Below are 72089 nucleotides of genomic sequence, written 5' to 3' on the forward strand. Positions count from 1 at the left end.
TGTTTTAGCTAATTTTATTTGCATATTTTTGCAATAGGAAATGTCTACAGTATGTAATTCTCACAACGTAAGTTTGAACACTGTATAAATAGGATCTAAAATTTTGTCTCCCAGTCTTAAAATCTTACATGCCTTAATAACTCATATCACAGTAAACACACAAACATACACACACTAAATATTTTATTAAAAATACATCTCATTTCTTTTACATTATCTATATTCTTTAGATAATCTCCTTTGATGACATACTTGAAGTGGAAGTACCAAATGGTACCTATTTGGTATCTGAAGAACCACAGAACTTTAAAAACTATGTACATATCCACAACAGTCTATGGTATGGATTTTCAAATGAAGGATACACACACACACAAACACACACACACACACACACACACACACACACACACACACACACACACATACAAACCACCCGCCACAAGCACACATGCACATACAGATCTGTATTTAAAATGCATAAATCATCTCATTGCCTGGGCCATTCCAAACTTCCACATTGCTAATGCCCTCCCCCCTGTAAAAGTTCTGATTGATTGCTTAGTAAAATCTTTATCACATCTTTGATACTGAAAACCTACTTAGGGCGATACCACTGAGGCTCCTCTTCTGTGGCACTTACATGGAGGGTACTCTATCTTTCTCGGCTCTCAAGCCTGCATCCAATTCGTTTCTTGGTTTGGTGATCCTCCTTGCTCTTGAATCCAAAAGTGATTCCTCTGTCTCTTCCTAGATATTGGCCTCTTGTAATTTCACCAATAAGAACGTGCTGGGGATAGGTAGTCTCAGGTCTCAAATGCAGGATTCTCATGTAATTTGGGAACCAATTTAGCATTAGAGGACATTACAAACAATCTACACCAATTGGGATGAAGCAACAAAGAAACAAGCCCCAGCCCCAAAAATACCTCCCTTTTTTAGTCACCCTCCTTTAATCATCTGGTAAAACTAAGTTCACAATCCCAGGTGGACAGGAGTTGTGGACTTCCCACTGGTGGCCACCTTCCTTTACTCATCTTTTTGTTTTTGAAAACATAATGACGGTCTCTAATAATGCCCCAGCTATTTATCTCATGCTCCTCAAAACACAACACTTGTACTCTAACACCAAAGAACAAACGAATATCATTGACTAAACTGTAACACCCACATCCTAAAACAGTTGACACTTTAATCTACATAAGCATCTACCCCTAAATTCTGGACAGTGGGAAAATGTATCTGAAATTGGCCCAGATGTGTTTCCTCTTTATTTTTTAATTGATCAATTTTTTTTTCATTCCAGTGTTATCCCCCTCCCGGTCTACCCTGACTGTTCCACATCCCACACCTCCTCCCTATAACACCCAAGAGGATGTCCCTATCCCACCATCCCACACTGTGTTGCCCTAAGTCTCCTGAAGATATGTGTATCTTCTGTAAATGGTCCAGACCTAAATGTCCTCTATTGTATGTGTAGAGGGCTCCTATGATCATGTATATGCTGCCTGGCTGGTTGCTCAGTGTCTGAGACATCCCAGGGTTCCAAGTTAATTCTCACGGCTGGTATTCCTATAGGCTCACTCTTCAGGTTTTTCCTAATTCAACCACAGGGGTCCCCAGTTTCTGCCCATTGGTTGGGTGTAAATGTCTCCATCTGACTCTTTCAGCTGCTTCTAGGGTCTTTCAGAAGGCAGTCATGATAGGCCCCTGTTTGTAAGCATACCATAGCCTGAATCATAGTGTCAGATCTTGGTGCCTCCCACTGAGCTGGAACCCAATTTGGACCTCCTTTTGCTCAGGCTCTTCTCCATTTTTGCTGTTCCAGTTCTTTTACACAGGGATGATTCTGGGTCAGAGATTTTGATTTTGGGATGGCAGCTCTATGACATTCTGCGTCACAGTGATTAGGGGATGTCTTACTTGTCACAGTTTAGGCTTTGAGTTCATTTTCTGTCCATGATCCAGGAGCAGCATTATTACAATAAATCCCTGCCATTTTCATCACCTGTGTTTGAGTTGTGTTGTATTTGAGAGAACCCTATTGCACAAAGGCTTTTCCACATTGTTTATAGTCATATCTTTACAGCATGATTATTTTCATGATGATAAAGACTTTAGAAATGTACGAAGGCTTCACCATATTCAATGCCTTCATAGCTTTTTTTTTTGCCCTGATGATGATATGTGAGAATTGAAAAGACCTCCCCATATTAAATCTATTCACATAGTTACTATCTGGTACGGATTGTTTCATGTTGGTGAAGTCTATAGAAATACATGAAGGTTTCACCAGGCTAAATGCACTCACAAGGTTTTATTAAATACACTCAAAGGATTTTTCTAAATTATGGTTTATTTTGTGCCTTTGAATATGACTGATAAGCGAAGGCGTTACCACTTTGCTTATATTCATAGGGGGTCTCTCCTGTTTGTCTTCTTTTATGTATGTGAAAGATGATTGCTAATTCGAATACAGAGGCATAATCACACTGATTATATTCATAGGGTGTCTATTGAGTGTGTCTTCTTTTATTTACTTGCAAAGCACTACCATTTGCAAAAGCTTTGCCACATTTCTTACATTCATAGGGTTCCTATGCAGTGTGTATTATTTTATGGGCTAGGAGACGACTGTTTTGGGAAAGGTTTTACCACATTAGTTACAGTGCAAGCATTTTTCTCTAGTACACGTTCAGTTATGCAGTTGCAGATGCTTGTGATGTCTCAGGCTTAAGAACATCTAAGACATTCATTGGGTTTCTCTGCTGTGAGTGTTTATGTTATAAAACCACTCTTGTTGCGTTCAAAAAAGTTTCTCTCCTGTATGTGTACTTTTAAGATTTTAGAGACCACTGCTTTGTGAAAAAGCTCTGGCACATTGGTTAGAGGTAAAGGGTTTCTCTCCTGCATGGTTGCTGTTGTCTTTGTAGATGACTCTTTTGTGCAAAGTCTGTAGCATATTTTTTCCATTCACAGGGTTTCTCTCCTATATGTCTTCGTTTATGTTCTTAGATATTACTACTTCCTGCAAAGGCTCTACCACATTGATTACATTCATAGGGTTGCTCTCCTGTATGTGTTCATGTATGTCTTCGGAGTTAGCCGCTTTCTGCAAACGCTTTCCCACATTGGTTACATTCACAGGGTTTCTCTCCTGTATGCATTCTTTTATATTTTTGGTGATCACCACATTTTTTTTTAATTAAAGTGAGTATTTCTTATTCACATTTCGAGTGTTATTCCCGTTCCTGGTTTCCGGGCAATCATCCCCCTAATCCCTCCCCCTCCCCTTCTTTATGGGTGTTCCCCTCCGCATCCTCCCCCCACTGCCGCCCTCCCCCCAACAATCACTTTCACTGGGGATTCAGTCTTAGCAGGACCAAGGGCTTCCCCTTCAACTGATGCTCTTTCTAGAAAATCATTGCTACCTATGAGGTCAGAGTCCAGAGTCCAGGGTCAGTCCATGTATAGTCTTTAGGTAGTGGCTTAGTCCCTGGAAGCTCTGGTTGCTTGGCATTGTTGTTCATAAGGGGTCTCGAGCTCCTTCAAGCTCTTCCAGTTCTTTCTCTGATTCCTTCAACGGGGATCCCGTTCTCAGTTCAGTGGTTTGCTGCTGGCATTTGCCTCTTTATTTGCTGTATTCTGGCTGTGTCTCTCAGGAGAGATCTACATCTGGCTCCTGTCGGCCTGCACTTCTTTGCTTCATCCATCTTGTCTAATTGGGTGGCTGTATATGTATGGGCCACATGTAGGGCAGGTTCTGAATGGGTGTTCCTTCTGTCTCTGTTTTAATCTTTGCCTCTCTATTCCCTGCCAAGGGTATTCTTGTTCCCCGTTTTAAAGAAGGAGTGAAGCATTCACATTTTGATCATCCGTCTTGAGTTTCATGTGTTCTAGGCCTAGGGTAATTCAAGCATTTGGGCTAATAGCCACTTATCAATGAGTGCATTCCATGTGTGTTTTTCTGTGATTGCGTTATTCACTCAGGATGATATTTTCCAGTTCCAACCATTTGCCTACGAATTTCATAGTCATTTTTTTGATAGCTGAGTAATATTCCACTGTGTAGATGTACCACATTTTCTGTATCCATTTCTCTGTTGAATGGCATCTGGGTTCTTTCCAGCTTCTGGCTATTATAAATAAGGCTGCTCTGAACATAGTGGATCACGTGTTTTTTATATGTTGGGGCGTCTTTTGGGTATATGCCCAAGAGAGGTATAGCTGGATCCTCAGGCAGTTCAATGTCCAATTTTCTGAGGAACCTCCAGACTGATTTCCAGAATGGTTGTACCAGTCTGCAATCCCACCAACAATGGAGGAGTGTTCCTCTTTCTCCACATCCTCGCCAGCATTTGCTGTCACCTGAGTTTTTGATCTTAGCCATTCTCACTGGTGTGAGGTGAAATCTCAGGGTTGTTTTGATTTGCATTTCCCTTATGAGTAAAGATGTTGAACATTTCTTTAGGTGTTTCTCAGCTATTCGGCATTCCTCAGCTGTGAATTCTTTGTTTAGCTCTGGACCCCATTTTTTAATAGGGTTATTTGTCTCCCTGCGGTCTAACTTCTTGAGTTCTTTGTATATTTTGGATATAAGGCTTCTATCTGTTGTAGGATTGGTAAAGATCTTTTCCCAATCTGTTGGTTGCCATTTTGTCCTAACCACAGTGTCCTTTGCCTTACAGAAGCTTTGCAGTTTTATGAGATCCCATTTGTTGATTCTTGATCTTAGAGCATAAGCCATTGGTGCTTTGTTCAGGAAAATTTTTCCAGTGCCCATGTGTTCCAGATACTTCCCCAGTTTTTATTCTATTAGTTTGAGTGTATCTGGTTTGATGTGGAGGTCCTTTATCCACTTGGACTTAAGCTTTGTACAGCGTGATAAGCATGGATTGATCTGCATTCTTCTACATGTTCACCTCCAGTTGAACCAGCCCCATCTGTTGAAAATGCTATCTTTTTTCCATTTGATGGTTTTGGCTCCTTTGTCAAAAATCAAGTGCCCATAGGTGTGTGGGTTCATTTCTGGGTCTTCAATTCTATTCCACTGGTCTATCTGTCTCTGTACCAATACCTTGCAGTTTTTATCACTATTGCTCTGTAATACTGCTTGAGTTCAGGGGTAGTGATTCCCCCTGAAGTCCTTTCATTGTTGAGGATAGTTTTAGCTATCCTGGGTTTTTTGTTATTCCAGATGAATTTGCAAATTGTTCTGTCTAACTCTTTGAAGAATTGGATTGGTATTTTGATGGGGATTGCATTGAATCTGTAGATTGCTTTTGGTAAAATGGCCATTTTTACTATATTAATCCTGCCAATCCATGAGCATGGGAGATCTTTCCATCTTCTGAGGTCTTCTTCAATTTCTTTCTTCAGAGTCTTGAAGTTCTTATTGTACAGATCTTTTACTTGCTTGGTTAAAGTCACACCGAGGTACTTTATATTATTTGGATCTATTATGAAGGGTGTCGTTTCCCTAATTTCTTTCTCGGCTTGTTTCTCTTTTGTGTAGAGGAAGGCTTCTGACTTATTTGAGTTAATTTTATACCCAGCCACTTTGCTGAAGTTGTTTATCAGCTGTAGTAGTTCTCTGATGGAACTTTTGGAATCACTTAAATATACTATGATATCATCTGCAAATAGTGATATTTTGACTTCTTCTTTTCTGATCTGTATCCCCTTGACCTCCTTTTGTTGTCTGATTGCTCTGGCTAGAACTTCAAGAACTATATCGAATAAGTAGGGAGAGAATGGGCAGCCTTGTCTAGTCACTAATTTTAGTGGGATTGCTTCAAGTTTCTCTCCATTTAGTTTAATGTTAGCAACTGGTTTGCTGTATATGGATTTTACTATGTTTAGGTATGGGCCTTGAATTCCTATTCTTTCCAGGACTTTTATCATGAAGGGGTGTTGAATTTTGTCAAATGCTTTCTCAGCATCTAATGAAATGATCATGTGGTTTTGTTCTTTCAGTTTGTTTATATAATGGAACACGTTGATGGTTTTCCGTATATTAAACCATCCCTGCATGCCTGGGATTAAGCCTACTTGATCATGGTGGATGATTGTTTTGATGTGCTCTTGGATTCGTTTTGCCAGAATTTTATTGAGTATTTTTGCGTCGATATTCATAAGGGAAATTGGTCTGAAGTTCTCTTTCTTTGTTGGGTCTTTGTCTGGTTTAGGTATAAGAGTAATTGTGGCTTCATAGAAGGAATTTGGTAGTGCTCCATCTTTTTCAATTTTGTGGAATAGTTTGGATAATATTGGTATGAGGTCTTATATGAAGGTCTGATAGAATTCTGCACTAAACCCGTCTGGACCTGGGCTCTTTTTGGTTGGGAGACCTTTAATGACTGCTTCTATTTCCTTAGGAGTTATGTGGTTGTTTAACTGGTTTATCTGTTCCTGATTTAACTTCGGTACCTGGTATCTGTCTAGGAAATTGTCCATTTCCTGCAGATTTTCAAGTTTTGTTGAATATAGGCTTTTATAGTAAGATCTGATGATTTTTTTGAATTTCCTCTGAATCTGTAGTTATGTCTCCCTTTTCATTTCTGATTTTGTTAATTTGGACACACTCTCTGGGTCCTCTTGTTAGTCTAGCTAAGGGTTTATCTATCTTGTAGATTTTCTCAAAGAACCAACTTTTGGTTCTGTTGATTCTTACTATGGTCCTTTTTGTTTCTACTTGGTTGATTTCAGCTCTGAGTTTGTTCATTTCCTGCCTTCTACTCCTCCTGGGTGTATTTGCTGCTTTTTGTTCTAGAGCTTTTAGGTGTGCTGTCAAGCTGGTGACATACGCTCTTTCCTGTTTCTTTCTGCAGGCACTCAGCGCTATGAGTTTTCCTCTTAGCACAGCTTTCATTGTGTCCCATAAGTTTGGGTATGTTGTACCTTCATTTTCATTAAATTCTAAAAAGTCTTTAATTTCTTTCTTTATTTCTTCCTTGGCCAGGTTATCATTGAGTAGAGCATTGTTCAATTTCCACGTATATGTGGGCATTTGTTGTTGTAAAAAATAATAAAAATAAAAAAATAAAAATGAAACGGTAAATGTTTTTCTCTGGGTGTTTTACCCTGCTTGGGTTCCACACCTCAGTGCCCCAGATATCTGCTGGATATCTTGGCGGAAACACAGCCCAGCCACACACTTTCTTACACTGAGACTCTTACATATAAAAACACACCACACAATAATCTTAGATCCAATTGGTAAGATATAATTGCCCACTTAAACATACAAAGCCCGGTACCATCTATCCCTTGCACCTTTTATTTACCAAGTCTCCAGCTTCTCCTTCTCCCACAACGACTCCTTGCTTCTCCTCTCTCTCTCTCTTTACTTTACTCACTCTCCCAAATATATCAACCCTTTCATGCTTTAGTTTCTCTTTCTCTTACAACGACTCCTAGCTTCTCCCCTCTCTCCATCTCCTGTCTCTTCTAACTCTTCTCAGTTCCCCATCCTGTCTCTAAACCGTTCCCTTCTCCTCCTAGCTTCCTTCTCCTCCCCTCACACTCTCAACTGTTCCATCCTCTCCCCCTCCTGCTCAGGTTCCACTGGCTCAACTGTCGCCAACTGTCCTCTCTAACCCTATTCTTTGAATCTAATCCCCCTCTTGCTCCTGACTTTTCCCTCTGTCCAAATCTCACGCTCTTGCCTTTATTTAACAAATTCAGAGAAAATTTCAAGGCAAACCACAACAGGCATTCTTCCCTTATTGTTATTGAAGACCAGCTTTAGGCCGTGGTGGTCTGATAGGACGCATGGGATTATTTCTATCTGTCTGTACCTGTTGGGGCCCGTTTTTTGACCAATTATATGGTTTATTGTGGAGAAAGTACCATGAGAAGCTGAGAAGAAGGTATATCCTTTTGCTTTAGGATAGAATGTTCTATAAATATCTGTTAAGTCCATTTGGTTCATGACTTCTCTTAGTCTGTGTACGTCTCTGTTTAATTTCTGTTTCCATGATTTGTCCATTGATGAGAGTGGGGTGTTGAAATCTCCTACTATTATTGTGTGAGGTGCAATGTGTGTTTTGAGTTTTAGTAAGGTTTCTTTTACATATGTAGGTGCCCTTGTATTTGGGGCATAGATATTTAGGATTGAGAGTTCATCTTGGTGGATTTTTCCTTTGATGAATATGAAGTGTCCTTCCTTATCTTTTTTCATGACTTTTAGTTGAAAATTGATTTTATTTGATATTAGAATGGCTACTCCAGCTTGCTTCTTCTGACCATTTGCTTGGAAAGTTGTTTTCCAGCCTTTTACTCTGAGGTAGTGTCTGTCTGTCTCTGAGGTGTGTTTCCTGTAGGCAGCAGAATGCAGGGTCCTCGTTGCATATCCAGTTTGTTAATCTATGTCTTTTTATTGGGGAGTTGAGGCCATTGATGTTGAGAGATATTAAGGAATAGTGATTATTGCTTCCTGTTATATTCATATTTGGATATGAGGTTATGTTTGTGTGCTTTTCTTCTCTTTGTTTTGTTGCCAAGACGATTAGTTTCTTGCTTCTTCTAGGGTATAGCTTGCCTCCTTATGTTGGGCTTTACCATTTATTATCCTTTGTAGTGCTGGATTTGTAGAAAGATATTGTGTAAATTTGGTTTTGTCATGGAATATCTTGGTTTCTCCATCTATGTTAATTGAGAGTTTTGCAGGATACAGTAACCTGGGCTGGCATTTGTGTTCTCTTAGGGTCTGTATGACATCTGTCCAGGATCTTCTGGCTTTCATAGTTTCTGGCGAAAAGTCTGGTGTGATTCTGATAGGTCTGCCTTTATATGTTACTTGACCTTTTTCCCTTACTGCTTTTAATATTCTTTCTTTGTTTTGTGTGTTTGGTGTTTTGACTATTATGTGACGGGAAGAGTTTCTTTTCTGGTCCAATCTATTAGGAGTTCTGTAGGCTTCTTCTATGTTTATGGGTATCTCTTTCTTTAGGTTAGGGAAGTTTTCTTCTATGGTTTTGTTGAAGATATTTACTGGTCCTTTGAGCTGGGAGTCTTCACTCTCTTCTATACCTATCATCCTTAGGTTTGATCTTCTCATTGAGTCCTGCATTTCCTGTATGTTTTGGACCAGTAGCTTTTTCCGCTTTACATTATCTTTGACAGTTGAGTCGATGATTTCTATGAAATCTTCTGCTCCTGAGATTCTCTCTTCCGTCTCTTGTATTCTGTTGGTGAAGCTCTTATCTACAACTCCTTGTCTCTTCTTTTGGTTTTCTATATCCAGGGTTGTTTTCATGTGTTCTTTCTTGATTGCTTCTATTTCCATTTTTAATTCCTTCAACTGTTTGATTGTGTTTTCCTGGAATTCTTTCAGGGATTTTTGTGACTCCTCTCTATGGGCTTCTACTTGTTTATTTATATTTTCCTGGAATTCTTTTAGGGATTTTTGCGATTCCTTTCTGTAGGCTTCTACTTGTTCTCTAAGGGAGTTCTTCACGTCTTTCTTGAAGTCCTCCAGCATCATGATCAAATATGATTTTGAAACTAGATCTTGCTTTTCTGGTCTGTTTGGATATTCCGTGTTTGCTTTCGTGGGAGAATTGGGCTCCGATGATGCCATATAGTCTTGGTTTCTGTTGCTTGGGTTCCTGCACTTGCCTCTCGCCATCAGATTATCTCTAGTGTTACTTTGTTCTGTTATTTCTCTTTTTTTTTATTTTCCGGAGCTGGGGACCGAACCCAGGGCCTTCCGCTTGCTAGGCAAGTGCTCTACCGCTGAGCTAAATCCCCAACCCCTGTTCTGCTATTTCTGACAGTGGTTAGACTGTCCTATAAGCCTGTGTTTCAGGAGTGCTGTAGACCTGTTTTCCTGTTTTCTTTCAGCCAGTTATGGGGACAGAGTGTTCTGCTTTGGGCGTGTAGTTTTTCCTATCTACAGGTCTTCAGCTGTTCCTGGGGGTCTGTGTCTTGAGTTCACCAGGCAGTTTGCTTGGAGCAGAAAAGTTGGTCTTACCTGTGGTCCCAAGGCTCAAGTTTCCTCGTGGGGTGTTGCTTATGAGCTCTCCTCGGCAGCAGCAACCAGGAAGATCTGCGCCGCCCTTTCCACGAGCGTCCGTGCACCAGGGTTCCAGATGGCGTTTGGTGTTTTCTTCTGTAATCAGTAACGTATGCAGAGTGCAGTCTCTTCTGGTTTCCCAGGTGTGTCTGCCTCTCTGAAGGTTTAGCTCTCCCTCCCACAGGATTTGGGTGCAGAGAACTGTTTATCCCGTCAGTCCCTTCAGGTTCCGGCGGTCTCTCAGATGTAGCGGACCTGCTGCTCCTGGGCCCTCCTCTGCAGGAACCCAGAGGCTGTATACAGTTTCCTCTTGGGCCAGGGATGTGGGCAGGGGTGGGCAGTGTTGGTGGTCTCTCCCGCTCTGCAGCCTCAGGAGTGCCCACCTGACCAGGCGGTGAGGGCTCTTTCCCACGGGGTTTGATAACCACATTTTACAAAGGGTTTGCAACACTGGTTAATTCATAAGGTTTTTCTCAATTATATGTTCTTTAATGTCTTTTGAGATTACTCCTTTGTTCAAAGGCTTTGCCACATTCGTTACACTCATAGGGCTTCTCTTCTCTGTGTGTTCTTATATGTCTTTGGAGAGTCCTGCTGCGTACAAAGGCTTTGCCACATTGGTTACATTCATAGGGTTTCTCTCCTGTGTGTGTTCTTTTATGTTGTTGGAGAGAACTGCTGTCTGCAAAGGCTTTGCCACATTGGTTACATTCGTAGGGTTTCTCTCCTGTATGAGTTCTTACATGTATTTGGAGACGACTTCTCTGTGCAAAGGCTTTGCCACATTGATTACATTCATAGGGTTTCTCTCCTGTGTGTGTTCTTTTATGTTTTTGGAGACTACTCCCGTATGGAAAGGTTTGGCCACATTGGTTACATTCATAGGGTTTCTCTCCAGTGTGTGTTCTTTTATGAATTTGGAGAGTGCTGCTTTGGGCAAAGGCTTTGCCACATTGGTTACATTCATAGGGTTTTTCTCCTGTATGAATTCTTATATGGCTTTGAAGATGACTGCTTTCTGCAAAGGCTTTACAACATTGGTTACATTCATAGGGTTTCTCTCCTGTATGAGTTCTTATATGTATTTGGAGAGTACTGCTTTGTGCAAAGGCTTTGCCACATTGGTTACATTCATAGGGTTTCTCTCCTGTGTGTGTTCTTTTATGACGCTGGAGAGAACTGCGGTCTGCAAAGGCTTTGCCACATTGGTTACATTCATAGGGTTTCTCTCCTGTATGAGTGCTTATATGTCTTTGGAGAATACTCCTGTATGCAAAGGTTTGGCCACATTGGTTACATTCGTAGGGTTTCTCTCCAGTGTGTGTTCTTTTATGATTTTGGAGAGTGCTGCTTTGGGCAAAGGCTTTGCCACATTGGTTACATTCGTAGGGTTTTTCTCCTGTATGAATTCTTATATGGCTTTGGACATGACTGCTTCCTGCAAAGGCTTTACAACATTGGTTACATTCATAGGGTTTCTCTCCTGTATGAGTGCTTATATGTCTTTGGAGAGCAGTGCTTTGTGCAAAGGCTTTGCCACATTGGTTACATTCATAGGGTTTCTCTCCAGTGTGTGTTCTTTTATGATTTTGGAGAGTGCTGCTTTGGGCAAAGGCTTTGCCACATTGGTTACATTCGTAGGGTTTTTCTCCTGTATGAATTCTTATATGTCTTTGGAGATCACTGATTCCTGCAAAGGCTTTACAACATTGGTTACATTCATAGGGTTTCTGTAATGTATGGGTTCTTTTATGTTTTTGTAGACCATGGTTTTGGACAAAGGCTTTACGAGATTGGTTATATTTATAACGTTTTTCTCCATTACATGTCCTTTTATGTCTTTTGAGACTACTCCTTTGTGCAAAGGCTTTACCGTATTGATTACATTCACAGAGTTTCTCTCCTGTGTGAGTTCCTTTATGATTTTGGAGAGCACTGCTTCCTACAAAGTCTTTACAACATTGGTTACATTCAGAAGGTTCTTCTCCATTATGTGTCCTTTTATGTGTTTTGAGATTATTCCTCTGTACAAAAGCTTTACCACATAGGTTACTTTCATAGGGCTTCTCTCCATTATGCCTTTGGGTAGGACTCTGAACTGCAAAGCCATTACCATACTGAATAAAATCAAAGGTTTGCTTTCCAGTAAAACTTCTTTCATACCTGCAAATACAATTGGCACATGTAAATTTTTTCTCACATTGATTATATTCATGAATCTTTTTATATCTATGAATTCGTTTCAAATTTGGTTTAAGAGTAAAAAGCAAAATGATCTTAACATAATATGAGTTCGTTTACATTCAAAGGTGTTGCCTTTTATTATGGGTTGTGTTGAATTTTTGAAGACACATGGAGTAGGAAGAGAACTGATTACATGACTCATATTTATTCCATAATTTTTCTATTAAGAGTATTAACATATTTGAAGAAAACTCAATGAACTCAGAGCGTTTGTAGCCTGACTGCGAAGATAAATTTTGCTATCTTTGAGGAATACTACAATTGCAACATGTGCCAATGCAAAGAGTAACATTTCTATAACCCTAATCTCATAAAGTGATTCAGCACTTTGAATGTTTACATATTGAAAATCATGGTCAAAAACTAAATATTTATCAACCTTTCCCACATTAAGAAACTCTCCTCAAAGTGGTATATACTTTACATCTTCTAATTGTTCTGGAAAAGAGAGAGGTATGTTGCTTCTTTCAGTATCACTATGCTCTCCTGGCTTCCATTCATAGGGACACATGACATCCATATAAAAAGAAGACTAACACATTATATTCAACACATTACAAAAGAAAACTTCTACATTACATTTACACAATTTCACTTTGTTTTCCTCACAGAAATGTGGTACAGGGTTTAAGGTTTCTCCACAAAAGCATTCTTGAATCTCATAAAATGTCCATATCATTAAATTTAGCCATGATGTTACAGAATAAGGTTCACCACAATTTACTATGTACTACTTGCTTATTAAAAGGGTCTAGACATAAAATGATAACCTAATCAATATGTGCTGCAGTGTGTATTTTACCCTGTTGCATTCTTTAAAACTTGCTGCACACATGAAACTTTCTTGGGAGGTATTATCTTATCATCTTTCACGTGAAAATTACCTTCCATGTCTTCCAGAACTTTTACAATATTCTTCAGTAGTATGGTCTTCCCAAATGTAGCCTAAAAATGGTATCAGAGAAAGTATGTTAAATTATTGGAATTAGGCAACATCTAAGTTACTCTCTTTAGTGAACATTAGAACCATGACTGATTTATTCACTACATTCTTCCTTATTTTTAAGTGAAATTAAAAATAAAAACAAATCTTAAACAAAACCAATTGTGCCTAAATTTTACAAAGTGAATGATAAGTTCATTGAATTACCTATAGCACTGAGATTCCTACAGGTCTCCAGCATTACACATTGGTAGAGACTCTTCTGAGAAGGATTCAGCAATGCCCACTCTTCCTCAGTGAAGTTCACATGCACATCATCATAGGTCAGGACATCCTAAAAGATACAATACATGTGTACACAATACAGCATGATACTGCCTTCCAGCCTCGATTTGCGCCCAAAGGTGGGGCTGTCCCAAAGTCCTCCATACTCAAAACCGGTCTTCAGAGATGGTCTATCAGGAGCACTCTCACTCCTAAGCCCACAGGTGAAACCCCACTTTCTCTCCACTGACTGTCCAAAGGGATATACACCAGAAGCTCACCAGGCATAGGAATTTCTGAGCAACCTGAGATGGGACCCTTCTGGTCTCCATCTGCTCCCAGAGCTGGGGCTGTCCTATTGCTCTCTAGACCAAAAACCATCCCACAGAGAGATGGTATCTTAGGAGTGTTCTCATTGCGACACACACAGGTGGGAACACACATTTGCTCCACAGTTGTTAAAGGAGAGACAAACTGGGAACATTTCTGGCACTGGAGTGGTGGGGAGGCATGGGAGAGGACAGACCTGATCTTTATCAGAGCCCAGAGCTAAGGGTGTGTCATAGCCCTCCAGACCCAAAATAAGGCCAGAGAGTACTGGTCTCCCAGGAGCATTCCATTCCTAAGATCAGAGGTATATGAGATTCCAGGAGGAACAAGCTAAAGTCAGAAAAAACAAGACCAATTAACATTAGCAATAACTGGATGACAATAGGCAAGCCCAAGAATCGAAGCATCAGAAACCAACACTAATTGTCATCATCACGACAGAGTACCATGGGGTGGTGAGAAGAAGGTATATCCTTTAGTTTTAGGATAGAATGTTCTATAAATATCTGTTAAGTCCATTTGGACCATGATTTCTCTTAGTCTGTCTATGTCTCTGTTTAATTTCTGTTTCAACGATCTGTCCATTGATGAGAGTGCGGTGTTGAAATCTCCTCCTATTATTGTGTGAGGAGCAATGTGTGCTTTGAGCTTTAGTAAGGTTTTTTTTTATGTATGTAGTTGCCCTTGTACTTGGAGCATAGATATTTAGGATTGAGAGTTCATCTTGGTGGATTTTTCCTTTGATGAATGAATATGAAGTGTCCGTCCTTATGTTTTTTGATGACTATTAGTTGAAAATCAATTTTATTCGATATTAGAATGGCTACTCCAGCTTTCTTCTTCAGACCATTTGCTTGGAAAGTTGTTTTCCAGCCTTTCATTCTGAGGTAGTGTCTGTCTTTGTCTCTGAGGTGTGTTACCTGTAGGCAGAAGAATGCAGGGTCCTCATCGCATATCCAGTTTGTTAATCTATGTCTTTTTATTGGGGAGTTGAGACCATTGATGTTGAGAGATATTAAGGAATAGTGATTATTGCTTCCTGTTTTATTCATATTTGGCTGTGAGATTATGTTTGTGTGCTTTTCTTCTCTTTGTTTTGCTGCCAAGACAATTAGTTTCTTGCTTTTTCTAGGGTATAGCTTGCCTCTTTTATGTTGGGCTTTACCATTTATTATCCTTTCTAGCGCTGTATTTGTGTCCTATCTTTATTGCTTCTATTTTCATTTTTAACTCCTTCAACTGTTTGATTATGTTTTCCTGGAATTCTTTCAGGGATTTTTGTGACTCCTCTCTATAGGCTTCTACATGCTTATTTATGTTTTCCTGCGTTTCTCTAAGGGAGTTCTTCCTGTCTTTCTTGAAGTCTCCCAGCATCATGATCAAATGTGATTTTATATCTAGATCATGGTTTTCTTGTGTGTTTGGATATTCAGTGTTTGCTTTGGTGGGAGAATTGGGCTCCGAGGATGCTATGTAGTCTTGGTTTCTGTTGCTTGGGCTCCTGCGCTTGCCTCTCGCCATCAGGTTTTCTCTGGTGTTACCTTGTCCTGCTATTTCTGACAGTGACTAGACCGTCTTATAGCCCTGTGTGTCAGGAGTGCTGTAGATCTGTTTTCCTGTTTTCTTTCAGCCAGTTATGGGAACAGAGTGTTCTGGTTTCGGGCGTGTAGTCTTTCCTGTCTACTGGTCTTCAGCTATTTCTGTGTACCTGTGTCCTGAGTCTACCAGGCAGGTCACTTAGAGAAGAAAAGTTGGTCTTACCTGTGCTCCCGGGGCTCAAGTTGCTCATGGGAGACTGCTTTTGAGGTCTCAGTGAGGGAGGCAACCAGGAGGCTCTGTGCCGCCTTTTCCTGGAGCCCCAGTGCACCGGGTTCCCAGATGGCATTAGGTGTTTTCCTCTGGAGTCAGAAATGTGGGAAGAGTGTAGTCTCTTCTGGCTTCCCAGGCGTGTCTGCGCCTCTGAAGGTTTAGCTCTCCCTCCCACGGGATTTGGGTACAGAGAACTGTTGACCTATTCCCTTCAGGTCCGGGCTGTGTCTGGACTGCAGGGGGGTCTGGACTGCGGGGGGGTCTGGACTGCGAGGGGGTCTCTCGAAGCATCAGAAACAAACACTAATTGTCATCATTACAACACAGTTCTCTCACTACAACAAATAATGGGCATAACAACATACCAGCAAATCAAGATTTGGACTAAAAATCACATCTCATGTCAAGATAGAGGATTTTAAGCAGGACATAAATAACTCCTTTAAAGCAATACAGAACACGTGTAAATAAATAGTTGCCTTAAAGAGGAAACAAAAAAATCCCCTAAGATTTAAAGAATAGCACTAAGAAAGTGGAGAAGAAATTGAACAAAACCATCTAGGATCTAAAAATGTAAATAGGAGCAATAAGGAGACCACAAAGAGAGACAAACCTGAAGATAGTAAACATAGGAAAGAGATCAGGAGTAATAGACGTAAGCATCACCAACAAAATATAAGGTGTTGAAGTGAGAATCTCAGGGGCAGAAGATTCCATAGAAAACACTGATACAATAGTCAAAGAAAATGAAAAAAAAAAGTACAAATCTTCTAAGCCAAAACATCCAGGAAATCCAGAACACAACAATGTTGTGAGAAGAGCAAACTTAAGGTTAGTAGTTATAGAGGGTAATAAAGACGCCAAACTTAAAGGGACCGTAAATATCTTCAAAATTTTTCTGAGGTAATCTTCCCTAACTTAACGAAAGAGATGCCCATGAACATAAAAAAAGCCCAGAGACTCAAAATAGACTGGACCATAATAAAATTTCCTCCCATCACACACATAAATTAATGTCTGCTTCCTGCTATATGGATTATGTTACAAGATGTGGGATTTGTACTATTGACAGACTCAGCAGTATGAGCACATGAGAAACTTTTGCATCTCAGAAGCTCCTTTTGTAACTAAGAATTGAATGTCTGTGAATCATTCCATCGGCTGGAGTTAATAGAAAGGTAAAAGGATTGTAATGAAATATTTCTAAAAGAACCCTATTAACACTTTTCTACTAATTTCTAAAGAATTGAGAAAATCAGTCACACAAAACTGAATGTAGAACATTCAGAAATTCAAGAACTCACCAAACCCCAAGATAGAGAGAATTCTTTGCCCAGACATGTGGGCACTCCTGAGATTGCAGGGCAGGAGAGACCGCAAACTCTTCCTACCATTGCCCACATCCCAGGCCCAAGAGGAAACTGTATAGGGCCTCTGGGGACAGGAAGATAGGCACAGTCCAGCTGCAGTAAACTGCAGTCCAGACTGTGCCCTGATCTAAAGAGACCTGGTCAAACAGCTCCCTGTACCTAAATCCCATGGGAGGGACAGCTAGACCTTCAGAGGGGTAGACATGCCTGGGAAACCAGAGGAGACTACTCTCTGCCCACATTTCTGACTCTGGAGGAATTTGCATAGTCCCATCTGGGAGCCCTGTGCACAGGGATCCTGGAGGAGGTGGAGGGCCTGCTGGCTGCTGACCTATTTGAGAACTGAAACCCAGCCCCGAGGAGCGCCTTCAGACCTGAGACCAGAGATAGGACCAACTTTTCTGCTCCAAATGACCTGCCTGGTGGACTCAGGACACACGCCCACTGGAACAGCTGAAAGCCAGTGGATTGGAATGACTACACTCATGAAAGCAGAACACTCTGTTCCCATAACTGGCTGAAAGAAAACAGGAAAACAGGTCTACAGCACTCCTGACACACAGGCCTATCGGTCCGGTGAAGTCACTCTCAGAAATATCAGAACAATGTAACACCAGAGACAACCTGATGGCGAGAGGCAAGCGAAAGAAGCCAAGCAACAGAAATCAAGAATACATGGCATCAGTGGAGCCCAATTCTCCCACCAAAGCAAACACTGAATATCCAAACAGCAGAAAAGCTAGATCTAGATATAAAATCACATTTGACCGTGATGATGGAGGACTTTAAGAAAGACATAAACAAATCCCTTCAAGGAATGCAGGAAAACACAAATAAACAAGTAGAAGCCTTTAGAGTGGAAAGATAAAAATCCATAAAAGAATTACAGGAAAACACAATCAAACAGGTGAAGGAATTGAAAATGGAAATAGAAAAAGTGAAGAAAGCACAAAGGGAGACAAGCCTGGATATAGAAAACCAAAGGAAGACACAAGGAGTTGTGAATAGAAGCATGAAACAGAACTCAAGAGAAAGAAGAGAGCATTTCAGGAGCAGAAGATTCCATAGAAATCATTGACAAAACTGTCAAAAATAATGTAAAACGGAAAAAGGTACAAAACATACAAGAATCCCAGGATAGAATAAGAAGATCAAACCTAAGGATAAAAGGAATAGAAGAGAGTGAGGACTCCCAACTCAAAGGACCAGTAAATATCTTCAACAAAATCATAGAAGAAAACTTCCCTAGCCTAAAGAAAGAGATGTCCATGAACATACAAGAAGCGTACAGAACTCCAAATAGATTGGACCAGAAAAGAAATTCCTCCCGTCACATAATAGTCAAAACACCAAATGCAGAAAACAAAAAAAGAATATTAAAAGTACTAAGGGAAAAAGGTCAAGTAACGTACAGAGGCAGACCTATCAGAATTACACCAGCCTTCTCACCAGATACTATGAAAGCCAGATATCCCAGACAGATATCATACAGACCCTAAAAGAACAAAAGTGCCAGCCCATGTTACTGTATCCAGCAAAACTCTCAATATAGATGGAGAAACCAAGATATTCCATGTCAAAACCAAACTCACGCAATATCTTTCTACAAATCCAACCATACAAAAGATAATGAATGGTAAAGCCCAATACAAGGATGCAAGCTACACCCTAGAAAAAGCAAGAAACTAATCGTCTTGCAACAATACAAAGTGAAGAAAAGCACACAAACATAATCTCACATCCAAATACGAATATAACAGGAAGCAACAATCACTATTCCTTAATATCTCTCAACACCAATGGATTCAATTCCCCAATAAAAAGACACAGACTAACAAACTGGATACGTAATGAGTATCCAGCATTTTGCTGCCTACTGGAAACATGCCTCAGAAACAAAGACAGCACTACCTCTGAGTAAAAGGCTGGAAAACAACTTTCCAAGCAAATGGTCTGAAGAACTAATCTGGAGTAGCCATTCTCATATCAAATAAAATCAATTTTCAAGCAAAAGTCATCAAAAAAGATAAGGAAGGACACTTCATATTCACCAAAGGAAAAATCCACCAAGATGAACTCTCATTCATCAATATCTATGCTCCAAATACAAGGGCACCTACATACATAAAAGAAAGCTTACTAAAGCTCAAATCACACCTTGTTCCTCACATAATAATACTAGGAGATTTGAACACCCCACTCTCACCAATAGAGAGATCACGAAAATAGAAATTTAACAGAGACATAGTCAGACTAAAAGAAGTCATAAACCAAATGGACTTAAACACATATTAATACAACATTCTATCCTATAACAAAAGGTATACCTCCTTCTCACCACCTCATGCTACTTTCTCCAAAATTGACAATATAATCGGGCACAAAACAGGCCTCAACAGATACAGAAAGAGAGGAATAATCCCATGCATCCTATCAAACCACTACTCTTAAAGCTGGTCTTCAATAACAGCCAGGAAAGAACGTTCACATATACATGGAAGTTGAACAATGATCTACTCAATGATAACCTGGTCAAGGAAGAAATAAAGAAAGAAATGAAAGACTTCTTAGAATTTAATGAAAAAGAAGGTCCAACATAACCAAACTTATGGGACACAATGAAAGCTGTGCTAAGAGGAAAACTCACAGCTCTGAGTGCCTGGAGAAAGAAACAGGAGAGAGCATATGTCAGCAGGTTGACAGCACACCTAAAAGCTCTAGAAGAAAAAGAAGCAAATACACCCAGGAGTAAAAGACAGGAAATAATCAAATCAGAGCTGATATCAACCTAGTAGAAAGAAAAAGGCTATACAAAGAATCAACAGAACCAAAAGATGATTCTTTGAGAAAATAAACAAGATAGATAAACCCATATCCAGACTAACAAGAAGACACAGAGAGTGTGTGCAAATAAACAAAATCAGATAAGAAAATGGGGGACATAACTACAGAATCAGAGAAAATTCAAAAAAACATCAGATCCGACTACAAAAGCCTATATTCGACAAAACTTGAAAATGTGGAGGAAATGGACAATTTCCTAGACAGATATCAGGCAACAAAGTTAAATCAGGAACTGATAAACTATTTAAACAACCCCATACCTCCTTAAGAAATAGAACCAGTCAATAAAGTCTCCCAACCAAAAAGAGCTCAGTTTCAGATGGGTTCAGTGAAGAATTCTATCAGACCTTCATAGAAGACCTCATACCAAAACTATCCAAACTATTACACAAAATAGAAAAAGACAGAGAGATACCAAATTCCTTCTATGAAGCCACAATTACTCTTATACCTAAATGACACAAAGACCCAACAAGGTAAGAGAACTTCAGACTGATTTCTGTTATGAATATCGGTGTAAAAATTCTCAATGAAATTCTTGCAAAGCAAATCCAAGAGCATATCAGAACAATAATCCATCATGATCAAGCAGGCTTCATCCCAGATACGTAGGGATGGTTTAACATACGGAATACCATCAACATAATGCACCATATAAACAAACTATAAGATAAAAACCACATAATAGTTTCATCAGATGTTGAGAAAGCATTTGACAAAATTCAACACCCCTTCATTATCAAAGTCCTGGAAAGAACAGGAATTTAAGGCACATAACGAAACATAGTAAAAGCCATATACAGCAAATCAGTAGCTAACATTACACTAAATGGAGAGAAACTTGAAGCAATCCCACTAAAATCAGGGACTAGACAAGGCTTCCCACTCTCTCCCTACTTATTCAATATAGTTCTCGAGGTCCTAGCCAGAGGAATCAGACAACAAAAGGAGATGAAAGGGATAGAGATTGGAAAGGAAGAAGTCAAAATATCACTATTTGCAGATGATATGATAATATATTTAAGTCATCCCAAAAGTTCAACCAGAAGTACTAAAACTGATAAACATCTTCAGCAAAGTGGCTGGCACAAAATCAACTCAAATCCATAGCCTTCCTCTACACAAAAGAGAAACAAGCCGAGAAAGAAATTAGGGAAATGACACCTTTCATAATAGTCCCAAATAATATAAAATACCTTGGTGTGACTTTAACCAAGCAGGTGAAAGAAAGTATGATAAGAACTTCAAGCCTCTGAAGAAAGAAATTGAAGAAAATCTCAGAAGATGGAAAGATCTCCCATGCTCATGGATTTACACGATTAATATAGAAAAAAATGGCCATTTTACCAAAAGCAATCTACAGATTCAATGCAATCCCTATCAAAATTCCAATCCATTTCTTCATAGAGTTAGACAGAATAATTTGCAAATTCATCTGGAATATGAAAAAACCCAGAATAGCTAAAACTTTCCTCAACAATAAAAGGATTTCCGGGGGAATCACTATCCCTGAACTCAAACAGTATTACAGCACAGAAGTGATAAAAAAGTGTATGGTATTGGTAAAGAGACAGGCAGATAGACATGTGGAATAGAATTGAAGACCCAGAAATGAATCCACACACCTATGGTCACTTGATTTTTGACAAAGGAGCCAAAACCATGCATTGGAAACAAAAAGATAGCCTTTTCAGCATACAGTGCTGGTTCAACTCGAGGTCAGCTTGTAGAAGAATACAGATCGACCCATACTTATCACCCTGTACAAAGCTTAAGTCGAAGTCTATCAAGGACCACCACATCAAACCAGATACACTCAAACTGATAGAAGAAAAAGTGGGGAACAATCTCGAACACATGGGCACAGTATAAAATTTCCTGAACAAACCACCACTGGCTTATGCTCTAAGATCAAGAATCGACAAATGGGATCGCATAAAACTGCAAAACTTCTGTAAGGCAAAGGACACTGTTGTTAGGACAAATTGACAACCAACAGAGTGGGAAAAGATCTTTACTAATCCTACAACTGATAGAGGGCTTACATCCAAAATATACAAAGAACAACTGAAGTTAGACTGCAGGGAGACAAATAACCCTATTAAAAAATGGGGTTCTGAGCTAAACAAAGAATTCACAGTTGAGGAATGCCGAATGGGTGACAAGCACCTAAAGAAATGTTCAACATCTTTAGTCATAAGGGAAATGCAAATCAAAACAACCCTAAGTTTCCACCTCACACCTGTCAGAATGGCTAAGATCAAAAACTCAGGCGGCAGCAGATGCTGGTGAGGATGTGAGGAAAGAGGAACACTCCTCCATTGTTGGTGGGTTTGCAGACTGGTACAACCACTCTGGAAATCAGTCTGGAGATTCCTCAGAAAATTGGACATTACACTACCTGAGGACCCAGCTATACCTCTCTTGGGCATATACCCAAAAAATGCCCAAACATATAAAAAAGACACGTGCTCCACTATGTTCATAGCAGCCTTATTTATAATAGCCAGAAGCTGGAAAGAACCCAGATGCCCTTCAACAGAGGAATGGATACAGAAAATGTGGTACATCTACACAATGGAATATTACTCAGCTATCAAAAACAATGACTTTATGAAATTCGTAGGCAAATGGTTGGAACTGGAAAATATCATCCTGAGTGAGTAACCCAATCACAGAAAAACACACATGGTATGCACTCATTGATAAGTGGTTATTAGCCCAAATGCTTGAATTACCCTAGATGCCTAGAACACATGAAACTCAAGACGGATGATCAAAACGTGAATGCTTCACTCCTTCTTTAAAAGGGGGAACAAGAATACCCTTGGCAGGGAATAGAGAGGCAAAGATTAAAACAGAGACAGAAGGAACACCCATTCAGAGCCTGCCCCACATGTGGCCCATACATATACAGCCACCCAATTAGACAAGATGGATGAAGCGAAGAAGTGCAGGCCAACAGGAGCCGGATGTAGATTTCTCCTGAGAGACACAGCCAGAATACAGCAAATACAGAGGCAAATGCAGCAGCAAACCACTGAACTGAGAACGGGACCCCCATTGAAGGAATCAGAGAAAGAACTGGAAGAGCTTGAAGGAGCTCGAGACCCCTTATGAACAACAATGCCAAGCAACCAGAGCTTCCAGGGACTAAGCCACTACCTAAAGACTATACATGGACTGACCCTGGACTCTGACCTCATAGGTAGCAATGAATATCCTAGTAAGAGCACCAGTGGAAGGGGAAGCCCTTGGTCCTGCTAAGACTGAACCCCCAGTGAACTAGATTGTTGGGGGGAGGGCGGCAATGGGGGGAGGATGGGGAGGGGAACAAGAAGGGGAGGGGGAGGGATTAGGGGGATGTTTGCCCGGAAACTGGGAAAGGGAATAACACTCGAAATGTAAATAAGAAATACTCAAGTTAATAAAAAAAAAGTTAAAAAAAAAGAAAGCCTGAGCTACAGACATGTTGTTCAAAAAAGGAAGATATAAATTCTCTTTAGAAGAAAGAATGAAATTCTTTTTTTTATCTTTATTAACATGAGTAGTTCTTATTTACATTTCAATTGTTATTCCCTTTTCTGGGTTCCGGGCCAACATCCCCCTAACCCCTCCCGTCCCCTTATATATTGATGTTCCCCTCCCCATTCTCCCCCCATTACGGCCCTCCCCACAACAATCATGTTCATCTGGGGGTTCAGTCTTGGCAGGACCAAGGCCTTCCCCTTCCACTGGTGCTCTTACTAGGCTAAAGAAGGAAATTCTTAATTCCTGGGAAACACTGGAGAATAGAAACAAGTACAGGAATATAGCATCTGTGTATAAATAATGAAATTTATAAAGCAATAACCAAAATTGACTTTATGCAAAGATAAATACAAGTGACTTTGAAAAACAGCAGGTCCTTCTTCATAGAAGGAATGGCATTAATAAGATAGTTTTTATCCTTGTCCCTATGTGAAATGTTAACTGCTGAGATCTATATCATGACACACCAAGCTACAGATGATGGCATGTGCTATACAATTTGGGGATGATTTAAGTTTGTAAACAAAGATTGCACATATCTCTACATTACAGATCCTAAAATAGGAATTTATCATCCACTGTCTCAAGCTCATCTTCCAAAATTAAATATCCACCAATCTACTTTTTTAATTTCATGTATTATTTAGTATGTGATGTGAAATTACAAATTTTTCACCCTGCCTGAATCAGGTACTTCTCCAGAAAGGCGACTGCTATAGTAGACTCCCTTCAACTTTGGTAGTTGATCTAGCTATTTCCCGCCCTTTTTCATCTGACAGTTAACAGAGTACACAATTCCCCTGGTTCTCATGTGGAGGTAGAAGAAATGGACAGTTCATTATATGACTCAAATGAGCAAGTATAAAACACCATTTTGCTTCATCCCTTTAACTCAAGAATTTAGGCATTTCCAGCAAAAGAATGCAAGGTCATTGCCCTGGGGAGCAACTGACCAAGATCAAGGCACACCAAACTGGAGCACACATACAATAAAGTATTTATTAAAATAAAGCTCACTTCTTTTATATTATCTAGCATCTCTAGATAATCTCCTTTTTCTTGAAGATGAAGTACCAAGTCCTGTGTACTGGGAATCTGTAGAACCATAGAACATCAAAAAATATGCACCCATCCATAACAATCATGATAAACTGTAAGATACACAGTTAGTTCCTGATTACCATATTTATAGACTTCTATGGTATATATGAAAATGCTGTTTGGGTACATATGAATTATTTAATCAGTGTTACATTCTTTTTAAACATTTTAACTTTAACATTGTTAAAATGTGTTGACAAAACAGGACACATAGAAGTGTTTCTTCTATGTTATAACTCGTATTCTGTAGGCTGACACATAAAAATGAAGAGGCGAAAGTTTGCCTTGACTAATGACTGACATCCAACCAAGTATATACAATAAATCACAATATCTGAAGGAAATTTTTAATACTTCTGTTGTCACATCACATGAGAACGTACACCCCTCTAAAGCCATGGGTAAAATAAATTGTTATTTAAGTTGTGTTAGACACTGTTTTTTATCATATCAACAGAAAAGGCAGTAATACACATCCAAAATGTTTTATACCTGGTTGAGAAATTTTATGTAATTGAAGGGAAATATTATTACAATTTTAAGAAAGTAGGAGGACGATCATATCTTACAGCTTCAAAAGATTACGAATATAATGTTTCCCCTGAAAACTAATCTTCTGTAACAGAATGTCATAGATTCCCTTCAGTGTCCTTTTAGACTAATGAGATTAATAATACACTGAATATTTTATTCTTGTATAAAGAATTCTTAAGCTGCAAAACACTACCCCACTGACTATAACTATGGATTTATCTAGAGGATGACTTTTCTGATGATTTTTGAGAATAATGCTGTATGCAATGATTTACCAATTGCTTCTTGATAGGAATCCAGTCCAGTAAGTGTCATGTATTTGTGGATAACTGTGCCTTTTACTCATTAATTACATTGGTAGGGTTGCTCTCCAATGTGGTTATTTTCTTTTTTTTTTTCCTTTTCTTTTTTTCGGAGCTGGGGACTGAACCCAGGGCCTTGAGCTAAATCCCCAACCCCAGTTATTTTCTTATTTATTGAAAAATTCCTGATAAGCAAATATTGGGTGTAATGGAATTTGGTTAATACCCGCTTCTCCCTGGCAACAGCTGTACAAGTTTTCCAATCAGAACCAGCTGAGGATAGGCATTCTCAGTGTCTCAAATGCAGAAATCTTGTGCCATTTTGGGACTTATTTAACACAAGCAGCATTGGAACCAATCCACATTTCTCTCATTTTGTCCATTAAATAGGCCTTTTATCTCAGACATACATTGAAGATTGTTGTAATACTTATATCTCTAAGGTCTGATGTACACTAACCACATCCAGTTCATCAGTTTTGTCAATAGAGTTGGGACACTATTCTGGCATCTATCCTCGCTTAAAGAGTTTACAATTTTATGCCTGAATTTTGTTTTTATATTAATTTGCATTACCTTGTGAAAATCCATCCTTGCAAATCTACATCATCTTACTTCAGTGTCTGCTCTACACTGTTCCACCTTACCCACTCCTATGGATATTTTTGTTCCCCTTTTTAAGAAGTAGTGTAGCATCCCGACTTAGGTTATCCTTCTTCTAGAGTTTCATGTGGTTCATGGATTGCATCTTGAGGTATTTGAGCTTAGGGACGAATATCCACTTATCATTGAGTGCATACGATATGTTTCTTTTTCTGTGATTGGGCTACCTCACTCAGGATGCTATTTTCTAGTTCATTCCATTTGCCTATGAATTTCATGAAATCATTGTTTTTAACAGTTGAGGAGTACTCCACTGTGTAGATGCACCTTATTTTCTGTTTCCATTCCTCTGTTCAAGTGCATCTGGGTTCTTTCCAGCTTCTGGCTCTTATAATTAAGGCTGCTGTGAACATAGTGTAGCATGTGTTTTTGTTTTATGTTCGAACACTTTTGGGTATATGCCCAGGAGAGGTATAGCTTTGTCCTCAGGTAGTGCAATGTCCAATTTTCTGAGGAACCTACAGACTGATTTCCTGAGAGGTTGTACCAGTTTGCAAGCCTACCAACAATGGAGAAGTGTTTGAGCTAATTTTATACCCAGCTATTTTGTTGAAGTTTTTTTTATCAGGCTTAGTAGTTCTCTTGTGGAACTTTTGGGGTCACTTAAGTATATTATAATATTATCTGCAAATAGTGATATTTAAACATTTTCCTTTCCAATTTGTATTCATTTGAAGTCTTTTTGTTTTCTGATTGCACTGGCTATGACTTTGAGAACAATATTGAATAAGTAGGGAGAGATTAGAGAGCTTTGTATAGTCCTTGGGTTTAGTGTGATCATGTGTTTTTTATCTTTGAGTTTGTTTCTATAGTGGATTATGTTCATGGATTTCCATATTTTGAACCATTGCTGCATACCTGGGATGACGCCTACTTGATCATGGAGGATGATGGTTTTGATGTGTTCTTGGATTCGGTTTGCAAGAATTGTATTGAGTACTTTTGCATCAATATTCATAGGGGAAATTGGTCTGAAATTCTCTTTCTTTGTTGGGTCTTTGTGTGGTTTAAGTACAAGAGTAATTGTGGCTTCATGGAAGTAATTTGGTTGTGCTCGTCTGTTTCCAGTTTGTGAAATAGTTTGGACAGTATTGTCCATTTCCACCAGATTTTCAAGTTTTTTTGAATGTAGGCTTTTGTAGAAGGATCAGATGACTTTTTTGAATTTTCACAGATTCTGTACTTATGACTCCCTTTTCATTTCTGATTTTCATAATTTGCACATGCTCTCTGTACCCTCTGGTTATTCTGGCTAAGGGTTTATCTATCCTGTTGGGGGGATTGCCAGACCCACAGAACTGAGGACACTCCTGAGAAATCAGTGGAGACTACTCTCTGCCCACATTGCCAAACCAAGAGGAAAATGCCTAGTGCCACCAGTGCCCCCTTCACACAGTGACCTCGGAGCAATCAGGGGTAGGACCCTTCAGGTTATTGCCCTTGCTGAGACCTGAAAGCCAGACGCCAGGACTGCCTACATGCCTCAATGTAGAGGTAAGACCACCTTTTCTACAAGTGACCTGCCTGGTTTACTAAGTACACAGAAAGGCAGAAGTGCTCTGGAACAGGACACTTCTGGTTTCTGGCTGTGTCTGGAAATGCTCTGATCCCATTCAACTGCTCCCTGCTCCCAATCCTTTGGGAGATAGAACTGAACACCCAGAAGTGCAGATAATCTTGAGACTGCAGGACAGATTGCCACTTCTGCCCACGTCTACAATATTTCTGGCCCACAAGGAAACTGCATAATGCCTCTGGACAGCAGAATATAGGAGCAGTCAGGTGTGTGAACCCACAGTCCTGGTCTCCATCTGGAACTGAACTGAAGTGGTCAAAGAGCTCCACACACACAAAACTCGTGAGGGGTGGCGACGGAGCTGGACCCTCAGAATTGTGGACACTCCTAAGAAATCAGAGGAGACTACTCTCTGCTGAAATTTCCGAGGATATTTCCGAGGAAATCAGAGGAAAATACCTAGTGCCATCTGTGCCACTGCACCCAGGGAATTAAGAGAATCAGGGTCAGGACATATTCAGTTCCTGTCCTCTCAGGGGGTTGATAGCCAACCGCTACAGATGCATCTAAGGAGAACACAATAAAGAACCTTCAAACTACCTGTCACTATTGTTCATGTTTGAAAGGCATAGCCAGAGTTACTAATAAGCTTGTACAACTCATTTGGGTCCCAGGACAGTAGTAGCTCCTCTACTGGGGGAATCACAGAGCGAATGACTCAAACATCTGAGTCCTCCAAGCTCTGCAGTTCCATCATGAGTACAGACAGAGCCCCAGTCCATGACGTTGGTATTTAATAGAATGTTCCAGTCTCCCAGAGCACTTGTTACCCTTTTCACTGGCACAGTGTCCAATCTTTGCATAATCAATTATACATGCACTGAATAAAATAAAAGACATCACTGCTCCTAGGCATGTTGGATTAGAGAGTTTATTATACACAAAAGAAAGAACACAGATAGATCTTTTAGTTTCTGGGACAACCAAGAGTAGACATGACCTTGAAACTTGTGGAGAGTGGAAGGAGGGGAGAGGCAAGTACCAGACAAAGAGGTTAGAATAATAATCATAAATGAGAAAGCCCAGTTATCAAATGGTTGGAAATGTAAGGGAGAGAATGACATCCCTACTCTTGAGCTAGAGGATGAGGTATGCCAGCAATATGTTGTGACAGGTAGGGACTGAGTTCTGATGAGAAAATCAGAAAGCCAGGTTTGCTTTGTTTTGATCAATAATTCCCTTCTACTGCAGCAACTATTCCCAGGCTTTCAGACTTAACCCCAGAAAGAAAGTAAAAGAAAGAAATGATTTAATTTTACTCTCAAAATTTTTTTTAAAACTTAAAACACACTGTATGGTCCAATATTTTTCAGGGACTAAGTATGTACTAGAACACACCAACTATTGTAATTTTTCTCTTATATTCTGTATTTTCAAAGAGAAGATATAATTATTCTGTTAGACTCAGCCACACCAGTTTGTCTAGATCTATTTTTGAACTAGGGAAAACACAGAAATTTGGTTTCTATATATCAGTTCAGTTCCTCATTCAGGATCATCATTGGTCTGCTCTGTACAATGCCCCAAGGTGGCCAGTATGGAAATTTACTGATTTTCTAAAATGGATTTCTTGCCTACTCATGGTTAATGCCAACAACTACCAGAGCATAATGGTTTCACCTTCCTTCTTCCTCCCCTTTTTCTGGGCTGTGATTATACCTGCTTGAAAGTTGGTCAGTGAATTCAGTTCTTACACAGGTTCCTCTTAATTCATACTCCCATCAATCCTAATATAGGGACGTAGAACTACACTCATTCACATGGTCTTTTTCTCCTTATTGTCCAGACAGAGCGCAGCTTGAAAGGAATTGCATGACAGTCCTCTGACCACTGGTCAGCAGAGACAGGATTAGGTGTTCAAATCAATCTCGATTATGATATTAGGAAAGCCTGAGCTGATATCCTAAATCCTATTTAAATTGGGAAGATACATTGTAATGATTATACCAAGAATCTCCTCTTTCAAGTTTGTAAGTTGTGTACACAATTCTCATCACATATTCTCTGTCTTGTAATGCTGATCAAGGAATCCTGAATAAGTGATTGGGCAGAAACAGAGACCAGGATGGGAATTCCAGTAGGAAGAGGAAGGAGAGGTGGGGAGCAGATGTGCTGTGTGGACAAATGAAATTGATATATGAAAACATGGTCAGAAGAGTCAAGCCAATAATTTTAAATAAGTACCACAGGATAGGGTTTGGAGTTAGCCAGGTCAGCATAGGAGGTCAGCATAGGTCCTTTGATTGCTTAATCACAGGAGAAGCATGGGACTGGAATTACAGCAAAACCATTTGTATGGATGGAACATTAATTTTTGGCAACAATATAAATTATTGTTAGCTCTAACTTAGCCCACCAGCCATTTTTTAATTCAAAATTATTTTATCCTTCTTAATGGATGTGTGCTACATCAGTTGTTCCATTTATTCCTAGGACCATCATGTCCCAAAACTTTTCCCATCAATTTCTGATTACTTTTAACTATGTATGAAAAAGTATGTTCACATACATGAATAAAGCATGATGAGTCCATTTCAGTTGATGTGTGCATATGGTTTCAGGACTGACCAAACTGCACTGATTGCACTGAATGGCCACAGAGGGAAGTCAGGTTTTTCTGAGTCTAATTTTCCCACCTGCAGGAGAGTTCAACTCTTTATTGAGCACCAATTTATTTATTTATTGAGCGGTTCAAAAAAAATTCTCTATGTAGTTCATGCCATGCAGATCACAAACCCAACCTTTTATTTTACATATCAATCCAGGCATTTACTCAAACTTTCCTTGTGATTATCTTAAGAATGAGCATCCCGTGACCACAGGCCTTTAATTTTTTAGTAGACAACAAGGACACATTTTCTGTTAACCTTGCAAAAGTAGTTAACAGAGATCTGTCTCTGTTAAGAGCATATGTTTAGAGAGCTTGGTGGGAATGTCCTGAAATTACCATTTCAAAACTCCTGAGTCCTGGGCTTAAAATGCTGTGTCCTACAAGGGAACCTGAAAATATTCTTTGTTAATTACTGTGTTCGGACAGTAACTGCAATCTTTTGAATAAATAATACAAGGTATATTCTCTCTCTCTCTCTCTCTCTCCCCCTATCTATCTATATATGTATATATATATGTATAAATTATGTATTACATATATTATATCTCTACATCTTTCTATCTATTCATCTATCTTTCTGTAATTAAGGTCTAACTTTATTCAGTCGGTAGGATGGTTGCAAACTTAGATTGTAGCCAGGCGAAGGGGGTCTTTCTCTGGGAATTTAAAAGAGATTTTTCAAACAACCAGGAAGGTAAGTCACTTTGTAAACTTATCTTTAATCATTTTTTACAGTCCAGTCCTTATTCCCCTACTTTTTGGCGTCCAAGAGTTCCTAATCTCATTCCTCCTACCCCGTCTCCAAGAGGATGTCCCCAAACAGACACATACACAATATCCCACGAGCTTGTCCCACTCCCATGGATATCAAGGTTCTCAAGGGTTAGGTGTGTCTTCTTTGACTGAGTCCAGACCATTCAGTCCTTTGCTGTACTTACGTTGGGAGTCCCAGGCCAGCCAGCAGACGCTGCCTCTTTGGTGGTTTAGAGCTAAGGAGATCTCAGGGGTCCAGGTTTGTTGAGATTCCTGGTCTTCCTATGATTACACTTCCTCCTCAATGCACTCAAGCCTTAACCTAATTCAACCACAGGGGCTCCCTTCTTTATACTTTGGTTGGGCATAATATTTGCTTCTGTCTCAGTCAGCTGTTTGCTGGGCCTCTCGTAGGGCAGCCATGCTAATACCCTGTCTTTAAGCACACTATACCATCTGTAATAATGTCAGGCCTTAGAGCCTCCCCTTTATCTGGATGACAATTTGGGTATATCACTGGACCTCTTGTCCCTCATGCTCTTCTCCATTTTTGTCTCTGCAGTTTGTTTAGACAGGAAGAATTCCAAGACAGAGTCTATGACTTTGGGTATGGCAACCACATCCCTCCACTTGATGCCCTGTCTTTCTGCTGGAGGTAGATTCAACAAGTTCCCTCTCTCCACTGTTGGGCATTTTATATATGATCTATCTCTTTGAGTCTTCAGATTCTATCATGTACAGCAGGTCTAGAGTGTTACTTCACGGTCCACCTAACCCCTGAATCTATTCATATGCTGGCTCATGGGGCTTCACTTCTGGTCCCCCTAAGATGTTCATTTTCCCCATTTCCTCTGCCACAACCCCGTCCCTCTCCCACCCACTTTCCTCCATCCCACTGCCCTCTGCATTCTTCTCCCTCCATAGTGAGTTTCTGGATGGTTTGGGTGGTCTGTTTGTTTGATATTTTTATTCTTCCTATGAGGTTGTAAACCACTTCCTTAATTCCTTTCCCTAACTTCTTCATTAGCGTCCATGTGTCCATTCCAATGTTTTGCTATGTCTATCACATTGATATTTGTCTGACTCCTGCAGAGCATCTCAGGGGGCATCTGTACCAGGCTCCTGTCAATAAGCACTTTTGGCATCCACAACAGTGTCTGAATTTGGTGTCAGCAGATGGGATGGATTCTAAGGTGGGCCTTTCCTTCTGTTTCTGCTCCACTCTTTGTCCCTGCATTTCCTTTTGACATGAGGAAGTCTCAATTACTATTTTGAGGTGGGATGATGTCCCCATCCCTCAACTGGAGGCCATGCCTAGCAACTAGATATGGTGTCTGCAGGACCTCTTTCCACTTCTATGGTCATTTCGATAATATCCTCGCTGTTATATCCTAGGAAGCTCTTAGGTCCTTGGCAACTGGAAATTTCTGGTGGTAATGCCTTGTTACCCCTCCCCTACTTTTACATACCTACTTTCAAATTCCTGACACTCTAACTTTTCCCTCATTTTCTCCCAATCTGAACTGGCCCAATTTTGTTTTTTACCAGGTCCCAGATCCCTCTCTCCCTCTACTTCCTAGAGAATGTTCTCTTCTACCTACTGAGTAGGAATGTGGCTTTCACACTTAGGGGTGATCTTCTTCCTTCTTGGATTTCATAGAGTCTGAGAGCTGCACTGTTGGTACTTTCTGCTTCTTGTTGGCAGATATGCACTTATCTGTGATTATATGCCATGTGAGTTAATTTGTGACTGGGTTACCTCACTCAGGATACTGTCTTCTACTTCCATCCATTTGCTTAAGAATTTCAAGAAGTTATTGTCTTTCATTCCATTCTCTAACTCTTTTTTGGCCATTCAATATTCCTCAGTTGAAAATGGTTTCCTTAGCACTGTAACCCATTTTTAATAGGGTTATTTGACTCCTTGGAATAATTTCTTGAATATTTTTATATATTGAATATTAGCCCTCTATCAGGTGTATGATTGCCAAAGATCTTTCCCCAATCTGTTGTTTGCTATTTTGTCCTAATGACAATATATTTTGCCCTACAAACAAAACTTACACAAAACATTTCCACAAATCCATCCCTACAAATGAAAATATATGGAAAACTTCAACACATATAGGGAGATTACGCCCTTGACAAAGCAAGTAATTAATCCTCTTTCAACTATCCGAAAAGAAGATAGTCACACAAACCAAATTCCACCTCTACAAACAGAAATATTAAAATATTAGGAAACAACTAACATTGTTCCCTAATGTAACTCAACATCAATGAACTCAATTCCCTAATGAAACCACATCAAATAAGAGACTGGATACATGGGGCTGGGGATTTAGCTCAGTGGTAGAGTGCTTACCTAGGAAGCGCAAGGCCCTGGGTTCGGTCCCCAGCTCCGAAAAAAAGAACCAAAAAAAAAAAAAAAAGAGAGACTGGATACATAAATAGGACCTAGGATTTTGCTGCATACAGGGAGCATACTTCTGTGATAATGACAGAAACTTCTGAGAATAAAAGTCTGGGAATATTTTTGGGACCAAGCATATGGTACCAAGAAATAAGACAGAATAACCATTCTAATATTGAATAAAACAAACTTTCAAACAGAAGTTATCAAAAAAGATGATGAACACCCTTGCCCACATCCCTGAACAAGAGGAAAGTGTAGAGGGCCTCTGGGAACAGGGAGATAGGGGCACTCAATGTGCAGGTCCCAATAGGGGCCAGACACCTTGCGGATCTGAAGGGACCCGGTCAAACGGCTCCCTGCACACAAATCCAGTGGGAGGAAGAGCTAAACCTTCAGAGGGGCAGACATGCCTGGGAAGCCAGAAGAGACTACATGATGCCCGCATTTCTGACTCTAGAAGAAAACGCTTATCGCCATCTGGCACCCCTGTGCACAGGGACCCGAGAAATGGCGGGGTAGGCCCTTCTGGTTGATGCCCTCACAGAGAGCTAAAACGCAGCCCACAAGGAGCGATTTGAGGCCTGAGACCAGAGGTAAGAACAATGTTTCTGCTCCAAGTGACCTGCCTAGTGGACTCAGGACACACGCCCACAGGAACAACTGACGACCAGTAGACAGGAACAACTACACGCCTGAAAGCAGAGCACTCTGTTCCCATAATTCGCAGAAAAAGAACAGGAAAACAGGTCTTCAGCACACCTGACACACAGGCCTATAGGACGGTCTAACCACTGTCAGAAATAGCAGAATAAGGTAACATCAGATGCAATGTGATGACAAGAGGCAAGTGCAAGAAACCAAGCAACAGAAACCAAGACTACATCACATCATCGGAGCCCAATTCTGCCACCTAAGAAAACACTGAATATCCAAACACACCAGAAAAGCAAGATCTCGAAAAAATCACATTTGTTCATGATGGTGGAGGACTTCAAGAAAGACATAAAGAAATCCCTTAGAGAAATGCAGGAAAACACAAATAAACAAGCAGAAGCCTATAGAGAGGAAATGCAAAAAATCCTGAAAGAATTACAGGAAAACACAATCACATTGGTGAAGGAATTAAAAATGGAAATAGAAGCAATAATGAAAGCACAGAGGGAGAGAACCCTGGATATAGAAAACAGAGGAAGTGACAAGGAGCCGTACATACAAGCATTACCAACAGAATGCAATAGATAGAATAGAGAATCTCAGGAGCAGAAGATTCCATAGAAATCATCAACACAACTGTCAAAGATGATGTAAAGCAGAAAAAAATACTGGCCCAAAACATACAGGAAATCCAGGACATAATGAGAAGATCAAACCTAAGGATACTAGGTATAGAAGAGAGTGAAGATTCTCAGCTCAACGGATCAGTAAAGATCTTCAACAAAATCATAGAAGAAAACTTCCCTAACCTAAAGAAAGGGATGCCCATAAACATACAATAAGCCTACAGAACTCCAAATAGATTGGAGCAGAAATGAAACTTCTCCCGTCACATAACAGTCAAAACCCCAAATGCACAAACAAAGAAAGAATATTGAAAGCAGTAATGGAAAAAGGTCAAGTAATATATAAAGGCACACCTATCAGAATCACACCAGACTTCTCACTAGAGACTATGAAATCCAGAAGATCCTGGACAGATGTAATATGGACCCTAAGAGAACACAAATGCCAGCCCAGATTACTGTATCCAGCAAAACTCCCAATTAACATAGATGGAGAAACCAAGATATTCCATGACAAAACCAAATTTACACAATATCTTTCTACAAATCCAGCCCTACAAAGAACAATGAATGGTAAACTCAACACAAGGACAACCTACAACGCAAGCAACACCCTAGAAAAATGAAGAAATTAATAGTCTTGCAACAAAACAAAGAGAAGACAAGCACACAAACATAATGTCACATCCAAATACGAAGATAACAGGAAGCAACAATCACTATTACTTAATATCTCTCAACATCAATGGACTCAATTCCCCAATAAAAAGACAAAGATTAACAAACTGGATAGGCAATGAGGACCCAGCATTCTGCTGCCTACAGGAAACACATCTCATAGACAAAGACAGACACTACCTCAGAATGAAAGGCTGGAAAACAACTTTCCGATCAAATGGTCTGAAGAAGCAAGCTGGAGTAGCCATTCTAATATTGAATAAAATCGATTTTCAACCAAAAGTCATCAAAAAGCATAAGGAAGGATACTTTATATTCATTAAAGGGAAAATTCACCAAAATGAACTCTCAATCCTAAATATCTACGGTCCAAATACAAGGGCACTTACATACATAAATGAAACCTTACTGAAGCTCAAATCAGACATTGCACCTCACACAATAATAGTAGGAGATTTCAACATTCTATTCTCATCAATGGAAAGATCATGGAAACAGAAATTAAACAGAGACAAAGACAGACTAAGAGAAGTCATGAACCAAATGGACTTAACAGATATTTATAGAACATTGTATCCTAAAACAAAAGGATATAACTTCTTCTCAGCACCACATTGTACATTCTCCAAAACTGACCCTATCAAACAGGCCTCAACAGATACAGAAAGATAGAAATAATCCCATGCGTGCTATCAGACGAGCATGGGACAAAGCTGCTATTCAATTACCATAAGGAAAGAATGCCCACATATACATGGAAGTTGAGCAATGCTCTACTCAATGATAACCTGATCAAAGAAGAAATAAAGAAAGAAATTAAAGACTTCTTAAAATTTAATGAAAACGAAGGTACAACATTACCATATGGGACACATTGAAATCTGTGCTAAGAGGAAAACTTATAGTTCTAAGTGCCTGCTGAAGGAAACAGGAGAGAGTATATATCAGCAGCTTGACAGCACACCTAAAAGCTCTAGAACAAAAAGAAGCAAATGCACCCAAGAGGAATTAAACTCAGAGCTGAAATCAACCAAGTAGAAACAAAAAGGACTATACAAAGAATCAACAGAACCAAAAGCTGGTTTTTTGAGAAAGTCAAAAAGATAGATACACCCTTAGCTAGACTAACCAGAGGATACAGAGAGTGTTTCCAATTTAACAAAATCAGAAATGAAAAGGGAGTCGTAACTACAGAATCAGAGGAAATTCAAAGAGTCATCAGATCCTACTACAAAAGCCTATATTCAGGGTTGGGGATTTAGCTCAGTGGTAGAGCACTTGCCTAGCAAGCGCAAGGCCCTGGGTTCGGTACCTAGCTCTGAAAGAAAAAAAAAAAAAAGAAAACAACAACAACAAAAGCCTATATTCAACAAAGCTTGAAAATCTGGAGGAAATGGACAATTTCCTAGACAGATATCAGGTACACAAGATAAACCAGGAACAGATAAACCACTGAAACAAGCCAATGTCTCCTAGACACTGAACCTGTCATTAAAAGTCTCCCAACCAAACAGATCCCAGGTCCAGATGGGTTCAGTGCAGAATTCTATCAGACATTAATAGAAGACCTCATACCAATATTAGCAAAAATATTCCACACAATTGAAACAAATGGAGAGCTACCGAATTCCTTCTATGAAGCAACAATTACTCTTATACCTAAACCACACAAAGAAACAAAGAAATAGAAATTCAGACCAATTTCCCTTATGAATATCAACACGAAAATAATCAAAACATTCTTGCAAACCGAATCCAAGACCACATAAAAACAATCATCCATCATGATCAAGTAGGCTTCATCCTAGGGATGCAGGGATGGCTTAATATACATAAAACCATCAACGTACTCTACTATGTAAACAAACTGAAAGATAAAAACCACATGATCATTTCATTAGACACTGAGAAAGCATTTGACAAAATTCAACACCCCTTCATGATAAAAGTCCTGGAAAGAACAGGAATTCAAGGCCCATACCTAAACATAGTAAAAGCCATATACAACAAACCAGTAGCTAACATTAAACTAAATGGAGAGAAACTTGAAGAAATCCCACTAAAATCAGGGACTAGAAAAGGCTGCCCACCCTCTCCCTACTTATTCAATATAGTTCTCCAAGTTCTAGCCAGAGCAGCCAGACAACAAAAGGAGATCAAGGGGATACAGTTTGGAAAAGAAGAAGTCAAAATATCACTATTTCTAGATGATATGATAGTATATTTAAGCGATGCGAAAAGTTCCACCAGGGAACGAGTAAACCTGATAAACACCTTCAGCAAAGTGTCTGGGTATAAAATTAACTCAAATAAATCATTGCCTTCCTCTACACAAAAGAAAAACAAGCCGAGAAAGAAATTAGAGAAATGACACCCTTCATAATACCCCCAAATGATATAAAATGCTTTGATGTGAATTTAACCAAGCAAGTTAAAGATCTGTATGATAAGAACTTCAATCCTCTGAAGAAAGAAAATGAAGAAAAATTGAAGATCTCTGAAGATGGGAAGATCTCCCATGCTCATGGATTGGCAGGATTAATATAGTAAAAATGGACATTTTAGCAAAGGCAATCTGCAGATTCGATGCAATTGCCATCAAAATTCCAACCCAATACTTCATAGAGTTAGACAGAATAAATTGCAAATTCATCTGGAATAAGAATAAACCCAGGATAACTAAAACTATCCTCAACAATAAAAGGACTTCCGGGGAATCACTATCCCTGAGCTCAAGCAGTATTACAGAGCAATAGAGAGAAAAACTGTATGGTATTGGTACAGGGACAGGAATATGGCCCAGTGGAATATAATTGAAGACCAAGACATAAACCCACACACCTATGGTCACTGTTTTTTTGACCTAGGAGCCAAAAGCATCCAATGGAAAACAGATAGCATTTTCAGCAAATGGTGCTGGTTCAACTGGAGGTAAGACCCAAGACTAGAGGTAAGAACAACTTTTCTACTCCAAGTAACCTGCCTGGTGGACTCATGACACACGCCCACAGGAACAGCTGAAAGCCAGTGGACAGGAAAGACTACACTCCTCAAAGCAGAACACTCTGTTACCATCACTGGCTGAAAGAAAACAGGAAAACAGCGCTCTTGACACACAGGCCTATATGATGGGTCAAGTCACTCTCTAAAATAGCAGAATAACTTAACACCAGAGACATGCGTATGTTGACAGGCAACTGCAGGGACCCAAGTAACAGAAATCAAGAATACATGGCATCATGGGAGCCCAATCCTCCCACCAAAGAAAACACTGAATATCCAAACATACCAGAAAAGCAAGATGTAGACTTAAAATCACATTTTATTACGATGATGGAGGACTTCAAGAAAGACATAAAGAACTGCCTTAGAGAAATGCAGGAAAACACAAATAAACAAGTAGAAGCCCTTAGAGAGGAAAAACAAAAATCCATGAAAGAATGACAGGAAAACACAATCAAATAGGTGAAGTAACTGAAAATGGAAATAGAAAAAAATGAAGAAAGCACAAAGGGAGACAATCCTGGACATAAAAAAAAAAAAAAAAGAAAACAAAAAACAAAAACAAAGGAAGAGACAAGGAGCTGTAGATACAAGCATAAAACAGAAAACAAGAAAAAGAAGACAGCATTTCAGGAGCAGAAGATTCCATAGAAATCATTCACACAACTGTCAAAGATAATGTAAAATGGAAAGAGCTACTGGCCCAAAATATACTGGAAATCCAGGACACAAAGAGAAGATCAAACCTAAGCATAAAAGGTATAGAAGGGAGTGAAGACTCCCAGCTCAAAGGACCAGTAAATACCTTGAACAAAATCATAGAAGAAAACTTCACTAACCTAAAAAAAGAGATGCCCATAAACATAAAAGAAGCCTACAGAACTCCAAACAGTTTGGACCAGAAAAGAAACTCCTCCCGTTACATAATAGTCAAACCACCAAAAGCACAAAACAAAGAAAGAATATTAAAAGCAGTAAGGCAAACAGGTTAAGTAACGTATAAAGGCAGACCTATCAGAATTACACCAGACTTCTCACCAGAGACTATGAAACCCAGAAGATCCGGGACAGATCTCATACAGACCCTAATAGAACACAAGTGCCAGTCCAGGTTACTGTACCCAGCAAAACTCTCAATTAACATGGATGGAGAAACCAAGATATTCTATGAGAAAATCAAATTCACACCATATCTTTTTACAAATCGAGCCATACAAAGGATAAAAAATGGTAAAGCCCAATACAAGGAGGCAACCTACACCCTAGAAAAAGCAAGAAACTAATCGTCTTGCAACAAAAAAAAAGAGAAGACAAGTACACGAACATGATCTCACATCCAAATATGAATATATCAGGTAGCAACAATAACTATTCCTTAATACCTTTCAACATCAATGGACTCAATTCCCCAATAAAAAGACACAGACTAAGAAACTGGATATGTAATGAGGATCCAGCACTTTGATGCCTACAGGAAACACACCTCAGAAACAAAGACAGACACTACCTCAGTGTAAAAGTCTGGAAAACAACTTTCCAAGGAAATGGTCTGAAGAAGCAGGCTGGAGTAGCCATTCTAATATCGAATATAATCAATTTTCAAGCAAAAGTTTCAAAAAAGATAAGGAAGGACACTTCATATTCACCAAAGGAAAAATCCACCATGATGAACTCTCAATCCTAAATATCTATGCTCCAAGTACAAGCACACCTTGCACCTCACACAAGAATACTAGGAGATTTCAACACCCCAGTCTCACCAGTGGACAGATCATGGAAAAAGAAATTAAACAGAGACATTGTAGACTAAAAGAAGTCATGAACCAAATGGACTTAAACATATATTTATACAACATTCTATCCTATAAAAAAAAGACATACCTCCTTCTCACCACCTCATGCTAATTTCTCCAAAACTGACTGTATAATCGGGCACAAAACAGGCCTCAACAAATACAGAAAGGTAGAAATAATCCCACGTGTCCTATCAGAACACCACGGCTAAAGCTGGTCTTCAATAACAGCCAGGAAAGAATGCCCACATATGCATGGATGTTGAACAAGGCTCTACTCAATGATAACCTGGTCAAGGAAGAAATAAAGAAAGAAATTAAAGATTTCTTAGAATTTAATAAAAATGAAGGTACAACATACCCAAACTTGTATACAGGACACAATGAAAGCTGTGCTAAGAGAAAAACGCACAGCTCTGAGTGCCTGCAGAAAGAAACAGAATCAGAGGAAATTCAAAAACTCATCAGACCCTACTAAAAAAGCCTATATTCAACAAAACTTGAAAATCTGGACAATTTCCTAGACAGATATCAGGAAACGAGGTTAAATCAGGAACCAATAAACCATTTAAACAACCCCATAACCTGTCAAGTATTAGAAGCAGTCATTAAAGTCTCCCAATGAAAAAAAGCCCAGGTCCAGATGGTTTCAGGGCAGAATTCTATCAGACCTTCCTAGAAGACCTCATACCAATACTATCCAAACTACTCCACAAAACTGAAATAGACGAAGTGCTACCAAATTCCTTCTATGAAAGCAAAATTACTCTTATACCTAAACCACAAAAAGACAAAAAGGAAAGAGAACTTCAGAACGATTTCTGTTATGAATATCAACGCAAAAATACTCAATGAAATTCTGGCAAACTGAATCCAAGAGCACATGAAAACACTCATCCAACACGATCAAGTAGGCTTCTTGCCAGATATGCACGGATTGTTTAATATACGTAAAACCATCAACATAGTCCACTATATAAACAAACTGAAAGATAAAAATTACATGATCATTTTATCAGATGCTGAGAAAACAGTTGACAAAATTCGACACCCTTCATGATAAAAGTCCAGGAAAGAAAAGGAATTTTAGGCCCATATAGAAACATAGTGAAAGCTATATAAAGCAAACCGGTAGCTAACATTAAACTAAATGGAGAGAAACTTGAAGCAATCCCACTAAAATCAGGGACTAGACAAGGCTGCCCACTCTGTTCCTACTTTATTGAATATAGTTCTCGAAGTCCTAGCCAGAGCAATTAGACAGCGAAAGGAGATCAATGTGATACACATTGGAAAGGAAGAAATCAAAATATCACTATTTGAGTGATCCCCAAGCTCCACCAGAGAACTACTAAAACTGATAAACACCTTCAGCAAAATGGCTGGGTACAAAATTTACTCAAATAAATGAGAAGCCTTCCTCTACACAAAAGAGAAACAAGGCAAGAAAGAAATTAGGGAAAAAGACACCTTTCATAATAGGCCCAAATAATATAAGATGCCTTGATGTGACTTTAACCAAGCAGGTGAAAGATCTGTATGAAAAGAACTTCAAGCCTCTAAAGAAATTGAAGAAGATCTCAGAATATGGAAAGATCTCCTATGCTCATGGATTGGCAGGATAAATATAGTAAAAATGGCCATTTTACCAAAAGCGATCTACAGATTCAATGCAATTCCCATCAAAATTCCAATCCAATTCTTCAGAGTTAGACAGAACAATTTGTAAATTCATCTGGAATAAGAAAAAACCCAGGACACCTAAAACTATTCTCAACAATAAAAGGACTTCTGGGGTAATCACTATCCCTGAACTCAAGCAGTATTACAGATCAGTAGTGATAAAAACTGTATGGTATTGGTAAAGAGACAGGCAGATAGACCAGTAGAATAGAACTGAAGACACAGAAAGGAGCCCACACACCTATGGTCACTTGATTTTTGATAACGGAGCCAAAACAATCCAATGGAAAAAAGATAGCCTTTTCAGCACATGGTGCTGGTACAATTGGAGGTCAGTCTGTAGAAGAATGCAGATTGATCTATTCTTCTCACCCTGTAGAAAACTTAAGTCCAAGTGGATCAAGGACCTCCACAGCAAACCAGATACACTCAAACTAATAGAAGAAAAAGCGGGGAAGAGTCTCTAACACAGGGGCACTGGAGAAAATTTCCTGAACAAAAGACCAAAGGCTTATGCTCTAAGATCAAGAATTGACAAATGGGATCGCATAAAACTGCAAAACTTCTGTAAGGCAAAGGACACTGCTGTTAGGACAAAACAGCAATCAACAGATTGGGAAAAGATCTTTACCAATCCTACAACAGATAGAGGGCTTATATCCAAAATGTGCAAAGAACTCATGAAGTTAAACAGCAGGGAGACAAAGAACCCTATTAAAAATGGGGTTCAGAGCTAAACAAAGAATTCACAGTTGAGGAATGCAGAATGGCTGAGAAGCACCTAAAGAAATGTTCAACAGCTTTAGTCATAAGGGAAATGCAAATCAAAACAACCCTGAGATTCCCCCTTGCACCTGTCAGAATGGCTAAGATCAAAAACTCCGGAGACAGCAGATGTTGGCGAGGATGTGGAGAAAGAGGAACACTCCTCCATTGTTGGTGGGATTGTAGACTGGTACAACCACTTTGGAAATCAGTCTGGAGGTTCCCCAGAAAATTGCACACTGCACTACCTGAGGACCCAGCTATACCTCTCTTGGGCATATTCCCAAAAAAATGCTCCAACTATAACAAAGAAACATGCTCCACTATGTTCATAGCAGCTTTATTTATAATAGCCAGAAGCTGTACAGAATCCAGGTGCCCTTGAAGAGAGGAATGGGTACAGAAAATATGGTCAATCTACACAATGGAATATTACTCAGCTATCAAAAACAATGACTTTATGAGATTCATAGGCAAATGGATGGCACTCGAAAATGTCACCCTGAGTGAGGTACCCCAATCACAGAAAAACACACATGGTATGCACTCATTGATAAGTGGTTACTAGCCCAAATTCCCAAACTAACATAGATGCATAAAACACATGAAACTCAAAAGGATGATCAAAATGCAGATGCTTCAGGCTTATCTGTGACAGCCAAGAATAGACATGACCTTGAAACTTGTTGAGACAGGAAGCAGGGAAGAAACAAGACCCACACCAAGGAAGGGGTCAGAAAGATAATGATAAAAGAGAAAGATCAGTTACAAAATGCTTGGATTACATAAGGAATTGAAGCTGGGAGAATGGCATCCTAACCCTTGGGGTAGAGGAGGAGGTATGCCAGCAATATGCTGTGACAGTTAGGGAGTGAGATCTGATTAGAGAATCAGAAGGTCAGGTTTGCACTGACTTGATAAATAGTGCTCCCAAGTCATTTGTCCCCGGGATTCAGACTTAATACTACGGAAAAGGAGAAGAACGAAATTAATTAATTACATTCTCAAATACAATTTGTAAAATTCAAAACACACTGGATGGTCCGATATTTATCAAGGACTGAAGTGTGCACTAGAGCGCACCAAGTATTATATCTTTTCTCTAACATTGTGTATTTTCAAAGAGGAATAATAACTTTCCTGGTGAGGCACAGCCACACTTTGTCTAGATCTTCTTTTTTTCGAACTAGTGGAAATACAGAAATTTGGTACATACATATAAACTCAGTTTCGCTTTTATGTTCACCTTTGCTCTGATCTGGAAAACGGCCCAAGATGACCAGTCTGGAAATTTACTGATTGTATAAAATTACTTGCCTACTCATGGTTAATGAGAACAAGTTCCAAAGCAGAAATGCTTCACCTTCTTTATTCTTCCTCCTTTTTTTGGGCTGTGATTATACCAGCCCCAAAGTTGGCAGAGAAGTAAATTCTTAACCACACAGGTTCCTCGTAATTTGTAGTTCTCGCATCCCTAACACAGGGAGGTTAGACAACACTCATTCATGTCTTCTTTTTCTCTTTAATGACAAGATAAACGAGAGCATGAAAAGAGTTGAGGACAGTGTTCTGACCACTGGTCAGTAGAGGCAGGATCAGGTGTTCAAATCAATCTTAACTCTATGACATCAAGAAAGCCTGAGCTACAGAGATGTTGCTCGAAAAAGGAAGATATAAATTCTCTTTAGAAGAAAGAATGAAATTCTTAATTCCTGGGAAACATTACAGAATTCAACCAAGTACTGGAATATAGCATCTGTGCATAAATAATGAAATTTATAAAGTAATAAATAAAACTTACTCTATGCAAAGATAAATACAAGTGACTCTGAAAAACAGCAGGTCCTTCTTCATAGAAGGAATGGCATTAATAAGATAGTTTTGATCCTTGTCCCTATGTGAAATGTTAACTGCTGAGATCTATATCATGACACACCAAGCTATAGATGGTGGCATCTGCTATACAATTTGGGGATGATTTAAGTTTGTAAACAAAGATTCCACATATCTGTATATTACAGGTACTAAAATAGGAATTTATTATCCACTGTCTCAAGGTGATTTTCCAAAATTAAATATCCACCAATCTACTTTTTTATTACATGTATTATTTAATATGTGATGTGAAATTACAAATTTTTCCACCCTGCCTGAATCAGGTACTTCTCCAGATTGGCGACTGCTATAGCAGACTCCCTTCAACTTTGGTTGTTGATCTAGCTATTTCCAGCCCTTTTTCATCTGATAGTTAACCGAATACACAATTCCCCTGGTTCTCATGTGAAGGTAGAAGAAATGGACTGTTCACTATATGGCTCAAATTAGCAAGTATAAAACACAATTTTGCTTCATTCCTTTAACTCAAGAATTTAGGCATTTCCAGCAAAACAATGCAAGGTCATTGCCCTGGGGAACAACTTACCAAGATCAAGGCTACCTGAGTCTTAGGCTAGTCTAAGACTACATTGTCTGAGAATCATTTCTATAAAGAGCAGAAGATACAGCTCTCTCAGAGTTAATATATCCCAGAAAGAAATCACTTCCCATATAATTAAAATATCAACTAACAAGAGTCTTTTTAATGATACCATGAGCTCCGTTCTGTGTAATGCTAAAAGAAGAGCCAGCCAAACAACAGTGTTTTGGATTCCACATATGCTGGCATGGATAATTTTCTATCCAGAAAAGGCCTCAGGTTGTTGAAATACAGTTTAAATAAGGACTGCAAGTCCTACCTAGGCAGCTAGCAGATTTACACAGCAAAGATCCCCAGAATCATTTCTTAAGTGCATGAGAGTCCTGAAATAGTAGTTCCTTTTCCAATGATGGGGTCCTGATTTGAAGGTCCAAGGATGACAAAGCTAGAAAAGGTAGAAGGTAGAATCTGCAGCAGCTGTGGTGGGTAGATCATTCACAAGCTGTGTCTTATACAAAGTGAGCTTGGAAGAGTAGCATCTTTACAACTATTTACAGGGGATAAGTAGAACCAAGTGGAAATTTCTATGAAGCAATCAGTAACTCTCATACAATGGTACAAACTCAGGAGAAGTCTAATAAAACAGTGCTGTACAAAGGGAACCCTAAGTATCCAAAAAACGTTCCCAGCCAAGTCCATAGTTGACTTGGAACTAATAATCATATCCACATGGCAGACCAGGCCTCAATGTTCTTTGCGACCCTTTAATCTCACCTTGAGCATTTTGTTAGGGTGCTGTTCTTTGATACAATCCTGGGTCTTATCGCTGAGTGTAAACAAGATTTGTCCCCTTTTTTATGGTTTGGAGACAAATATCTGGAAAATCCTGCTAAACAAATATATATAATACTATCCTAATCTTAAAACAGGACTGCTTAGCATACTCCATACCTGTGAGGTGTTTATAAGCAGTCCTATGTCAGCTACATTCTACTTAGTGTCACTTATTATAGCCTAAGCGTTGATAAATCATTACATTCTCAATTCTACTCATGTAGTACACAGCTTATAATTAGAGTACTACATAACACACGAGATATTTCACAGCATCCAAAAATCAACTCAAATGGACCTTATAACTAACTGTTAACTACAAAGGTCAGAACTTTTAGAAGATAGTTTAAAACCCGGCGTTTCAGGGTTGATATCCTGCCAAGTATATTTCTCAACACAAGCGGCCGCCACAAGGATTTCTGAGAAATGCAGGTTTCATAATAAAGTAATTCAGTATCCACCCTCTGGTACAAGAAAACACTGCATCGGACCTCACAAGTGGGTGCATTAGTTATGGCTGCCGCTTTCTGTCCAGCCACTGGGAGGAACCATTACACATGTATCCTTTGCTAAGCAGCTTCTCCTCCTGTTTGTGGACATGATCTTGTACTTACCATGTCGGGCGTTCAGATCTCCTCTCACAACACCCTGAAGAGTGACTCAGCATGTACAAACGGAAGCACTCAGAGGGGCTGAGTTCCCAAAGGAAGTTGCTGACCTTGTACCTGGAAGAGCCACCTCCTCCCCTGACTGCTAACTCCCTCTCGAGGTGCTGATTGGCTAGTGAATTTTGAGTGACATCAGCCTTATCCTTAGGGTTCGAGGGTTTTAAAGAGACACAGCATAGTGGTTCCAGCCTAGGCCAATGTTTTGCAATACATTCAGATCAGAATTTCAGCAGCACCACCGCTTTTCTTCCAATAGCTTACCTGTGTGTACTCCAGTCAATCTTGCTTGTTCTCTTGTTCGTGGTTTTGTTCCCAGCAGTTAATTCATGCAACCCTGCAAGCAGGAAGGAATGATTTGACCTCTATCTACACTTAGAAGAGTGAGACCCCAGACAGATATCTCAGACTGCAAGTTGATTTAGGTCCACATGTACCCAGATAAACTACTGTTTGAGTAATAGAAGCTGCTGTGAGTTAGAAGCTGTGAGAAATTTTTATTCTGCTTGCCTATAGACACCACTGTAGAATTCAAAAATGTATGCAGTGTTGCAAAGTTTCTCTGCCTCCCAAGTGTCCTGATTGCTGTGACCCTACCAAGGGACACAAACACATTAGATGATGACAGAAGTGAGAAGGCAGGGGGCATCTCCAGAAGGAATGAGCGGCTGCGGAAGGGCTTCTCTAGGATGTGCCAGAGACCTGGAATGGGGGATGATCCATGGAATGAGTGAGTGTGATGGTAGCTGAGGCTCACTCCAAGGAGTGTGTGATATGGAGCCTGAAGTGACCACCTCCTGTAACCTGACAGGACTCCCAATGAAGGAATGATCATACTAACCCATCTACAAACCTTCCTGCCTACAGGAGGTGCAGAGACAAAGAAGGAGTGGGGTCTGACGGAGTGGCCAACCAATGACTGGTCCAACTTCAGATGAATCCCATGGACAAGAACCAATCCCTGACAGCATTAATGATACTCTGCATCCTGACAGACAGGGGCCTAGCATATCTGTCCTTTTAGAGGCTCCAGGCTACAGCTGTACAAAATGGCTAAACACTGAAAAGAGCTCCAGAAGTGTGTGATATATTTTTAGGAGAAATTGAGGAATCTGGGGGTAATAAGAACTTCATACATAGACCAACAGAGTTAATTGACCTCTATACTTAAGGATTGTCAGAGAACTATCCACAAACCAAAAAGCATTCATGGACTGGACCTGTGCTACCCCCTGAAAACATGCCTAGCATACGTGCAGCTTGCAGCTTTGTATTCAGGTAGGTTCCCCAATACCTGGAGCAGAGAGAGTCCCTGACACTGTTGGATGCCTGTGCTGTCTGTTCTCCTACAATCACTGCTTATTCTCGTGGAAATGGTATTAATGAAAAATCATTTGCTATTTTACAAAATGTAAACAAAACAATATTTTACTAGTGCAATGTTTTAGCTAAATTTATTGGCACATCTGTGCAATAAGTACAGGCTACAGTATACAAGGTAGTTAACCTGACTTTGAACACTATATAAAGAGGGCCAAGAAGGGTCTACAATTGTGTCACTCAGTCACCACATATGATCCATGCCTTGAAAACCCATATAACATTAAAAACACACACATACATGTGCACACCCAAACACACAGACACACCAAACTGGAATACACATACCATAAAGTATTTATTAAAATAAAGCTCACTTCTTTTACATTATCTAGCATCTCTAGATAATCGCCTTTGATGGCAAACTTGAAGATGAAGTACCAAGTCCTGTGTAATGGGAATCAAAAGAAGCATAGAACATCAAAAAATATGTACCTATACAGAACAATCAAGATATGCTGTGAGAAACACAGTTAGTTACTGATTTTTATATTTATTGACTTCTAAGTTATACATGAAAATGCTGTTTGGATACATATGAGTTATTTAATCATTGTTACATTCTTTAAACATTGTTAAAATGTGTTGACAAAACAGGACAGAATGAAGTGTTTCATCTATGTTATCACTTGTATTCTGTAGGCTGACACATAAAAATCAAGAGGCAAAAGGTTGCCTTGACCAATGACTGACATCCACGCAAGCATATATAACAAATCACAATATCTGAAGGGAATTTTTAATACGTCTGTTGTCACATCACATGGGAACCTACACCCCTCTAAAGCCATGGGTAAATTAAATTGTTATTTAAGTTGTTTTAGACACTGTTTTTTATCATATCAACAGAAAAGGCGCTAATACACGTCCAAAATGTTTTATACCTGTTTGAGAAATTTTATGTAATTGAAACGAAATATTATTATAATTTTAAGAAAGTAGGATGACGATCATATCTTACAGCTTCAAAAGATTATGACCACATTTTTTCTCCTGAAAACTAATCTTCTGTAACAGAATGTCATAGATTCCCTTCAGTGTCCTTTTAGAATAATGAGATTAATTATACACTGAACATTTTATTCTTGTATAAAGAATTCATAAAGTGCAAAATGCTACCACACTATGGATTTATCTACAGGATGAATTTTCTGATGATTTTTGAGAATAATGCTGCATGCAATGATTTACCAATTGCTTATTGATAGGAATCCAGTCCAGTAATTGTCATGTATTCGTGGATAACTGTGTTGTAAAAAGCCTTTTACTCATTAATTACATGAGTAATTAATGTGGTTATTTTCTTATTTATTGAAAAATTCCTGATAAACAAATATTGGGTGTAATGGAATTTGCTTAATACCCACTTCTCCCTGGCAACAGCTGCACAAGTTTACCAATCCGAACCAGCTGAGGATAGGCATTCTCAGTGTCTCAAATGCAGGAATCTTGTACAGTTTGGGGACTGATTTAACACAAGCAGCATTAGAACCAATGCACATTTCGCTCATTTTGTCCATTAAATAGGCCTTTTATCTCAGAAATACATTGAACATTGTTGTAATAGTTATATCTATAAGGTATGATACACACTAACAACATCCAGTTCCTCAGTTTTGTCAATAGATTTGGGACACTATTCTGGCATCTATCCTTGCCTAAAGAGTTTACAATTTTATTCTGAATTTTGTTTTTATATTAATTTGCATTACCGTGTGAAAACGATCCTTGCAAATCTACATCATCTTCCTTCACTGTCTTTAACAACCAGGAAGGTAAATCACTTTGTAAACTTATCTTTAATTATTTTTTACAGTCCAGTCCTTATCTCCCTCCTTTCTGCCCTCCAACAGTTCCTCATCTCATTCTTCCTACCCAGTCTCCAAGAGGATGTCCCCAAATAGACACATACACAATATCCCACCAGATGGTCCCACTCCCATGGATATCAAGGTTCTCAAGGGTTAGGTGTGTCTTCTTTGACTGAGTCCAGACCATACAATTTTTTGCTGTACTTACATTGGGAGTCCCAGTCCAGCCAGTAGACACTGCCTCTTTGGTGGTTTAGAGCTAGGCAGATCTCAGGGTCCAGGTTTGTTGAGACTCCTGGTCTTCCTCTGATCACACTTCCTCCTCAATGCACTCAAGCCTTATCCTAATTCAAACACAGGGGCTCCCTTCTTCATACTTTGGTTGGGCATAATATTTGCTTCTGTCTCAGTCAGCTGTTTGCTGGGCCTCTCGTAGGGCAGCCATGCTACTACCCTGTCTTTAAGCACACTATTCCATCTGTAATAATGTCAGGCCTTAGAGCCTCCCCTTTATCTGTATGACAATTTGGGTATATCACTGGACCTCATTTCCCTCATGCTCTTCTCCATTTTTGTCTCTGCAGTTTGTTTAGACAGGAAGAATTCTAAGGCACAGTCTATGACTTTGGGTATGGCAACCGCATCCCTCCACTTGATGCCCTGTTTTCTACTGGAGGTAGATTCAACAATTTCCCTCTCTCCCCTGTTGGGCATTTTATATATGATCTACCTCTTTGAGTCTGCAGATTCTATCATGTACACCAGGTCTAGAGTGTTACTTCATGGTCCGCCTAACCCCTGAATCTACTCACTATGCTGGCTCATGGTGCTTCACTCCTAGTCCCCCTAAGATGTTCATGTTCCCCATTTCCTCTGCCACAACCCCTTCCATCTCCCACCCACTTCCCTCCATCCAACTGCCCTCTGCATTCTTCTCCCTCCATAGTGAGTTTCTAGATGGTTTGCGTGGTCTGTTTGTCTGATATTTTTATTCTTCTTATGAGGTAATAAACCACTTCCTTCAGTCCTTTCTCTAACTTCTTCATTAGCGTCAATGTGTCCATTCCAATGTTTTGCTATGTCTATCACACTGATATTTGTCTGACTCCTGCAGAGCATCTCAGGGGTCTTTTGTATCAGGCTCCTGTCAATAAGCACTTTTGGAATCCACAACAGTGTCTGAATTTGGTGTCAACAGATGGGATGGAGCCTAAGGTGGGCCTTTCCTTCTGTTTCTGCTCCACTCTTTGTCCCTGCATTTCCTTTTGACATGAGGAAGTGTGCATTACTATTTTGAGGTAGGATGATGTCCCCATGCCTCAACTGGAGGCCATGCCTAGCAACTAGATATGGTGTCTGCAGGACCTCTTTCCACTTCTATGGTCATTTCGATAATATCCTTGCTGTTATATCCTAGGAAGCTCTTAGGTCCTTGGCAACTGGAAATTTCTGGTGGTAATGCCTTGTTACCCCTCTCCTACTTTTACATACCTACTTTCAAATTCCTGATATTCTAACTTCCCCCTCATTTTCTCCCAAATCTGAACTGGTCCAATTTTGTTTTTTACCAGGTCCCAGATCCCTCTCTCCCTCTACTTCCTAGAGAATGTTCTCTTCTACCTACTGAGTAGGAATGTGGCTTTCACACTTAGGGGTGATCTTCTTTCTTCTTGGATTTCATAGAGTCTGAGAGCTGCACTGTTGGTACTTTCAGCTTCTTGTTTGCAGATATGCACTTATCTGTGATTATATGCCATGTGAGTTAATTTGTGACTGAGTTACCTCACTCAGGATACTGTCTTCTACTTCCATCCATTTGCTTAAGAATTTCAAGAAGTTATTGTCTTTCATTCCGTTCTCTAACTCTTTTTTGGCCATTCAATATTCCTCAGTTGAAACTGGTTTTCTTAGTACTGTATCTCATTTTTAATAGGGTTATTTGATTCCTTGGACTAATTTCTTGAGTTCTTTTAAGTATTGAATATTAGCCCTCTATCAGATGTATGATTGCCAAAGATCTTTCCCCAATCTGTTGTTTGCTATTTTGTCCTAATGACAATGTACTTTGCCCTACAAACAAAACATTTCCACAAATCCATCCCTACAAATGAAAACATATGGAAAAGTTCAACACATGTAGGGAGACTACGCCCTTTTCAAAGCAAGTAATTAATCCTCTTACAACTATGCCAAAAGAAGATAGTCACACAAACCAAATTCCACCTCTAACAACAGAAATATTAAAATATTAGGGAACATCTATCATTGTGCCCTGATATAATTCAACATCAATGGTCTCAATTCCCTAATGAAAACACACAGACTAAGAGACTGGATACAAAATAGGTCCTGGGATTTTGCTGCATACCGGGAACATACCTCAGTGATAATGACAGAAACTTCCTCAAAATGAATGTCTGGGAATAATTTTGAGACAAAGCATATGGTACCAAGAAAACAGAGAGACTAACCATTCTTATACTGAATAAAATAGACTTTCAAACAGAAGTTATCAAAAAAAGATAATGAACACCCTTGCCCACATCCCTGGCTCATAAGGAAACTGTATAGGGTCTCTGGGAAGAGGACAATAGGGGCACTCAAGTTGCAAGGTCCCTGCAGTCCAGACACTTCCCGGATCATATGGGACCTGGTCAAACAGCAACCTGCACCCAAATCCCATGGGAGGCAGAGCTAGAACTTCAGAGGGGCAGACACACCTGGGAACCCAGAGGAAACTACTCTCTGCCCATATTTCTGACTCTAGAAGAAAACACCTACTGCCTAGTGCCATCTGGAATGGTTTGCACAGGGTACTGCATGAAGGCAGGGCAGGCCCTTTTGGTTGCTGACCTCACGGAGAGCTGAAACCCGTCTGAGAAGTGACTCCAGGCCAGAAACCAGAGGTAAGACCAACTTTTCTGCTCCAAGTGACCTGCCTGGTGGACTAAGGACTCACAAAGGCAAAATTCCTCTGGGACCAGGCACTTCTGGTTTCTAGCTGGGGCCCAAACCTCTCTGATCCTGGCCCACAGCTCCCTACTCCCAAACACTGTGGGAAGGAGAGCTCACCTCCCAGATAGGGGGGCAATCCTGAGACTCCAAGGCAGGAGAGAACACCAGTAATACCCACCCATGCCTACATCCCTGGCCCATGAGGAAACTGTACAGGGCCTCTAGGAACAGGAAGATAGGGGCACTCAAGCTGCAGGTCCCAATGGGGTCCAGACACCATTCAGATTTGAAGGGACCCTGTCAAACAGCTCCCTGCACCCTTAGCTGTGCTAAGAGGAAAACTCATAGCTCTGAGTGCCTGCAGAAAGAAACAGGAGAAAATATATATATGCAGTTTGACAGCACACCTAAAAGCTCTAGTTCAAAATGAAGCAAAAATACCCAGGAGGAGTAAAATTCAGAAATAACCAAACTGAGAGCTGAAATCAACCAAGTAGAAAGGAAAAGGACCATACAAAGAATCAACAGAATCAAACGCTGGTCCTTGAGAAAATCAAAAACGTAGATCCACCCTTAGCCAGACTAACCAGAGGACACAGAGAGTGTTTACAATTAAAAAAAAACCAGGAATGAAAATAGAGACATAACTATAGAATCAGAGGAAATTCAAAAATTATCAGGTCCTACTACAAAAGCCTATATCCAACTAAGCTTAAAAATCTGGAGGAAATGGACAATTTCCTAGACAGATGCCAGATACCCAAGGTTAATGAGGAACAAATAAACCATTGAATCAACCCAATAACTCCTAAAGAAATAGAAGCACTCATTAAAAGTCTTCCAACCAAACAGAGCCCAGGTCCAGATGGGTTCAGTGTAGAATTCTATCAGACATTAATGGAAGACCTCATACCAGTATTATCCAAACAATTCCACACAATTGAAACCAATGGAGCGCTACCGAATTCCTTCTATGCAGCCATAATTACACTTATACATAACCCACACGAAGACCCAACAAAGACAGAGAACATCAGACCAATTTCCCTTATGAATATCGACCAAAATTACTCAAAATATTCTTGCAAATCGAATCCAAGAGCACATCAAAACAATCATCCATCATGATCAATTAGGCTTCATCCCAGGGACGCAGGGAAGGTTTAATATATGGGAAACCAGTAATGTAATCCACTACATAAACAAACTGAAAGAAAAAAAACCACGAGATCATTTCTTTAGATGCTGAGAAACATTTGACAAAATTCAACACCCCTTCATGACAATAGTTCTGGAAAGAATAGCAATTTAAGGCCCAAACCTAAATATAGTAAAAGCCATATACAGCAAAGCAGTAGCTAACATTGAACTAAATGGAGAGTACTTGAAGCAATCCCACTAAACTCAGGGGCTAGACAAGTCTGCCTACTCTCTCCCTACTGATTCAATATAGTTCTTGAATTTCTAGACAAAGCAATCAGACAATAACTGGAGATCAAAGGGATACGGATTGGAAAAGAAGATGTCAAAATATCACTATTTGCAGATGATATGATAGTATATTTAAGTGATCCGAAAAGGTCCACCAGAGAACTTCTAAGCCTGATAAACACCTTCAGCAAATTGGCTGGGTATAAAATTAACTCAAATAAATCAGTAGCCGTCCTCTACCCAAAATGAGAATCAAGGCGAGACAGAAATTAGGGAAAGGACACCATTCATAATAGTCCCAAATAATATAAAATACCTCAGTGTGACTGTTACCAAGCAAGTGAAAGATCTGTATCATAACAACTTCAAGCCTCTGAAGAAAGAAATTGAAGAAGATCTCAGAAGATGGAAAGATATCCCATGCTCATGAATTGGCAGGATTAATATATTAAAATTGTCATTTTACTAAAAGCAATGTACAGATTCAATGCAATCCCCATCAAAATACCAATCCAATTCTTCAGAGAGTTAGACAGAACAATTTGGAAATTCATCTGGAATAACAAAAAACCCAGGAGAGCTAAAACTATCCTCAACAATAAAAGGACTTCCGGGGGAATCACTGTCCCTGAACTCAAGCAATACTACAGAGCAATAGTGATAAAAAAAAGAAACTGTATGGTATTGGTACAGGGACAGGCAGATAGACCAGTGGAATAGAATTGATACCAGAAATGAACACACACACCTATGGTCCCTTGATTTTTTGACAAAGGCTCCAAAACCATCCAATGGAAAACTGATAGCATTTTCATTGAATGGTGCTGGTTCAACTGGAGGACAGCATGTAGAAGAATGCAAATTGATCCATTGTTATAACCCTCTACAAAGCTTAAGACCAAGTGGATCAAGGACCTCCACATCAAACCAGATACACTCAAACTAATAGAAGAAAAAGTGGGGAAGAGACACAAACACATGGGCACTGGAGAAAATTTCCTGAACAAAATACCAATGGCTTATGCTCTAAGATCAAGAATCGACAAATGGGATCTCAGAAAACTACAAAGCTTCTGTAAAACAAAGGACACTGTTTTTAGGACAAAATGGCAGCCAATAAATTGGGAAAAGATATTTACCAAATCTACAACTGATAGAGGGATAAATCCAAGATATACAAAGAACTCATGAAGTTAGACTGGAGGGAGACAAATAACCCTATTAAAAATGGGGTCTGGCCTAAACAAAGAATTCACAGCAAAGGAATGCCAAATGACTGAGAAACACTGAAAGAAATGTTCAACATCTTTAGCCATAAGGGAAATGCAAATCAAAACAACCCTGAGATTCCACCCCACACCAGCCAGAATGGCTAAGATCAAAAACTCAGGTGACAGCAGATACTGGCAAGGATGTGGAGAAAGAGAAACACCTATCCATTGTTGGTGGGATTAAAGACTGGTACAACCATTCCAGAAATGAATCTGGAGGTGCCTCAGAAAATTGGACATTGTACTACCTGAGGATTCAGCTATACCTCTCATGGGCATATACTCAAAGATGCTCTGACATATAACAAACTCACATGCTCCACTATGATCATAGCAGCCTTATTTACAATAGCCAGAAGCTGGAAAGAACCTAGATGCCCTTCAACAGAGGAATGGATACAGACTTTGTGGTACATCTACACAACGGACTACTACTCTGCTATCAAAAACAATGAATTTGGGCTGGAGAGATGGCTCAGTGGTTAAGAGCACCGGATTACTTTTCCAGAGGTCCTGAGTTCAATTCCCAGCAACCACTTGGTGGCTCACAACCATCTGTAAAGAGATCCGATGCCCTCTTCTGGTATATCTGAAGACAGCTACAGTGTACTTATATATAATAAATGAATAAATCTTAAAAAACCAATGAATTTATGAAAATCATAGGCAAATGGATGGCACTGGAAAATATCATCCTGAGTGAGGTAACCCAATCACAGAAAAAGAAAAATGGTATCCATTCATTGATAGGTGGATATTAGCCCAAAATTCTCGAATTAACCTAGATGCACAGAACACTTGAAAGCCAAGAAGTATGATCAAAATTCACATGCTTCATTCTTTCTTTAAAAACGGAACAAGAATACTGTTGGGAGGGAATAGGGAGGTAAAGTTTAGAACAGAGGCTGAAGGAACGCCCATTCACAGCCTGCCCCATATGTATCCCATACATATACAACCACCAAACTAGATAAGATGGATGAAGCAAAGAAATACAAGCTGACATGAACCAGATGTAGATCTCTCTTGAGAGACACAGTCAGAATATGGCAAATACATAGGCGAATGCCAGCTGCAAACCACTGAAATGAGATCGGGATCCCTGTTGAAGCAATCCTAGAATGGACTGAAAGAGCTTGAAGGGGCTTGAGACCCCATATGAACAACAATGCCAACCAACCAGAGCTTTCAGGGAATAAGCCACTACCCAAAGACTATACATAGACTGACCCTGGGCTCCAACTCCCTAAGTAGCAATAAATAGCCTAGTAAGGGCACCAGTGGAAGGGGAAGCCCCTGGTCCTGCCAAGACTGAACTCCCAGTGATCAGGATTGTTGCAGGGAGGTCAGTAATGAGAGCAGGATGGGGAGGGGAACACCCATATTTGAGTGGGGGATGGGGTTAATTGGATGTTTGCCTGGAAACCAGGAAAAGTAAGAACAATTGAAATGTAAATAAGAAATACCCAATTTAATTAAATAGGAGAAAAAAAATGGTAAGGAAGGATAGTTCATACTTATCAAAGAAAAAAATCCACCAAGATGAACTCCCAATTCTGAAGAGTTGTGCTCCAAATGCAAGGGCACCCACATCCATAAAAATATCTTCACTAAACATTCAACACAGATTGAAAAATCACATAATAATAGTGGGGGACTTTAACACCCCACTCTCATCTATGGACATATCAAAGAAATTGAAACTAAACAGATACAATGAAACTAGCAGAAGTTTTGAACCAAGTTGATTGAACAGATATCTATAAAACATTTAGTCCTAAAACCAAAGAAAATATCTTCTTCTCGAACTTAATGTTACCTTCTCCGAAATTGACCATAGAGTTGCTCAAAAAACAGTCCTAAACAGATACAAGAAGATTAACATAGTCCCATGTATCCTATCGGGGCACCAGGTTCTAAGGTCTTCAATTACAACAAAAACTACAGAAAGCCCACGAGAACATGGAAATTTAAAAAAGTCTTACCAATGTTAATTTTGTTGTTGGTTGCCCTGGAGTTATCTGAATTTTGATGCTAATTCCACTGCCCCAAGCATGGCTGCCCAGTCATATATTCAGGAATCAGGTGACTTGACCAGAATCTTCTTTCCATTTAATTTGTAAAATACAGGTGAGGAAAGGTACAGGATAGAAGCAGATCTGTCCTTGGATGAGAAGGAGGGATTCGCTGGAGAAGAGTTTGAAGGAAGAGGAGGAGATTGGAACAGAGGAGGGGAGAGAGTAGCCTGGACACAACATGGAAGGAATGTTCTTAAGGGATGGATGTGTACTGGGCTTTGTGTCTTTAGGTGTGCAATTATATCTTATCAATTGGGTCAGAAGGTTATCGTGTTGTTTGTTCTTTCAGGTAGTGACTTAAGGGTAGGAAAGGGTTCAACGGCAGGAGACACTGGGCCACCATAGTATTGGGATGTTTCTGGCATAGAAATCTGCCTTGCGAACTAGATAGTTAGTGATATTGCTGCCAGACTCAGAAAGAGAACTTTGGCTGTGTGATATGGGATGGAGCAAAGCAGGTGAGAGGCTTTGCTGACTGAGATTTAATATATTTGCCAGATATCATAGGGCACTGCAGTAAAAGACAACCATCTTATATTTTATAATTTTACAACAACATGATTTGGTTAAGGAAGAAAGAAAAAAATTAAAGTCTTTTAAGAATTTAATGCAAATGAAGGCATGGCATACACAAACTTATGGGACACAATGAAAGCTGCTTAAGAGGAGAACTCAAAGTAGTGAAGTCCTCCAAAATCAAAGTGGAGAGAATATCCAGCAGCAGTTTGACAGCACACCTGCAAGGTATAGAACAAAAAGGAGCAGAGACACACAAGAGGATTAGACAGCAGGATATACTGAAACTCAGTGATGAAATCAACCAGGTAGAAACAAACAAACAAACACAAAAGAAAAACAAAAAGAAAAAATGAACAGAAACCAAAACAAAACAACAACAACAAAAAACAAACAAACAAACAAACTCTATGTAGAATGAGCAAAACCAGAAGCTAGTTCTTTGAGAAAATGGCCTAGGTAGAAAAACCCTTAGCGAGACTCAGCAGAGGGCACAGTGACAGGATTGAAATTAACGAAATGAGGAATGAAAAGGGAGACAAAACAACAGAAACAGAAAACATTAAATAATTATCAGATCTCATTCCAAACACCTATACTCAACAAAACTTGAACATTAGTAGAAAGTGGACAATTTTCTATACAGATACTGTTGGACCCGCAGAAATACCACCAAAGATGCACTCGTAACCAAATACCACCGGAGCTGAGATTTGATGAAATCAGCAAGAGATTTATTAATACTGGGGCATTGGGCTTCCACAGCCTTCAAGAGGGAGAAGGCGGCTAAGAACCGCAATCTACAGATATATGCTACGTTTAAGCACAAGAACCAAAAAAGCCACAGGAATGGGGATGTATACATCGAGGCACACAAGGATTATTTGGAGCCACAATCACATTGTCCTTGGTGCCTGGAGCAATGCTGTGGATTTGGGTGGTGGAAAGTCTGTGCCAGTCCTGCCGGTCACGTGACTACCAAGAGGAGAGGATGTTACTAGGTAATAAAACCACAAATAGGTGGGGGAGATATAACTGGTGGAATTTCCTCGCAGGGTTGCACAAAACCACCTGTCAAAGAGAACTCCAGATCAATTTTCCATAAGAATACCTATTGCAAAATACTCAATAAATTTCTAGCAATCTAAATCCCAGAACACATCAAAATAATCACCTGTCCCGATCAAGTAGGTTTCATCCGAGGAATACAGGGATGGTTAACTATATGTAACTCCATAAATGTAATCCATTGAATAAACAAACTCAAAGAAAAAAAAATAACATGTTCATCTCATTATATATTGTGATGGTTGGCATATGCTTGGCCCAGGGATTTTCACTATTATAAGGGATGGCCTTGTTTGAGTTTGTGTGTCACTGTGTGATGGCCTTTGAGACCCTCCTCCTACCTACTCCTCAGATGATTAGTCTGATCATGGTTTCCTTTGGATGAAGATGTAGAACTCAACTCGTTCTGCACCATGCCCACCTGGATGCTGCCATGCTCCCTTCTTGATGATAATGGATTAAACCTCTGTACCTGAAGCCCGCCCCAATTAAATGTTGTCCTTCAAAAACTTGCATTGACCATTGTGTGTGTTCATGGAAATAAAACCCTAAGTGAGACAGAAACTGGTACCAGGGCCTGGGGTATTGCTGTGATAGGCCTGTTCATCCTTTTCTTTGATAGAATGTGGACTTTGGGAATTTGGATTTGGAAAGCAGTGGAATGCTTTACATGGGACTTAATTTGCTATCTTATTAGGAATGGGGAAATCTTTGTTACTGAGAGTGATTTGAATTGTGCAGGCTTGGCCCAAGAGAGTTCAAAGCAGAAAGATTTCAGTATGTGCTGTATAGACTGCTTATGTGGTATTTTGTTGTAGAATGTCACTACTTTATGCCTTGTCTGAAGAGTCTGCTCAAGGCTAAGGTGAAAAAACTCAGATTAATTGTCTTGACAAAGAAAGTCTCAGAAATACCCATCATAGACTTTGTTTTTGGGTTAAGTCTCATGTAGAGCACCTTAATGAAAAAAGGGAAGTTGAGAGATGAAAAGTACAAAATATATGATTCGAGTATTAAAGTTATCCAGTGAAATGGAGCTGAATCCTGGGTTCAAGGATCTTCAATTCAATTAAGGAAGTAATGATCTTATGGCAATATCCCACCAAACTAAATTAGCTCCAGCCATTTAGAAAAAAAAAAAACTTTTAATCCCAGTGACAGGAATACATGTCTCTAAAAACAAAAACTTGGTATTCTGTGGACAATGCCATTCAAGCACATTCACTTTAAATTTCATTTTTTAAAAAAAATCCTTCAAGTAGAAACGAAATGTTTAAATTTTTTTCTAAGGCTCATTCCTATTGTTAAAAAAATATAGTTACAATAGCAACTTGGGAACGAAAGCATAATTTGAGATCACAGTTCCTGGCTATATCCCATTATTGGATGATGTCACAGGGTCAGGAGCTTGATACAAGAGTTCACAGCTCTCCACTGACAAGAGCAGAGATTGCTTAGTTCATGTGGGCTAATGACCAGTTCACTTTCTGAATTATTCCACAACCAGGGTCCATCCTGAGGAAATGGAAGCACTCACCTTAGTGAGTCTATTCACAAGAAACGTAATTATGACAGTATCCCACAACAGTCACATGCTAACCTGATTCAAATTATCCCTGTTTGAGACTTTCCTTCCTGTGATTCCAGATTGTGCCAAGTTGACAATTAGGAGGATCCATCGTATCCTCTTCATTTCTATGGTAGGTCAGCCAAACTAAAAACGTAAGTCTTCTGGGCTTTGAACAAACCAGAGTACTTGTGCATGGTTGGGGGATTGTGAGAGGATACCACCCTATACAAAATGGTATGGTGACAGTCTTAGGGCAACCAACAAAAATGAGCAGGGAAGCCCATGATTCCACTTACAGAAGAACTGAACACCAGATGTCATATAGGTTTCCACACACAGGTTCATCACACCCATATTCTCAAGACATGCAAGTTGAAACAGCCAGACCTCATTAGAGAGATGAAGAAGTAAGGCATGCATGATTTATACAGAGAACCGAGTATCAGTCAACACATTTGCCATAATGTGGATGAACATTCAAGTCCCTCAGTGGTTTTTCTATTGTTGTGATAAAACACCATAACAAAGGAAACACATAGAAAAGCTCACTGAGGACTCACAGTTTCATAGTAAGTACAGTAAGATTTTACATCCATTGTTGCAAGACATTTGTTCTTATTGTGAGCCCCAAGATTGTGAATTTGAAAAACCTGTTGCTTGTTGTGCAATGGCTTCGCTCTAGGACATAACTTTAACTCTGAGATATTTCTATAAAAAGGATTAAATGAACTTAACCATAAATCAAATTTAAAAACAAGGAGACAATTGAGAGTGAATGAACACAGGGTGTAGAAAGGGAGGCAATGAGCTGAGGAGTATTTAAGATAACTTGGAGAAAGAGAAAGGACGCTTTATTTCTGGGTAATCAGTTTAGGAATAAGGTCAGCTGGGTTCTTACTTTGCCTTCGGATCTAGAAGACTTTCACGGCCTCCTGAGACCTCAGTGGTAAAATTGAATGTTTTTGATATCATAAAAAAAAAAGAATGTATCATCATGGCACTGAAAGTGGAATTCTGCAGGTGTCATGTCATCATGTTGCCACAGTAGGTAAGACATTATATCTTGAATCTTGATCCGCAAGGATGAGGCAGATAAAAGACACTCAAAATTGTTTGGGCTTTAGATGAAAGGAAAATTATACAGATTTAAGGTTTAAAAATATAAAATTAAAAGAGTAAGTTTCAAAATCCACAGACTCAGGGGTAAACTATAAGAAACAAGCCCAGACAAGTCCAGACAGCCCTGCCGCTAAGACTAACAGACCATAAAGATAAAGAAAAGGAATGCAGGACCCAGCACTAGTTATCAGGACTGACTCATAAACCATCTGGCAGAAGGGCACCTCCCCCAGCTTACTCAGAGTCACACCTTAACCAGATGTCCTTCAAACCCTGATAAGCCCCTAGCTTCTACAATCCTGAATGCCCCAGTCAGCACATACTCTTCGGTTGTGTTGTCTATGTTTGAATGTGCCAATCACTTGTAGCCGCACCAGAAATTAGCCAATTGTGTGTAATCTCGCCAAACCTCCTAGCTTTCCCTATACAAACCCCTGACTTTAGAGTTTCAGGGTCGACACCTCTCTCCTGCTCAGGATAAGTGTTGGCCTGGAGATCTCAGTAATAGATCTCCATAATAAACCTCGCCTTTGCTTATTACATCCAAAATGGTCTCTCTGTGTCTGGGGTCCATGATTTCCCAAGACTTGAATAAGGGTCTGTCTTTGGGGATCTTTCATTTGGGGCTCGTCCAGGATCTTCGCGACCACTCCAGACTCCGAAGACCTCTCGGAGGTGAGTTGGATGTTTGTCTGAGTGTTTCTGTGTGAGCACTCACATTTGTCAGTCTGTGTCTGTCTTTGTTTTGGTTCCGATATGTGTGTATATGTGTGTCTCGGTACCGGTGGAATCCCACTCTGGTCAGTGCTTAGAGAGTAGACGTGGAGTCTTACTCTATTCAGTACTTAGAGAGTGGATGTGGAGTCTCACTCTGGTCAGTACTTAGAGAGTGGAAGTGGAATCTCACTCTGGTCAGTGTTTAGAGAGTAGACGTGGACTCTCACTCTGGTCAGTACTTAGAGAGTGGAAGTGGAATCTCACTCTGGTCAGTGCTTAGAGAGTGGACAGGGAGTCTCACTCTGGTCAGTACTTAGAGAGTGGAAGTGGAATCTCACTCTGGTCAGTGCTTAGAGTGGATGTGGAGTCTCACTCTGGTGAGTACTTAGAGAGTGGAAGTGGAATCCCACTTTGGGCAGCTGCCTTTGCGGTCCGTGAGGATCCTCTGGCTGTGGAAGGGGGGACGCCCCGGGCCCGCAAGCTTCAGCCCTGGAAGACATTCCACGGGTGGAGAGCAGTTGGGAGAGCCCGACTGTGGGCAGTCAGGAGGACCTGACTGTGGTTTTCTGGAGCAAAGGAGACGGAGTGCTCCTTTTACCTAGGCGGAAGTGGATGAGGAATCCCACTCTGTCGGAGGTCGAGTTCGGCTGCCTATTTAAGTATAGGCAAGGAGAAGTATGCTTGGATGTGTTAGTGTCTGTTGTCTGTATTCTGTTTCTGTGTTTGGTGTTCTTTTTCTTTGCCATGGGGCAGACTGTGACGACCCCTTTGTCTTTGACGGTGGACCATTGGACAGACGTTAGGGCAAGAGGACACTCTGGAATCCTGTTGGGAGGTAGAATCAGATGGTCCATCTCAGAAGCAGCTAAGGTTAAGCTGCAGTTTGGGCAAGGTACTGAAGGTACCAGGCATCTGTGGAAATTGGTTATAGAATGCTTTGTCTTGATCTTGTTTCTGGTTTGTTTTCTGTGGTATTGTCCAGTGTCTTTTTGGCTTTTGTTTCGTTTTTGGACTTTGGACGGCCTCGGTAGTCATCAAGAAAATATTGGAAGAAATCTTCCCCAGGTCTGCAGTGCCCAAGGTAATCTGGTCAGACAATGGCCCTACTTTTGTTGCCAAGGTAAGCCAGGGTGTGGCCAAGTATTTAGAGGTCGATTGGAAATTATGTTGTATTTACAGACCTCAAAGATCAGGACAGATAGAGTAAATAAATAAAGCTCTAAAAGAGACCCTGACCAAATTGACCATGGAGACTGGCACAGACTGAGTGGCACTCCTTCCCTCTTGCTCTCTTCAGAGCAAGAAATATCCTTTCCAGATTCAGCCTAACCCCCTTTGAGATTGTATATGGGGCCTCAGCTCCTCTGACTGTATTAGATGATGTTATTGAAACAACATGTCATAGTAATAATGATTTGTATGCCAGGCTAAAAGACCTACAGGTGATACGAAAAGAAGTCTGGTCACAGCTGACATCAGCCTATGCCCCGGGGACCCCTGAAACATCTCATCAGTTCCAGGTCGGAGACTTGGCTACATACTATGGCACCGAACCCAGACACTCGTGCCTCACTGGAAAGGACTACCTGGTGCTGCTGACCACCCTGACAGCCATCAAGTCTCAGCCCTCACCATCTGCGTACTAGCTGTTGGGGCTGCGAGCTGGGACCTAGAGGGACACTCAGATCTTCAGAAAGCTCCCTAGACATACACATCAGATAAGTGGATACATCAGAGACGTGACTGGAAGGTTGCTAATTGCTTTTGTTAAAAATCAAATGGGTGCTGTGCAGTTGATGGTTCTGAGACAACAGTACCAGTCAGTTAGGACAACTGGTAAAACCAAATACGAGATTTGATATCAAAATTGTAAGATTAGAATTACTTAGTAGAAGAAGAGGGGAATGAAAGGAAAATTATACAGATTTAAGGTTTAAAAATATAAAATTAAAAGAGTAAATTTCAAAATCCACAGACTCAGGGGTAAACTATAAGAAACAAGCCCAGACAAGTCCAGGCAGCCCTGCCGCTAAGACTAACAGACCATAAAGATAAAGAAAAGGAATGCAAGAACCAGCCCTAGTTATCAGGACTGACTCATAAACCATCTGGCAGAAGGGAACCTCCCCCCAGCTTACTCAGAGTCACACCTTAACCAGATGTCCTTCAAACCCTGATAAGCCCCTAGCTTCTAAAATCCTGAATGCCCCAGTCAGCACATACTCTTCAGCTGTGTTGTCTATATTTGAATGAGCCAATCACTTATAGCAATGCCAGAAATTAGCCAACTGTGTGTAACCTCGCCAAACCTCCTAGCTTTCCCTATATAAACCCCTGACTTTTGAGTTTCAGGGTCGACACCTCTGTCTCCTGCTCGGGAGATCGGGAGTGTCGGCCCGGAGATCGCAGTAATAGATCTCTGTAATAAACCTCGCCTTTGCTTATTACATCCAAAATGGTCACTCTGTGCTGGGGTCCGCGATTTCCCAAGACTTGAATAAGGGTCTCTCTTCGTGGATCTTTCATAGACAGGTCAAAGTCTGCCTGCTCAACCCCCCTTCCCCCGCTCCACCTCCCCCGGGAAACACAAGTCCTTTCATAAGTCATACCAACTAATCTTTTCCAAATTGTCCCACAAAGCAGGGACAGAATATTCAAACATATAAGTGTATAGTAAACTATCTCTTTCAAACGACCAGGAGGTCCTTAGGGAAAGAGAAATGAGCCACCCTCACAATGACAAACAAACACTTCATGATCCTTAGAGCTTTCAAACACACAGAGTTAGTACTTAGTCAGAGCCAATATGTGGGTGAGAAAGGTGAAAATTAATGTTTCAGTAGGCAGAGTACAAGTTTGGAAGATCACAGATACTCTGTATATGTTCATTGAAATTTATACATCATCTTCTTAACATGTTGAATTGGATACCTGTATGTAGAAGGATGGTAGATCACAGATCCTGTGTACATTACTGCAAGTAAAAGGAAAAGCAAGCAATAAAAATAAGAGAAGGAGGGCGAGGAGGAAGATGTGCAGGAGAAGAATGAAAAGAAGAGGAAGAGGAGGAAGAAGAGGTGGAGTCAAGCAGGTGGGGGTGGAGTGGAATTGCAAAGATGAGGGACACCAGGGCATCCAGGACACAGAAGTTAGGTTGATGCACATTAGGAGGCATCCCTAACTTTGCTCCATTTAAATCACCAGAAGCACCAAGCTGAGTGAGGGGCTGAAACTTTGCTCCACACTGGGAGGGCACAGAAGCCAAAAGGGTACAAGAGCTTGTGATGAATCCCTGGGCCTTTCTGTCTGGGAAGGTTTGCACAGCTTCATAAATTGTACCTCTTGTGAAGAATGCTCTTTTGTCAATAGTTATTATACTGAGTTATGCTGTAAATAGCTCAGATAATAAAGAACTTACCTTGTGTTGTTTTGTCGATGCTTAGCCAAGTGGGTGGACTTGTTAGGTGTGTACCAGGGGAGCAGGTTTATCACTGTGGGTGTGGTCATTATGACCCACTTCCTCACTTCCTGGAAGCCAGTATTCTGCTAGCAGCCTTCAGATAATGATGTAGAACTCTGAGCTCCTCCTGTACTATGCCTACCAGGGTGCTGCCGTGTTCCTCTCTTGATAGTGGGCTGAAACTCTGCGCCAGTAAGCCAATCCCATCTAAAGGATGTCCTTTATGAGATTTGCCTTGTTCACAGTGTCTATTGTGAGATATGCCTTGTTGACAGTGTCTATTATAAGCAGTTAAACGATCGAAGATAATATACAAGGATGACAGTGTGAGCTGACCCCTAGCCACACTTAGAACAGTATGACCCCAGACAGACATCTGAAACTGCAAATTGATTTAGGTACGGTTGTACCCAGATGAACTATCATTTGTGTAGTAAAGGTTGTTTCAATTTAGAAGCTGTGAGAAATTTTTATATTGCTTGCCTATAAATGGTACTGAAAAATAGCAAATTGTATGTAGTGTTGCAGTTTCTCTGCCTGCCCACTGTCCTGATTGCTGTGACCCTAACAAGGGACGCCAACACACGAGATGATGACAGATCTGAGGAGGTAGGGAGCATCTCAGGAAGGAATAATATGGCGGGGACATGATTGTCTAGGAAGTGCTAGAGATCTGGTTGGGGGATGCTCCATGGAAAGTATTAGTGTGATGTTAGCTGAGACTCACTCCAAGGAGCGTGTGAGATGGAGCCTGAAGTGACCACCTTCTGTAACCTCCCTGGAGTCCCAGTGAAAGAATCATCATACTAACCCATCTACAGAACCTTCCTGCCTACAGGAGGTGCAGGGACAAAGAAGGAGTGGGGTCTGAGGGAATGGCCTACCAATGACTGGTCCAACTTCAGACCCATCTCATAGATAAGAACCAATCCCTGACAGCATTAATGATACTCTACATCCTTACAGACAGGGCCCTAGCATATCTGTCCTCTTGGAGGCTCCAGGGAGTAGCTGTCCAAAATGGCCAAAAACTGGAGGGAGTTCCAGGAACTTGTGAAATATTTTCCAGGAGGAATTGAGGAATCTGGAAGTAATAAGAACTTCAAAAGTAGAACAACAGAGTTCATTGACCTCAGTACTTAAGGGGTCCCAGAGAATTATCTAAAATGCAAAGAGCATTCATAGCCTGGACCTGTGCCCACACACGAAAACATGTATACCCTATGTGCAGCTTGAAGCTTGTTATTTATATATGTTCCCAAACAACTGAAAGAGAGATGGTCCCTCAGCCTGTTGGATGCTTGTCCTGTCTGTTCTCTTAACTTCGCTGCCTATTCACATGGACATGGCAATAGTGAAAAAACACTTGTTATTTTACAATATGTACAGAAGATAATTTTTCACCACTGTAATGTTTTAGCCAATTTTATTTGCATATCTTTGCAATAGGAAATGTCTACAGTATGTAATACTCACAATGTATGTTCAAACACTGTATAAAGAGGATCTAACATTTTGTCTCCCAGTCTCCACATCTTACATGCCTTAATAACTCTTATCACAGTAAACATACACACAAACACACACACTAAATATTTTATTAAAAATACATCTCATTTCTTTTACATAATCTAGCATCTTTAGATAATCTCCTTTGATGACATACTTCAAGGGGAAGTACCAAATGGTACCTAATTGGTACCTGAAGAACCATAGAACTGTAAAAAATATGTACATATCCATAACAATCAATGGTATGGATTTTCAAATGAAGGATATACACACAAACACACACACACACAGACACACACACAAAAATTACCCCCCACAAGCACACATGCACACACAGAGCTGTATTTAATATGGATAAATCAGCTCATTGCCTGGGTCACTCCCAACTTCGACATTGCTAATGCCTCCCCTGTAAAAGTTCTGATTGATTGCTTAGTAAAATCTTTATCACATCTTTGCTACTCAAAACGAACTTGGGGCGATACCGCTGAGGCTCCTCTTCCCTGGCACTTACATGGAGGGTACTCTGTCTTTCTCAGCTCTCAAGCCTGCATCCAATTCATTTCCTGGTTTGGTGATCCTCCTTGCTCTTGAATCCAAAAGTGATTCCTCTGTCTCTGCCTAGACATTGGCCTCTTGTAATTTCACCAATTAGAACGTGCTGGGGATAGGGAGTCTCAGGACTCAAATGCAGGATTCTCATGTAATTTGGGAACCAATTTAACATTAGAGGACATTAGAACCAATCCACACCAATTGGGAAGAAGCAACAAAGAAACAAGCCCCAGCCCCAAGAATACCCACCTTTTTTAGTCACCCTCCTTTAATCATCTGGTGAAACTAAGTTCACGTTCCCAGGCAGACAGGAGTTGTGGACTTCCCATTGGTGGCCACCTTCCTTTACTCATCTTTTTGTTTTTGAAAACATAATGACGGTCTCTAATAACGCCCCGGCTATATATCTTATGCTCCTACAACACGTGTACTCTAATGCCAAATAACAAACGAATTTCATTGACTAAACTGTAACACCCACATCCTAAAACAGTTGACACTTTAATCTACATAAGCATCTACCGCTAAATTCTGGACATGGGAAAATGTATGTGAAATTTGCCCCGATGTGTTTCCTCTTTATTTTTTAATTGATTGTTCAATTTTTTTTCCATTCCAGTGTTATCCCCCTCCCGGTCTACCCTGAGTGTTCCACATCCCACAACTCCTCCCTACAACACCCAAGAGGATGTCCCCATCCCACCATCCCACATTGTGTCGCCCTAAGTCTCCTGAAGATATATGTATCTTTTCTGAATGGGTCCAGACCTAAATGTCCTCTAATGTATGTGTTGGGGGCTCCTATGCTCATGGATATGCTGCCTGGCTGATTGCTCAGTGTCTGAGACATCCCAGGGGCCCAGGTTAATTGACACTGCTGGTATTCACATAGGATCACTCTTCAGGTTCTTCCAGGCTTTTCCTAATTCAACCACAGGGGTCCCCAGTTTCTGCCCATTGGTTGGGTGTAAATGTCTCCATCTGACTTTCAGCTGCTTCTAGGATCTTTCAGAAGCTTGTCAAGATATGCCCCTGTGTGTAAGCATACCATAGCCTGAATCATAGTGTCAGATCTTGGTGCCTCCCACTGAGCTGGAACCCAATTTGGACCTCCTTTCGCTCAGGCTCTTCTCCATTTTTGTTCTTCCAGTTCTTTTACACAGGGACGATTCTGGGTCAGGGATTTTGATTGTGGGATGGCAGCTCTATGACATTCTGTGTCACAGTGATTAGGGGATGTCTTACTTGTCACAGTTTAGGCTTTGAGTTCATTTTCTGTCCATGATCCAGGAGCAGCTTTATTACAATAAATCCCTGCCATTTTCATCACCTGTGTTTGAGTTGTGTTGTATTTGGGAGAACCCTATTGCACAAAGGCTTTTCCACATTGTTTATACTCATATCTTTACAGCATGATTATTTTCATGATGATAAACATTTTAGAAATGTGCAAAGACTTTACCATATTCAATGTCTTCATAGCTTTATTTTCTTTGCCCCAATGATGATATGTGAGAATTGAAAAGACCTCCCCATATTAAATCTATTCACATAGTTACTACCTGGTACGGATCCTTTCATGTTGATGAAGTTTATAGAAATACATGAAGGTTTGACCAGGTTAAATGCACTCACAAGGTTTTATTAAATACACTCAAAGAATTTTTCTAAATTATGGTTATTTTGTGCCTTTGAATATGACTGATATGCGAAGGCTTTCACACTTTGCTTACATTTTTAGGGTGTCCCTCCTGTTTGTCTTCTTTTATGTATTTGAACGATGATTGATCGTTCAAATATACAGGCATAATCACACTGATTATATTCATAGTGTTTCTATTGAGTGTGTCTTCTTTTATTTACTTCTTTTATTTACTGAGATTTGCAAAAGATTTGCCACATTTCTTACATTCATAGGGTTCCTATTCAGTGTGTATTATTTTATGGTCTAGGAGATGACTGTTTTGGGAAAAGATTTACCATGTCAGTTACAGTTCAAGAATTTCTCTCTAGTACCTATTCAGTTATGCAGTTAAAGATGCTTGTGATGTCTCAGGGTTTAAGAACATGTAACACATTCATTGGGTTTCTCTGCTGTATGTGATTGTTTATGTATTTGGAGGTCACTGCTTTGTATGAATGTATAAAACCACAATGGATGCATTCCAAAAAGTTTTGCTCCTGTACGTGTACTTTTAAGATTTTAGAGACCACTGCTTTGCGAGAAAGCTTTGGAACTTTGGTTAAAGTTAAAGGGTTTCTCTCCTGTATGTGTTCATATATGTCTTTGGAGATGACTGCTTCTTGCAAAAACTTTACAACATTGATTACATTCATAGGGTTTCTCTCCTGTGTGTGTTCTTTTATGTTGTTGGAGACTACTGCTGAATGGGACCCTTCTGGTCTGCATCTGCTCCCAGAGCTGAGGCTGTCCTATTGCTCTCTAGATCAAAAACTTTGCCACATTCAGATGGTCTCTTAGGAGTGCTCTCATTGCCAATCACACACGTTGGAACACACATTTGCTCCACAGATGTTAAAGAGGAGACAAGCTTGGAACAAACTTGGCAATGGAGTGGTGGGGAGGCCTGGGAGAGGACAGACCTGGTCTCTATCTGTGCCCAGTGCTAAGGGTGTGTCATAGCCATCCAGATCCAAAACAAGGCCAGAGAGTACTGGTCTCCCAGGAGCATTCTCATTCCTAGGATCAGAGGCATATGAGTCTGCAGGAGGAATTAGCTATAGTCAGAAACAGCAAGATCAACTAACATTAGCAGTAACTGGATGGCAGTAGGCAAGCATATGAAGCAAAGCATTAGAAACCAACACTAATTGTCATCATGAGAACGCAGTACTCTCACCACAACAAGTAATGGGTATATCAACATACCAGCGAAGCAAGATTTGGATTGAAAATCACATCTCATAGTCATGATAGACGATTTTAAGCAGGACATAATTGCCTCCTTTAAAGCAATACAGAACACATGCAAATAAGTAGTTGCCTTAGGGAGGAAACAATAAAATCCCGTAAAGATTTACATAAAAAAAACTAAGAAAGAGGGGAAGAAATTGAACAAAGTCATCTAGGATCTAAAATTGTAAATAGGAACAATAAGGAAACCACAAGGAGAGACACACCTGAAGATAGGAAACATAGGAAATGGATCAGGAGTAATACGTAAGCATCACCATCAAAATATAAGAGATTGAGAGATAAACTCAGGGGCAGAAGATACCATAGAAAACATTGACACAACAGTCAAAGAGAATGCAAAAAACCCCAAAAAACTTCTAAGTCAAAACATCCAGGAAATCCAGAAGAAAACAGTGTTGTGAGAAGAGCAAACTTAAGGTTAGTAGTTGTAGAGGATAATAAAGATGTCAAACTTAAAGAGACAGCAAATATCTTCAAATTTTTTCTGAAGTAAACTTACCTAAATTAACGAGAGGGATGCCCATGAACATAAAAGAAGTCCACAGACTCAAAATAGACTGGATCATAATAAAATTTCCTCGCATCACACACATAATTTAATGTCTGCTTCCTGCTATATGGATTATGTTACAAGATGTGGGATTTGTACTATTGACAGACCCAGCAGTATGAGCAAATGAGAAACTTTTGCATCTCAGAAGCTCCTTTTGTACCTAAGAATTGAATTTCTGTGAATCATGCCATTGACTGGAGGTAATAGAAAGGTAAAAGTATTCTAATGAAATACTTCTGAAGGAACCCTATTACCTCTTTTCTACTAATTTCTAAACAATTGACAAAATTAGTCACACAAAACTGAATGTAGAACATTTAGAAATTCAAGAACTCACAAACTGACGTGGGAAGGAGAGTTCATCACCCAGACGTTTGAGTACACGTGAGACTGCAGGGCAGGAGAGACCGCCAACTGTGCCTACCATTGCCCACATCCGTGGCCTAAGAGGAAACTCTATAGGGCCTCTGGGAAATGGAAGATAGGAAAAATTAAGCTGCAGTAAACTGCAGTCCAGACTGTGCCCTGATCTGAAGAGACCTGGTCAAACAGCTCCCTGCACCCAAATCCCGTGGGAGGGAGAGCTAGACCTTCAGAGGGGCAGACACGCCTGGGAAACCAGAGGAGACTACTCTCTGCCCACATTTCTGACTATAGAGGAATTTGCTTAGGCCATTCTGCGTGCCCTGTGCACTGAGATCCTGGAGGAGGTAGAGGCCCTGCTGGCTG

At 40.0% G+C, this 72089-nt stretch overlaps 1 protein-coding gene across 2 annotated transcripts; it reads right to left on the reverse strand.

Annotated features, from left to right (window-relative positions):
* Positions 1–8526: 8526 nt before the first annotated feature.
* Zfp431l5 (zinc finger protein 431 like 5) lies at positions 8527–46432 on the reverse strand. 2 transcript variants are annotated; one of them, XM_087655015.1, is made up of 5 exons: positions 46376–46432; positions 15561–15887; positions 13413–13539; positions 13147–13207; positions 8845–12181 (listed from the first exon to the last, which is right to left on the reverse strand). In XM_087655015.1, exons 3-5 carry the CDS (start codon positions 13444–13446, stop codon positions 10507–10509), a joined length of 1770 nt encoding a protein of 589 aa, XP_087511141.1. In that variant the 5' UTR covers positions 13447–13539; positions 15561–15887; positions 46376–46432; the 3' UTR covers positions 8845–10506. The 2 variants fall into 2 exon arrangements, with proteins under 2 accessions (XP_087511140.1, XP_087511141.1); XM_087655014.1 differs by lacking the exon at positions 15561–15887 and having other exon boundaries at positions 8527–12181.
* Between the last annotated feature and the right edge of the window lie 25657 nt (positions 46433–72089).

The sequence above is a fragment of the Rattus norvegicus genome, chromosome 3, assembly GCF_021556685.1.
Source record: "Rattus norvegicus strain SHRSP/BbbUtx chromosome 3, alternate assembly SHRSP_T2T, whole genome shotgun sequence".
Taxonomy (NCBI): Eukaryota; Metazoa; Chordata; class Mammalia; order Rodentia; family Muridae; genus Rattus; species Rattus norvegicus.

Bases quoted from the DNA above. Each gene is read 5' to 3' on its own strand.
- Zfp431l5 (XM_087655014.1), bottom strand. The intron at 13,208-13,412 runs GTAATTCAATGA...TACCATTTTTAG, and splicing joins TAGGAATCTCAGTGCTATAG to GCTACATTTGGGAAGACCAT. The intron at 12,182-13,146 runs GTAATTTTCACG...TTGTATTTGCAG, and splicing joins AGTTCTGGAAGACATGGAAG to GTATGAAAGAAGTTTTACTG.